The 58,726-nt window shown below is 34.5% G+C and overlaps 5 protein-coding genes across 10 annotated transcripts; 3 read left to right on the plus strand and 2 right to left on the minus strand.

The window, feature by feature from the left end:
• Nucleotides 1-11,899: 11,899 nt before the first annotated feature.
• Nucleotides 11,900-15,168, minus strand: LOC145042471 (protein KINESIN LIGHT CHAIN-RELATED 3-like). Of its 2 annotated transcripts, none has more exons than XM_078990903.1 (3): nucleotides 14,882-15,168; nucleotides 12,492-14,299; nucleotides 11,900-12,407 (listed from the first exon to the last, which is right to left on the minus strand). In XM_078990903.1, exons 2-3 carry the CDS (start codon nucleotides 14,291-14,293, stop codon nucleotides 12,179-12,181), a joined length of 2,031 nt encoding a protein of 676 aa, XP_078847029.1. In that variant the 5' UTR covers nucleotides 14,294-14,299; nucleotides 14,882-15,168; the 3' UTR covers nucleotides 11,900-12,178. The 2 variants fall into 2 exon arrangements, with proteins under 2 accessions (XP_078847029.1, XP_078847028.1); XM_078990902.1 differs by having other exon boundaries at nucleotides 12,492-14,336.
• A 17,031-nt stretch (nucleotides 15,169-32,199) lies between these two features.
• Nucleotides 32,200-34,456, plus strand: LOC145042473 (uncharacterized). Of its 3 annotated transcripts, none has more exons than XM_078990907.1 (10): nucleotides 32,200-32,355; nucleotides 32,584-32,716; nucleotides 32,812-32,886; nucleotides 33,065-33,151; nucleotides 33,308-33,364; nucleotides 33,570-33,662; nucleotides 33,745-33,817; nucleotides 33,899-33,974; nucleotides 34,068-34,158; nucleotides 34,246-34,456. In XM_078990907.1, the coding sequence occupies exons 2-10, from the start codon at nucleotides 32,663-32,665 to the stop codon at nucleotides 34,363-34,365; spliced, it is 726 nt and encodes a 241-aa protein (XP_078847033.1). In that variant the 5' UTR covers nucleotides 32,200-32,355; nucleotides 32,584-32,662; the 3' UTR covers nucleotides 34,366-34,456. The 3 variants fall into 3 exon arrangements, with proteins under 3 accessions (XP_078847033.1, XP_078847032.1, XP_078847034.1); XM_078990906.1 differs by having other exon boundaries at nucleotides 32,202-32,355; nucleotides 32,512-32,716; XM_078990908.1 differs by having other exon boundaries at nucleotides 32,202-32,355; nucleotides 32,601-32,716.
• A 36-nt stretch (nucleotides 34,457-34,492) lies between these two features.
• LOC145042472 (carbonic anhydrase 2-like) lies at nucleotides 34,493-37,543 on the minus strand. 2 transcript variants are annotated; one of them, XM_078990905.1, is made up of 9 exons: nucleotides 37,304-37,543; nucleotides 36,936-37,006; nucleotides 36,664-36,819; nucleotides 36,242-36,290; nucleotides 35,993-36,109; nucleotides 35,373-35,426; nucleotides 35,178-35,263; nucleotides 34,944-35,049; nucleotides 34,493-34,843 (listed from the first exon to the last, which is right to left on the minus strand). In XM_078990905.1, the coding sequence occupies exons 2-9, from the start codon at nucleotides 36,983-36,985 to the stop codon at nucleotides 34,703-34,705; spliced, it is 759 nt and encodes a 252-aa protein (XP_078847031.1). In that variant the 5' UTR covers nucleotides 36,986-37,006; nucleotides 37,304-37,543; the 3' UTR covers nucleotides 34,493-34,702. The 2 variants fall into 2 exon arrangements, with proteins under 2 accessions (XP_078847031.1, XP_078847030.1); XM_078990904.1 differs by having other exon boundaries at nucleotides 36,936-37,015.
• Nucleotides 37,544-39,174: 1,631 nt separating this feature from the next.
• Nucleotides 39,175-42,395, plus strand: PEX14 (peroxin 14). Of its 2 annotated transcripts, none has more exons than XM_078990910.1 (11): nucleotides 39,175-39,272; nucleotides 39,379-39,448; nucleotides 39,711-39,946; nucleotides 40,035-40,253; nucleotides 40,334-40,529; nucleotides 40,837-40,926; nucleotides 41,061-41,110; nucleotides 41,272-41,394; nucleotides 41,474-41,518; nucleotides 41,604-41,672; nucleotides 41,781-42,395. In XM_078990910.1, the coding sequence occupies exons 2-11, from the start codon at nucleotides 39,403-39,405 to the stop codon at nucleotides 42,276-42,278; spliced, it is 1,572 nt and encodes a 523-aa protein (XP_078847036.1). In that variant the 5' UTR covers nucleotides 39,175-39,272; nucleotides 39,379-39,402; the 3' UTR covers nucleotides 42,279-42,395. The 2 variants fall into 2 exon arrangements, with proteins under 2 accessions (XP_078847036.1, XP_078847037.1); XM_078990911.1 differs by having other exon boundaries at nucleotides 39,394-39,448.
• Nucleotides 42,396-51,272: 8,877 nt separating this feature from the next.
• LOC145042475 (1-deoxy-D-xylulose 5-phosphate reductoisomerase, chloroplastic-like) lies at nucleotides 51,273-54,826 on the plus strand. Its single transcript, XM_078990912.1, has 12 exons — nucleotides 51,273-51,632; nucleotides 51,804-51,982; nucleotides 52,071-52,157; nucleotides 52,226-52,351; nucleotides 52,443-52,505; nucleotides 52,612-52,761; nucleotides 52,857-52,924; nucleotides 53,019-53,130; nucleotides 53,210-53,314; nucleotides 53,989-54,110; nucleotides 54,276-54,422; nucleotides 54,511-54,826. The coding sequence occupies exons 1-12, from the start codon at nucleotides 51,542-51,544 to the stop codon at nucleotides 54,680-54,682; spliced, it is 1,422 nt and encodes a 473-aa protein (XP_078847038.1). The 5' UTR covers nucleotides 51,273-51,541; the 3' UTR covers nucleotides 54,683-54,826.
• Nucleotides 54,827-58,726: the final 3,900 nt, after the last annotated feature.

Consider the following 58,726-nt stretch of genomic DNA (forward strand, 5'->3'; position numbering starts at 1 on the left):
TTAATAAATATGATTTCTCCTTTAATATATTATTCGTTTAATATATTAATAAACCATAACAACCTCTTTCTCCATTATTCATCCAGTTAAGTTGCTTCGGTGAAGGCAGCCCAAAAGGATCATGCTAAAACCGAGTCAAATACATACCAAATATAGTTATGGGCTTAGACACCTAATCCAACACGAACATCTACGAGGATGCATCCTAACTCACTAAAAAGTTCCTAGAGTGTTAGGATTTTGCCCCTTTTCCAAAACCAACCTGCCATGCCACTCACTAGCCTTAGTAGCCATTGGCCTTTTCATCAATAGGGCATAGACATTGTTGGTTTATTTCCTATTGCCCTAGGCAGAGCTAAGTTCCTTTCGGTTGCTATTGATTACTTCCCCAATTGGATTGAATCCGAGCCCCTAACTATCGTTACAGGGAGACAACTGATAAAATTCATGTGGAAAAGCATCCTCACAATATTTGGTACTCCAAGGGTCCTTATCAATGATATTTCACTCAATTAGAAGGAAGCCCCTTCAAAGAGTGGTGTGAAGAAAAACAGATCCATCGTTAGTTTACCTTAGTAGCACACCCCCAGGCCAACGACCAGACCAAGATATTGAACAAGATCATTGTTAATGGACTTAAAAAGCATCTAATGAGGTATAATGGGCCTGGGTAGAAGAATTGCCCATGGTGCTGAAACATCCCAAATACAAGCCAAAAAAAAATTGCTTAAAAAATCATTTGACGAATATAATCTCATCATCATAAAATAAAATCATCAAACATATATCTCGAATCTCATAAAATCTGTCAACAAATAATTGTGTCATAAAATATCAGAGTAAGCTCCCAGGCTAATCAACTGTGGTGTGTCCCATGCCATCAGCTCGAGCCCTTCTCTTTGCTAGCTGAAGTACCTGAAACCAAAACTGAAACTGTAAGCACGAAGCTTAATGAGCCCCCATAAACTACCATATACCATACAAATCACATATAACAACTACTGGGCCCCGCCCACTGCATCGGGTCCCGCCCGGCATCGGATCGAATTCCAGAATAACTTGGTCCCCACCCGCTGCATCGGGCCCCGCCTGACATTGGACTTAGTTCGAAATAACTTGGGCCCCACCCAGTGCATCGGGCCCCGGCCGACATCGTACCGAAGTCCGGAATACACTAAATCATAACATCAACTCAAGCATATAACATAACTCACATAAACCGTATCTGGCTTGCCTGGCATTGGACCAGAGTCAGGAACACATAATACATAACATACACATGTATGAATTAAAAATACACCGAGCATACTAAACAACATCCCCGGACCACCCCAGAATCGGACCGAAATCTGGAATAAACTAAACACATAAACTGCACATATAACTTGCATCGGACTATCCCCAGCATACTGTAACTAGATAAACGGGTTGGCCTTGGTGCTTTAGACCCGTTCCTACTGAAGGGAAACCCACCTTGTATGTCTGACCGCTGAAACTCTGGGTGAGAAATCTTTTCCTGCTGCCCTGGTGACTCTCCGGCTATAACTTCCATAAAGTCACTTAGTCAAAAACTGACAACTAACCTTAGGGTAAAATGACCATTTTACCCCTGGCTAAAGTCAACATCCTGGTCAAAGTCAACTTCCAGTTGACTTGACTCGTCGAGTTGGCCCGCCAACTCGCCGAGTCCCTAATCTTTCACCTGTCCCCAACCCAACTCTACTCGTCGAGTCTAGCAAGAACTCAACGAGCTCTCCTTCAATCATATTATCGAGACAATCTTCAACTGACTCGCTGAGTTCCTCCTTGAACTCATCTAGTTCATCTTCATCATATGAGCGTGTCTATTCTGTGACTCGCCGAGTTGTATGAACAACTCGTCGAGTCCATCTTCATGGGTTGGGAGATTGTCTTGGACTCGCCGAGTGCGTTCATACACTCGCCAAGTCCCATGCTTTCCAGGTCCAAAACTATGCCTATTTTGTTGAGTCCTTATTCTGGACTCATGTAAATCCCTTCTAAACTAAACTGGATTCCTTCGAATCATAAAAGGTTGTGAAACCAAACCCTCGGCTCACCGAGTCCCAAGAACGACTCACTGAGCCGACTAATGTCCATGTCCAAAACTCGATTTCTGTTGTGCAAAACTCATCCAAGAGGTAGATCTGGGATCCTACAGTTGATATAACACGTAAATTCATGAACTTTACGTGTATGCATGGGACATTTGTGTTCAAAGGGCCAAAAATGGGGTTTATTACATGCATGGGGTTCTCATGGCCATAAAGATGGCACATTTATGCCATGAGAACCCTTCAAGGTTCCAGATTTGAAGGTGTATCAACTTGTGAGGTCCAAGTCCCATGAGTCAAGCTTCTTGGCCGAAAACTCCATAAAATAACCATAAGGACATCTAAAAAACCACAAGTCAAGTGTGAAGCTTTATTACCAGAAAGTGAAGAGAATATGATGTTGTTCCTGGATCTGCAACCTTCTCTTGAAGCCTTCCTTCTTCCTCTTTTTCACACATGCTCTAAATTACACAAGATTACTCAAAATAGCACTAAATAGCTCAAAGATGCTCACAACTGCTTAGGGTTTCGAGGACGGGGATTGGGGATGATGGAGACTGGGGTTGAAGCCTCATAAGTTGTTTAAATAGGGTGCAAACCCTCCAATTTAGGGTTTCACTCAGATAGCTCCTACTCGCCGAGTCGCCCTTCCGACTTGTCAAGTAGGTCACTTAATTCCGCGACCCGGAGTCAATCCTACTCTACGAGTTGATCCCCCAACTCGCCGAGTCCAAGAATAAAATATGAAGTTTGACTTAAATTTAAATGCATACTTGAGACCGGGTGATACAGGTGCTCTAGTCGTATCGTACGACCCGGAGATCCAGCACTTGGGAAACACCATTCATCTTGACGTATGGCACAGAAGTAGTTCTTCCACTTGAGATCTTGTTAGGATCGTTGCACCTAACGGATTGCTCAGCGAAAAATGTGGAGCCTCTCAGCTCCACCAAGTAGCCTACAAAAGCACTGACCAAAAACTACTACAACAGACGAGTGCGATTGAAGAAATTCAAGGTAGGCGAATGGGTGTTGAGAAAGACTGATTCCACCCATGCACACCCCCAATGAAAACTAAGTATAACCTGGGAAGGCCCATACAAGATCTTAGAAACACATCAAAATGGAGCATAATTTCTAGAAGCACAAGATGGGAGGCCCATTCCACGAACCTGGAATGCACAAAGTTTATGCCACTTTTACTCCTAGAACAAGGAGAAAAGGCAGAAAAAGGAACACCGAGGGAAAGGGCAATACAATCTAACTCCAAGAAGATAATCACACCCCTCCAAGTAGCTCTAGTTTCTAGGCCCACTTTCGTGCCAATATTTAGTCAATATTATTCTCATTTGACAAAGTTGATATCTCAAAAGTATTATCAATAGAATGAAGAAAATTGACTATTTCAAAAAAAACAATTCATATGTTTATTAATATCCAATCATTGTACCACTTAATTAAGTGGTTGTACCTGTTTACCAAGTGACAACAAGGACTAATCATCCACGTCACTTGAGCGAAATTGATGTGAGAATGTAACCATATGCTTTAAAGGATCATAATATTTCCCAAAACATGACAATCTAATTCAAAGGATTTTTACCCTTTCCTATGACATGAGCAAAGGCTTTAAAGGCTCATAACCTTTTCCTTAATACAAAATTACTTAAGTCCTAAATGTCTCGAGATGACGATCTCGGCTCAACTTAGACGACCAAGGCCATTGTGAAAACCTCTTAGGCCAAAGACTTAGAAAAAAAGTCTCGAAAAAGTAATCGCAACCCTAATCAGAACCGAATATCTTAATAAAAATGGATTAGCCAACGTTCACGATAAAAGGCTAGCCAAATTTTTGACCCAAAAATATAGGTTTATGACTCTAAAGAGGGACGAGGCCTGAGCTTACTAAAGCGAGCTCCAGGTTAAAGCCAAAACACTACGACTAATAACAAATAACCCCCATCAACCAAAAGAGAGCATATTTTGGGTCCCAAATACTTTCAAACAGATGGAAAATACACTCAATAAATTACTAAGGCAAACACTCATCTTTTTTGGTACAAACACAAAAGAACTAAAAAGCATAACCACCCCAAAGGCCAACACTAACCTTTGGGAAGAATCCAAACCCATGATAGCCAACAAAAACCACCTGGGATGACAAGTAAAGAAACCTCAAACAAAAAGCAACTATAACATAAGAACCACACAACGAGAAAAGAGTTTATTGTTCGCTGGACATCCCTAGGACTTTGACAACGGCTACGCAGGGAAAAAACCAACCAAATGTTGTTCAAACTTGTTTATCAAAACATTAAATAGAAGAGAAAGGATCACTTACCAAGAGGATTGGTGGAAGGCACGCCTTTCGAGAAGCTACCTTTAGATTGGTTATCTTCAGCATCAAAATTGTTGCATAATTGGTGGAGGCCTTCCATATCGAGCTCACCAAGTTGAAGGTAGGAGGCAAAGTCTGTTTCCATGAAGGCTTTCAAAGAAGCATGCATCACCTAGGTTTTTTCAACAATAGATCTTGGCTCTCTGGGCATAAACTTCCCAGTGGAAACTTGCTCCTGAATGACTTGTGAGCTACCCTCCACACCGGTGGCCATGTGCACCGCCTTCATCCGCCTCACCACCCAACGAGAAATCAGTGTTTTCCACTAATTGGTCCACTACATAGATGACACTATTCTTAAGAAGCCATGCCACATCCTACTTTAAAACTTTCCTATTCGACTCTTCCACATCTAATTGCTCGCCCTACAACTTTTCCCCCTCTCTAATTCCTCTTTCTCTGGCTCCAAGCCATCCATCTGTTGTGAAAGGCGCTCCACATCTACATCGAATGCCACCACATGCTCGTCAATAGATGCTTTCTCCCCGGCCAAAAAGTCGTAGCCCTCCTCAATTTTCTGCGTCTTGGCCTCAAGGCCTACCAATCTCTCCTTCATTTTTGCATGTTCAGCCTTGGCGGTATCAAGCTCCTCCAAATGAGAGCTAACATGGCGTATGCTCCCAACGGCAGCCACCAAGTAAAGGGCAACCTGGGCCGCCCCATATTGTAGATTGTTGGCCATATGAGAGTTGGAAAAGAGCTCCAAAGCTTCAATGGTGGCCAGAGGGAACGCATGACGGCTCTACTCGTATGCAACCAAATGTTTCATGAGTAAAGACTCACGGGTGAGAGTCCACTCCGGGAGAAAGATGTTGGGAAGCACTAAAGCTGAAAGGGAGGAGCATGTAACATCATTGTCCTTCGTCAAAGATAGGAGCGGTTTGGAAGCCAACCTCCAGCTTCCTCACGAACTCGCCATCGCCAAGGTCTCTACCGTCCTTTGGTTCTTCTTTGGGTTCAAAAGGTGGTTTTGTTGCTTCAATTTCCATCCCGTCCAACAAGTTCGAAGCGTCCTCATCGGGGATAGTAATTAAAATGCCGGTCTCCCCCAACAGGAAGTCAACATTCCGTGTCTTGAGAAGATGCTTGCTAATGGTGCGGGTACCAACATCTTTGGTACATGGGGAGTCCACCCAAGTTATCTGTCGCTTGGTCATTGCCCGAACGCCACCAACTGTCGCCTCTTTCACTAACTCACCTCTAGAATCCTAAGGCGTAGGGTCATCACAAGAAATACACTCAATAACTGCATCCACCAAAGGTGGATCAACCTAAGGAACATACCCTTCATTCCTGACAGTAAGGGGTGCGCCAAGCGCCTGGTACCTCATGGTACTGAAGATCGCCCTTATATTTGCCCCGCAGAACCGCTTCAAAGGGCAAGATCCTCTCATGACCTGCAAAAACAAGTAATATACGAAATAAGTAGATCAATTCCCCCATATATATATATATATATATATGTATATATATATATATGTGTGTGTGTGTGTGTGTTTGTGTGTGTGTATACATATCTTTTCGCGCGTTGGGGGGTATGGGGGGAGGGGAGAAGAGCACTTAACGTCTTTCTCCACGAAGTACTGATGCATCATCCCCCGATCCCTACAGGTGGAACTCGTCCCTACAACGGATAGGATATGATCCTCCTAGTCTTCCCTGGTGAAGCAGATCCCCATCAACACCTTCACCACAGTTAGGATGGCACTCCATAGCTGAGGCAATCGGTCAGAAAACACAACCACCCAAGGATATCCATAACCAACCAGGTTGTTGTTCACCCAAAGACATTTATCTTGCCATTTCTTTTTGGGCACTTTCTAGTAACAATGAACATGTGGACACCACGCCTCTAAGAGATGGTATGAACACCAGATTGGGTGGAAGAGTTAAAGTAGGCTTTGAAAGCCAAGAACTGAGGCACCACTCCAAGGGCTCAATAGTCCAGTTAAAAGCCCACAATCTTATTGACGGTGTTGGGAGTCGATGTTGCACGGAGAAATCGTATTTATGCATGAGCTCGTCAAAAAAATATGTCGTGGGCTGTAACGCCCATATATTCGGGCTAGTCAATTTAGAGATAATAAGCGTCAAAAATGGCTTTTTGATATAAGATTATTTAGGATAAATAATCTTAACCAAAGTTGTAGTATATGTCACAAGGATTCCGTACATATAAAGAACGTTGAAATCCTACTTATAACGAAGAAGTTCTGACCCATCGAAGTTTTGCGATTAAACGGGCATGACTCTACGTAATGTAAAAAGTGAGTTTTTGATAAATTACTTTTTAGCCTTACTAATTTAAACGAAATTCATAGTATTCATTAAACCAAGATCGTGCATATATTGAACGTCCAAATCTGACTTCACAAGAGGAAGTTATGATTTTTCGAAATTTCAGTGTAGCAGTATAACGCTCAGAAATCTAATTTTAGATCCATCAATTTTAGCCAAAGCGATATAAATGAGAATTGAAGATCTCATTAATAGGAGTTCAAAGATAAAAGACATTTGAAAACGGAGTCCGTACGTAGAAGTTATGAATTTTACACGGCCGTTAATAGTGTAATCTTCTCATACTAATAAGTTTAAAATCAGTCGAGAATTAGCCAATGGGGTCAAAAGGAAAGTATTAGATCTTGTCAATACCTATGTGTGGATATAAAGAACGTAAAAAACGAAGCTTGTATGTGAAAGTTATGAATTTTTTAAAATTGCTTGTTTTACATTCGTCTTGTGCCACGTGTCAGCACCAGGCGAAGCCGTGGTGCCTACGCAAGCTCACGACGTGAGGAGCCGAATTTCACTCATTTCTTCACACCTTTCAACTCCATTCTCTCCCAAACCCCCCAAGGTCCTAAGACATTTTCCTTAGCACTTCCTAGGTGTTAGTAGCAAAGCTCTGGAGCATCAGAAAGCCCCGAGAAGAAGAGCTTTCGGCTTAGAAGTTCTGTCCACATAGAGTCCGGTTTCTCACTAAAACACTTGTAGGTTAAGTTATGCTTACCATACTTTAAGTATAACTTATGTTTAAGTTCATTATTGTTATTATGAACCAATAAACAAGATTTATCAGTGATTCCAAGTCGTTACATAGATTGATCTACTTATAGGGATGATGTCTAGGCTAGATTTAGTGAGCTGTTTAAAGTGGGATTTCCAAATAGTATATTTTGTATACTAAACGGACCCTACCTCTGATATGATCCTACCTAGTTGTTCCTTACTTGATAGATCTTGAAGTAGACTTTAAATTAAGGATGAATCTAGACTAATAATTAGTCGCAATAAATATCAGAGTAAGACTTAGTGATAATGATACTAGATTACGTCGAAGGCAAAGATAGTTGCTAGGAGTGAAGTGTTATCCGAGTTTCAAGTCATCACTTTAAAAAGTGAGTGCAAAGTCTCCTTCATGAATAAGATTTTAATACAAGTATTAATTAAAATACTAAATATATGTTTATATGTGAGATATTTGATATTGCCTAAAATACGTGTTAAGAGAATATCTTATAATATATGATGATTTAGGACTTACAGAATAAACCTAAATTAATTAAGATGGATATTGAGTAGTATCTCCTTATGAGTATGGGTGAGATATCCACAGAGGGTAGAACTTTAAAATTTGTCATTCATCTAAGAGCATGGATTATACATAGTCATTCGTCCTTTGTCCGAGAGTATGGAGAGAGCATAGTCATTTTTCATTAATCTGAGAGCATGGATTAGACATAGTCATTCGCCCCTAGTCTGAGAGTATGGAGTGGGAATAATCATTTGTCATTGATCCGAGAGCATAGATTAGACATAATCGTTCATACCTGGTCTGGGAGTATGGATTAGGTAAAGACGTTTATTTTAGATTCGAGAGTATGGATCGTGTCATTGTGAGGATTGACGGGGTGGGGTAAATTGCTTATATGAGGTGAAATTGTATCTTGTGAGTTCTAATATATATATATATATATATTGTGGGATTGAAATCCCTATGTGCTCACCAGGTTTTCCAACCTATCCCACTCAGTTTATTATATCATAGGTAGTGATATTAAAGATACATTTTTCCGAGAGATTGAATGAGTATTAGGCCACTAGTTTAATTATTGTAAGGCTTGTAATATTTCATTATGCTTACGTTTCTGTATTGGCGATGACATCCTAATGTTTGACTATAAATAAAATACATTTCTTCGGAAATGTTATGATAATATCATTATCATGTTTTCTGGGAACAAATTCTGCAATATAATTCTTCAAAAAGGATACTCTGATTTTTAAATAAGCATAAACAAATCGGTCTTTTCTGGCCGTGAAATTGGGGATGTCACATGGGCAGCCTCAGACATGCCTCAAAGATTGGAATGGGGACTTCGACCTTACTTTTCGGTGGACAAGAGTTGACCCCCCCCCCCCCCCCTTTCCTAGGATATTGCACTCCATGTTTAGGTGAGAAGCCGAATCGGGCTTTCAAGGCCTCAAACTCGCTTGGAGTCGACTTGATCCAGTTAGTTGTGTCGCCGTTGTTCTCTAAGAGCAAGAGCAGAAAGGAAGAAAGGGTAAATGAACAAAAAAAGCAGTTGAGGAGTGGGAAGTGTAAAGAGTAAAACCGTCCCTGATAAGGGAAGTTTTAAATGCAAAGAGGGAGAACCAAATAGTTACCATGATGAAACCGTGTGTGCAAACGGCTCCATCACATCAGCGGATGGCATGGCCATCTTTGCAGAACATGTGTCTTGATCTAAGCTAGAACAACTCAGGTACGCCAAGCCAACGCTGACGTCTATGGGCCTGGGGGACTTGTTAACGTATCCTACTAGTAATACGTTAAAGATAACATAACTACTATCTTTAGGATGACCTAGCTAATAGTCTCAAATCTGTCCTAGCGCAAGACCCGGGCCCTCGCCCTCGTGCTAGGACCCTCATACTTGGTGTTATCGCGTCCATGTCCAATTCCTGACAACAATCTCCAGTTTATAATGAGATAAGACACAGCTTGTCGTTTCCCAGAGCGACAAGTGCAATGCCCAGGGTGTTGTCCTCTATTTATTCTGCACCAATAGCAGACGACCACTAGTAGTGCACGATCCACCAATAGGGCTCTTCCTCGTCCTGTCGGCCAAGACATGACAAAGGACACCATTGGGATCATGTGCAAGGAACCACATGTATAAAAGGATCCATCTTCTTTAGAAGAAGGGATCGTTTTCTCTCCATCCTAAAACCCTAATCACATTATTCTCAAACATAAACTTATTATACCGTCAGAGCTTCGTCCCGGGGCCACCTCCCAGACGTCGACTGACGCGATCTCTTCAATACTGTGATTACAGGACTCAACTCAACTGGAACCATCAAGTGACGATGTCAAGTCCAAAGCACATATCACAACAGTCACTATTGTGTGGCTCGAGTGTATGCCATATTTTATGTATTTACATAATATTCCGACATGTTTTTTTTTTCAATGTTGTATTTGTTCTTTAAAGGAAGCACCACATTTCTTGCATCATGTTTTTCTCATGCCACTTGAATATGAACTGAAAATTCACTAGTCATAATAACCAAATTTTCCAGGTTTCATTTCAAGGAAACGCCTTCAAAATGATATTGGTTATCGTCTTCTCGATGTCGTGGATGCTCCCCTAACAAAAGATTGTTGCAACACACAAAATTTGGATATCATTTTTTTTTAAATATATAAAAAAAAAGGTGTTGAATGCTCGACAACATGAATTATGAAATATTACAAAGAATATCTGACAATTAGAGACGAAAAATGGATGTATCATAAGATTTGAGAATTAAATTAAGCTATATAAAATTTCAAGATTTAGAAATAGTGATTTTGTGATATTAGAAAGCGTTTTGAATGGTTTGACAAAATCAACATGTATATATACCAAGTTTTGGAGGGCAAAAATATCATTTTAGGCACAAAAAATGGTCATAGGACGTGTTCGACAACATTAACTAGTAGCGTGTAGCATGTAGTAGGTATCGAGTAGCGGGTAACAGGTAGCAGATAGTGTTTTGTTAAACGCTACGACCGTGTTTGGAACGGAGAGCTTCTAGCTTTTAGCTTTAAAGAAAACGCTCCAGTTTAAACAAAAAGTTTCGTTTGGCAGTATGAGTGTTTCGTTTTTAGTTTAAACAAAATGTTCCAAATCTGAAAGCTATTTCATGTATCATTTAACAAAACGCTACTAAGCTTTTGAAATCGGTTTTCTGAATCGCCCTTGAAATTATATTTATATATTTATTTTTTTAAACAATTGTCTTTGTTTGTAATTTTATATATTTGAAAAGCTTGTAGCTATTTTTGCCAAACATTCATATAACAAATAAAACTATAGCTTTCAACTATCAGCTACCCGCTACCCGCTATCTGTTACTTTTGTCAAACACACCCCACGTGGGATGACTTTTAGATTTAGATCATTTTGATTAAACTAAATGCTAAAAGACTATAGTACCAAACAAGATTTTTTTGTCTAAAACGAAGCATTTTATCAAACACTATAAGTTAATCTACAAGCTCCGTATCAAACACGTCCTATACACCCATTATTTAAAGAATTATTATATTAAAGAAGAACCCAAAAAAATCAAGTTTCTGATGACTACTTTAGAAACAATTTTTTGTCCGATTTTTCAAACCAATTTCCAAGAATCAGTCATAATCCGATTTCAACATCTGTATTCCAATCGGCAAGTGTCCAGTTGGATTGTGTCAAACCCAACCGGTTTTACAAAACATTTCATAAGAACGAAACTGATTCGGTTCTGGATCCAAAATGAAAAACCAGTTTTTTGCCTACCTCCATCTCAATATATGATTTTACATTAGACAATGATACCCTGAATCATCATCATCATCCAACTGTCTATGTGACATTCAACAGGACCCATTAATCCATTATCGTATATTCATTTATTTTCCAGTACAACAAACTAAGAAGACCCACACAAAATGGGCCAAAAATACCTACAAGGACATCTACAATAACTTGTTTGTGACATCAGAAAGAAATGCACACACATGATACACGGACAACTAGCATCAGCCTGTACCTTCCCACTCCCACCACCCATATTCAATGATTGTCAAATAACATAGCCCACCGCTAATAACAAATCTTTCTATATATATATATATATATAAAAGACCCCCTCTCTTTTGCACAAAAAAACAATCTCAACAAGAATCAATAATAACAACAATAATAATAAGGAAACAAGTCCAAGATTCCGCTGAAAATGAGAAAAAAATCAAAACCTTAAAAGATATCATGAACGAAAATTGTAATAATTTTTAAAGACGTACATCCTAATAAGATAATCCATCCCAACAAAGGGTCCCAACAGACAGACGTGATTGAGTTAATAAGGAACAGATTCTCAGAAAAACATCTCATGATTGTACAAGATGTACAAGACATCAACACCTTCTTTAAACGTGTAATAATGAATGTACAAAACGAATTCAAACCCACTAGCCAAAACTCACATAAAATAAATTAAAAGTACAACACCAATTTCATGAACCCAATAATGCAACCAAAAAAAATAACTATTTTCAAACCTTTCTCAATCTTTTTTTTTTCTCTTCGCTTTTTTTCAAATATATATATAATTATGTGTTTATAAACGTGTATAATACAATCTTGAAGGTGTTCCAATCTTGATCACCCATACCTTAACTCGTACCAGCAACAACAGTATCAGTACCAGTATCAGTACCAACAACACCAGAGGAATCAAGAAGGTGTTCCAACGATCTGGTTTTTTTAGTTCGAACCTTGCCCGCCTCTTTTAGCAATTCGGCCAGCCTCCTCTTCTCATCATCAACATCCGGATGAGCAGTCCCAAGCTTTTCCTCTCTCATAACAACGATCCTTTCCAAGATCGCAATTGCATCATCCAATCTAATAATTCAAGAACACATCAAAAAATCAAAAAGGGTTTTTTTTTCTAAAACAATTTCCATGCTTTTAAATCTTATCATATACCTTCCAACCGCATCATAAGTTCCAGCAAGATTGCTATAAACCGCAAGAGTATCAGGGTGATAAGATCCACACTCATGTTCCAATACATTTCTTGCTTCTTCAAAAAGATCCAAAGCTTCATTTATAGCATAAAGTTGGACACAAGTGAGCCCCATTTGGTTAAGTGCAATACCAAAAAAAGCCGATTTTTTCTCCCCACTAACACGCAGCTTTGAAATCGCGTGTTCAAAAGACGTATAAGACTCATCATATTTCCCCAACACATAATACATCACCCCCATTTGTGCTTCGATCCCTGCAACCGTGTTTTGCTGACCTGGCACACCGTTGTATATCTTCAAAGCTTTTTGTAACAGTTTAAGCGCGTGATCGATCTCATTCATGGATTCATATATGGCAGAAACATCGGTAAATCCACACGCGATTTCCTCTTGCGGGATTCCCGGGATCGGTTTTTCGTATATCGAAAGCGCGTTTTCACAATACGATTTTGATTCTTTTAATTTCCCGGTTTTGTTATATAAATCAGCTAAACGAACATAAACGGAAGCAACACTCGGATGATTCTCCCCTTTTGATGATTTTAAAGCTGTGAGTGCTTTCTGATACGCGTGAATTGCTTCATCGAATCTTGATAGAGATAAATACGCGTCTCCTATGCTTATATCAATAGAAGAAACTTCATTTTCATGGCCATTTGCCACCATTGCCATGCTGGCTAAAACAAGATGCTCAAGGGCACCTTCATGGTCTCCTTTTGTTTCCATTATAAGTCCCATGAGCTTTCGATCAGCTGCTTCTTCTAAAGATGCAGGCAAACCGTTATTTTTGTGGATTTCAAGGGCCATTTGACATAGCTTTTCAGCTTCATCGAGTTGTAAAGCTTGAACATGAGCTTCAGCAAGATACCTGAAAGTTTCACCGACCCGTGGGTCGGTTTCACCTAAAGTGGATTTTTGGACTTCAAGACCCGATTTGTAACAGTGTAATGAGTTTTCGAGTTGACCTAACATTGCATATGTGTCGCCTAATTGCATGTATCCTGCGAATTTAGCAAGTGCGTGATCTTGACCTAATTCGATTGCTGGAATGTTGATGGAGTTGTTGAGGATGGGAATGGCGTCGTTGTATTGGGATAAGTTACAGTAAATGGCGGCTGTGACATGCAAACACATAACAACGTCTAAACTGGGTTTACCGTTTGAAGATTTTTCAAATGATTTTGCTGCTCGAAGAGATAAATCGAGTGCTTTACGAGGGTTTTCACCCGAAGACATTAAATCGCGAGCTTGTTTAAGCATATATGGACCAAGATCTGAGTTTTTATCAGTAACGACTGATTTTTTAGGGTTTTTATCGGTTTGTTTCTCGAATAGAGGTTTCTTTTGATGGGATTTGGTCTTGGAACTTGTTCCGGAATTAGCTTCCGACTCCATTTGTGATTTCGAGCTTTCTTCCTTCTGTTGTTCTACATTGGAAATCTCTTCATCTTGTTCGATGATTTCCACTTCTTTCCTCTCGCCTCCAACTAAGTGTCTTAACTCTGAATCGATTCTGGATTCTTCACCATCTGATCCGTAGCTGAGACGCGATAGTGAATGATCAGAACTCTGCATCTCACATACATTATCGTAAAGCTGTTCGATAGAAGGCTCAACCACTTCAGTCGCACTATTCCCAGTTCCCACATCAGGAGACTTGCTTAAATCCAAATTATCCTTCGTTTTCGACAAACTCCCATCGTCAGGCATTTCGTCGATCACCTTATCTTCATGAATTTCATCCAAAACTAACCCAGGCATCTTTCACTATGCCACCACAATCAGTGCTGATTCAAATTAAATCCTAATAGTAAAAGATAAAAGTAAACATCCACAGTTGTTTTGGACAAAGATTTGACAATCAAATACTAAAAAGTAATTGGCCCTTTGACTAATCATGAACGGTGGAAAAAGATGCAATTAACCCGAAAGGGGAATAAACTTAAAACGAACAGTAAAATGATAAATTTTGATTCCCCAAAAGTTGTGGATAACAGATCACAAAGAGAAGCACCCAATGTTTTTAAAATCGAAGTACGCATAAAAACTTCTAAAGGGGAAACAATAGACCGAGTAAAGTTTAATCTTTACAAAAGTAAATTACAGCTCATTGAAAAGAAAAGAAGCTTCAAGTTCATATTTAGACACACTGTTATATAGGATATAACCACATAATACAGATCTTATGGAATAATATACACTAAAACCAATCAAGAAACGAAAAAACCCAGATGAAACAAAGTCAAATATCTCATTTAGATTGCAACTTTATACACAGTTGACCTGTTTTAACCAATTATATGCAAGAAAAATCATCTACAAACGTTCAAATTGGGGAAAAGATCATACCTTAGCGAGAAGCCATAAACAAACTTTGTAGAAATTTAAGCTTTTGGGTTCAGATATAGATATGTTGTATATCTGATATATACAGATTGAGTTGATGGGACAACGGAGAAGAAGATAGAGGGGACAGAGTGGGGATTATGAGCCAGGGGTCAAGGACAAAATGGGAATGTTAAAATTTTCTTATCGGGGTGAAGAAAAATCGACGAATTCTTGAGGTTATTCTTCAAATCCAGAAGGCTTTCTGGCACCTGCAGAGTTGTTCTCTGGTTGTTTGTTTGTTTGCACTTGCTAGTTGCTAGATATAGACGCACGCGACAAGGAAAATTACGGATTTGCCCCTGTGGTAGTGGACTCATGTTGTTTCGTGGTTGGGTAAAATGTTAAAAAAAAATTAGACACCGAGTCACATTCATTTGTAAGATTACTTTGGAATGGTGCAAGCACTTGGTGGATATGCTTCTCCAAAACCAGAAATGGAATCCTAAGCAATCTATGAAATTAAAAAAATTTAAACAGGTAAATACCATTTGATCATTTTAATTTTTGTGTTATAAATCATAACTTCAAAATTAATGAGTAAACGTTTATTATAATCAAATTATAAAATAAGAAACTAGTTACTAGCTATCGTTTTTATTAATTGTTAAAAACTTATAATACTTTTGTTATGAAAATTTATCAAAAAAAAAATTGTTTATACGTTTATATATATATATATATATATATATATATATATATATATATATATATATATATATATATATATATATAACAATTTTATTTTGATAAATTTTCATAACAAAAGTATTATAAGTTTTTAGCAATTAATAAAAACGATAGCTAGTAACTGGTTTCTTATTTGATAATTTAATTATAATAACTGTTTACTCATTAATTTTGAAGTTATGATTTATAACACAAAAATTAAAATGATCAAATGGTATTTACCTATTTAAACTTTTTTAAATTCATAGATTGCTTAGGATTCCATTTCTGTTTTGGAGAAATATATATATATATATATATATATATATATATATATATATATATATATATATATATATATATATATATATATATATATATATATATATATATATATAGTGTTGTCAACTATTTGAGATTTTGTGGTCAAAATTTCAGCCATCAAATAGAAAAGATACACCTTTAAAATAACATTTTCATAACATTGAATCTTTTTTTTTATCGCTGATTTGGTTCATTAAATCATATTCTCTGACCAACACGAACCGTTCCGACCACTACCGACCACCTCTTATCGCCACCATCCACCTCCAGCATCCGTCTTCTATTATCTGGCAAAGAACAATTAAGTTATGTTTTTTCGATGATTGATTTGTTCATGTTGGTATAAACTGAAAGTTGCACCAAATAGTGATGAAATCTCAACTAATTCTCATATCGACCCCAATGAAGTTTTCGAAGGGTCTTGAACATTGCATACGTGATATCTAGCAAGCACATGAGCAATAAATAGAACAAATGATGGTTGTTTCTTTATTTTGACTCAACATATTATGAGTAAGTGTGTATGTAAAACTTCATTGTGACCAATTTAGGTTCTCTAACAACAGTTTTTGTTTCTCGAGGTTAAATTTCTACATGTATACACATCTGGTTTTGTTGGCCAGAGGAGATAACTGGAAAATTGATGGTGACAAAAAAAAAAATGACTAAATATATATAAAAATAATTTAATGTTAAATCGAATACAAAACGGTGACTTTCATGGTGCTTTTTAAACAACAAATGCATGGCTAATGGTGTTATTTAAACAGATAAGTTGTCTAGACCTGCAACAAACTGGTAAAATGATATTTTGTTTAACAACATAAGTTTGTGGTAATTATATAAGAAATAACTATATATATACAAAAATAGTAACTTATTATAATAAAACGTTATTTTCCATATATATATATATATATATATATATATATATATATATATATATATATATGATGAAAAAATTGCTCTAAAAGTTGAGAAAAAATTGGTTTCGTGGTAATTATATAAGAAATAACTATATATATACAAAAATAGTAACTTATTATAAATCGTTATTTTCCATATATATATATATATATATATATATATATATATATATATATATATATATATATATATATATATATATATATATATATATAAACTAAAAATATAGAAATTCACAACTTTTTATCCTTCATTCGTTGATATCAATTTTGATAAAAAAAAAATAAATAAATATGTTCAGGTTCACATTATGAATTTGTTTAAATTCATATTGTGAATCTGTGCAGATTCACCTTGTGAATTTTGTGCTGTGAAATTTATGCTGATTCACATTATGAATCTATGCGGATTGACATTGTAAATTTGTGCAGATTCGTACAATGAATTTGTAACATCCCAAAAATACAAGCCAAAAATTTTATTTTTAAATACGTCATTATAAAACTAACAGTATAATAAAACATTCGTAATATCATGTCATGTCAAAACCAAAGTAGAAATAATCAAACGTGTTATCATAAAATAATATCAGAGTGTAATCCCAAAGATCTCATGTGCGGAAAACCATAGTGTGATGCGCTGCAATTGAGCCGGCTCCTTTCCTTTGAAAACGAAGTACCTGAAACCAAAACTCAAAACCCTAAGCACAAAGCTTAGTGAGTTCCCCCATCATACCATATACCATACAATCATATCACATACATAGTGCCAGGCATTTCTGGGGTGCCCGAACTTACCCGGTACGGCCATTCTGGGGTGTCGGCCTACCCATGCGGTCATTCTGGGGTGTCGTCCTTCCCGTGTCAAGCTATTCTGGGGCGCTGACCTACCCATGTCGAGCCATTCTGGGGTGCTGACTACCCTTTGGTCCTAACAACCGAACCTCGGGGACTATTTCACCCCCTACTACTACTATCACATATAACATAACATAAACATATTATCAGACATATTTGGGGTGCCTGAGCTACCCTTCGGTCCTAACAACCGAACTCGGGGACTGGTCCCCTCCTACTACCTCTATCGCATATAGCATAACAAGCCAGCATGCAAACATATCATCACATATTGTCAAATGTACCTGGGGTGTCTGACTACCCTTCGGTCCTAACAACTGAACTCTACTACTATCACATACAACATATCATGCTAGCATATAACATATCAGGTAGCAACAAACCTAGATGATATCACAAAGACAATCATCTATCATACGTCTCCTACTGGTGGGCCGGCATTGTGGCCTTAGACCCACCGCTACTGGAAGGTAACTCACCTCACACTGCTGAAGTCCCGTAGACACAATCCCACACTGTTGAAGTCCCGCAGACTCAACCCCAGCTGCTGGATGACAGATTTTCGATCTGTTAATATCAAAACATCACCCAATTAATAATTGGGTCCCACTACATAACCATAAACACTTACTTTGGATAATTACATTACCCCAAGCTTAGCTTATTCAAGCGCAAGGCCCAATCCGTAGGCCCAAAATCAACTAGGAATCAAAGCCCAACACATGGCCCAATTTTCCAAATTGGGCCTAGGCCTATACATGGTCTCATTCTAAGGCCCAACATCATATACTCATTAAGGCCCAAACTAAGGCCCATCTATGGCCCAATTTTCTAGATTGGGCCCAAGCCCCTTACATGGGCCTTACCCTAGGCCCATTAAATTACTCTAGACCATTTGCTTGATCTTGGATAGTCCATTTAATAACCCTTATCATCAAGGCCTAATAGAAAGGCCTAACAATAAACCCAAGTGAAATTAGGGTTTCACATAAAATGATGATTAGGGTTAAGTTTCATACTTAACCCATTAAGGACTTAATCCATTAAGTCCATTATCACTTAGATTAATCTTTGCCAACGCTTATTATTTAATATCTCAAGTTATTAAATAATTCTTGTGTGTGACCTGAATAATTCTTAAAGTTAGGGTTTTAATGGCATTAGGGTTTTCCAATCCAAATATTAGCCCATTTATCAATTTGTTGGCCTTTTATGTCAATTAGGGCTTTATCGGGCCTATCAAGCCCACTAAAATATTATTAAGCCCATTAGGGTTTTATTGGGTCCATTAGAGTCCCTTAAGCTTCGTTAGGCCCAATAGGGTTTCAAGGCCCATTAGGGTTTTAGTCCCTTGTCCAATCATCCAAACGAGTCCAAACACCATCAAAGCACACCGCCACTCGACACAGCGGCCGGTGGCGGCAGCCACCACCCTAAGGTGGTGGTTTTCAAGTTATTTTATTATTACAAGCTATAACATACAATTTACAATGTTGAAGCTCAAAATAATACCTACACTAAACAAAATAAACACACACAACCACCTTATGGTGGCCTGTGGTGGCAGAAGGTGGCAGCCACCATGGCTGGCGGCCATGGTGGGCATTCTTTTCCATTCCCGGCCAAGATAAACCTCACACAACACACGCACGCCCGGGAGCACACCAACATTGGGAATACAACCACCTACACGAGCTCTAAATGCAAAAAGAACCCAACCACCCTCTTGGTTGCGATGGCGACACGAGGAGGCGGCAGAAACGGACGACGTAGCGGTGTTAATAACGACAGCCACCATGGCTAGCCAACATGGTGGTTCTTCTCAGTTGCCGACCAACAACCTAGCACGCAGCAAATCTGTAGACGGTCTCCCGCCAGGTGGCGCATGACGAGCGACATCAGCAACAACCTTGGCCATTCATGGTGTCACCGGCAACAGGGTTGTGGTGGTCGACTCCAGCTTCATTAACGACTACGCAAGCATCAGCGACTACAGCAGCGGCTCGACAGCGTAGCGGCGACTGGGTGACTTCCACCTTCGATGGCGGCAGAAGAAGGAGAATAGGAGAATGGAGGACGTCCGACAGCAAGGCCACGATGGCTTCTTCGATGGAGAGGCAGCAGGCGGCACCATTCGATACTCCATCTGATCGTCGGCGGCGACTAAGGAGCATCGGAAGGAGGTGGTGCCGGAGATGGGAGATATAAGGGTGAGGGGAGGTGACGGCTGTAATATGATTTAGGGTTAGGGTTAAATCCATGGGTGACGGGTTTATATACCCGATCCCCCAAACTTGTGTCCATAATGGTAATTTCAGCCCCTCAACCTCATTTCCTTTTAAATTAAATTCAACCAATTACTACGGAGTCCCTGACTTTATAAATAATTATAAAATGAGTCCCAAACTCACGCTCTTAACCCCCGACTTCTAAAAATGTGACAACTAACTCCTCAAACCCAACACTCTGCGTATATAATTATTTATTTCAGGCTACTATTCGATCATTAATTTATTTATTTAACTAATAAATAAACGAGGTTTTACAGAATTTATATAAAATTAATGATTTATAGTGTAGATTAACAATGTGAATCTGAACATATAAAAAAGTATATAAATATATCAAATTTGATTTCAATGGAAAGAAGATAAAAAGTTATGAATTTCTATATTTTTAGAAATTTTGTTCGATGCATACTAAGATCTAAAATTTAAAAAACTAATGGTTCCTTGATTATATCGTTTAAAATGGTTTATTGTTGAATTTTTGCCTCTCTCTCTCTCTCTCTCTCTCTCTCTATATATATATATATATATATATATATATATATATATATATATAGAGAGAGAGAGAGAGAGAGAGAGACATGCATAACACAATGACGATAAATAACTTATTCGATAAACAGTTTTCTTACAGAAAAATGAATATTAGATTTTATTATTATTTATTATGTAATAAAAAAATTTATCATTTTTAAATAAAATATTATATTTAGAACTTATATTTATATGACATGTTTATATATTTTATGTAAATTAATTGTTGTTGGTGTCTAATTTAAGAAATAAATGTAAATTAATTTATATAGATTAATTTAATATTTTAAAATTGTCATTTGCTCCAATTAAATTTTGTAATAAGCTTCATTAATTCAAATCTTTAAATTTTTTACAAGTATTAATAATTTACTTATCCATAATTGATTTGTACAAAAAAAACTTTGTATCTTATACCTCTTAAAATTCAAGACACCATTAATATGTTTTATTATATAATATAAGATATTAGACAAATTACGTAATTGGTCATTGTAGTTTACCAAAACGGACGCATTCAGGACAATTATTAAACCATCTACCAGTTTGGTCTTTATGGTTTGTTTTTCTTGTTTGTCTTGTCTTTTTGCTATGAGAAATACTTTTCACCCTTTTATTTTTTTTATATTTTTCTTTTATATATTTTCTTTAAATAATAATTATAATCCTAACCCAAATTTTAACTAACACTAATTTTACAAGACATTAAACCACCCACTAAACACTTCATCCAGTTTAATTATCCTACCCTAAAACATCTCCCACCCTTCATTGAAGTTGCCAACCATTTCCAACCTCAACCGTCATTGCAACCTCCTCAACCTTCGTCTTCTTCAACACCCGCAACAAAAACACAAACTTTTTTCAATATTTTTTTAGCTTTACAATACATAATACTCTCTAAACCCTCTTGAATCTGAAAACGTCAAACAAAATTGTATTCTGAAATCCCTGATCTCCATCATGACCGATTCATAAGCTCACAGGCGGATCCACATTAGATCCCGGGGTATCCCGGGATGCCCCTCAAAAAAAATTTAGTGGTATAAATTTTTCCGAAAAATTTCGTTTATTTTGCGTTCCTTAAAATAAATGTGTTTTGCAAAAAACTAACAAAAGCTCTAGTTGGTTTAGTTCGTTATGATGACATGGAGTTTTTCTAGAGGTTGGAAGTTCAAATCTTGGGCTTGAGATGTGTTATTTTTTTTGTTTATCAGTTTCTATCATATCTCCCTTCAACTTTATTCTTTATTCTTATTTCTTGTAATTCTAAAATTGTCCCATATCGGCCATAAAATGAAACATAGTCCCTATACATCTGTTATATAAGCAACACAAACTTCTCAATTCTCAATAAGTTAAACCTTTGAATGAGTTTGGGTTTAAACCCGAAACCGAGTTTGGAAAACTGAAAAACCAAGAAACCGAACCCATTGGTTCGGGATACCCCTTTATGTTGACCCTACTGCATAAGCTAATAATGAATCTCATACCTTTACGCAACTAAAAAACATACACTTTTCAGATTTTTTTTTTTCGTTAAATAGTGTTCCCTTGGTGTAGCTAGAGATTGCACAGGGTATACCAACCAGAGGGGGAAAGATGGATACTTTGGTCACTCATAGGTTTTAAAGGTGTAAGGAATTTGGCCTCTATAAATGCATGAAGTTATACATATATGGTCATGTGCAAAATCGATAAGCAAATCAGATCAGATCTTCATCATTACCGTAGACCCCAAAACCTAAATTCACGAAAGATAGTTAAAGCCTTAAAAAGCTAAAGCATTAATTTTTGGCATCGTCTTCTTTAACCTCATGCATATTCATTCCTTAAATTCTTTATTTGTCGAATCCAATGTCTAATTAAATACAATATTTCTTATGAAATTATAAAATTAAATACAATATTTCTTATGGAGTTATACAATCTAATCTGGAAAATTTAAAAGAACACGGAAAATATTAAATTTGGTTAGATTGTTCGATTGATGTGAAATTTCAATATGAATTATTCCAAATTATTGATATGTACATGAAGAAGTGATTTGTTGGAACGATCTATAAGAATTTAGAAAACAAGAAAAAGACTTGAGGAATTTCCATGTGCGAGAGAAAGAGAGAGTTTTCTTTATATATATATATATATATATATATATATATATATATATATATATATATATATATATATATATATATATATATATATATATATATATATATATATATATATATATATATATATATATATATATATATATATATATATATGGTTAGGTTCATGTGAGAAGCCATAATTTTGTGACACCGTGAGATGTATTTTTTTATTTTTTTTTACTTTTTTTTTAGTTAATTCAAGTTCCGAAAATATTATTTAAAAAAAAAACTTTTGGATTTTTCCATTTATTTTGCATTTTAAAATTATTTTTTAGAATATATACAGTGTAATATTCTATTAGAATATTTCACGTATTTAAAAAAAAAACAGGATTTTTTTAGTTAATTCAAGTTCCGAAAATAATATTTAAAAAAAGAATTTTTAGATTTTTCCATTTATTTTGCATTTTAAAATTATTTTTTAGAATATGTACAGTGTAATATTCTATTAGAATATTTCACGTATTTAAAAAAAAAAAACGAGATTTTTTTTTATTATTTTATTATTTTTTATTTTAGTTAATTCAAATTCCGAAATTAATATTTTAAAAAAGAATTTTTGGATTTTTCCATTTATTTTGCATTTTAAAATTATTTTTAGATTTGGTCTCACGGTCTCACAAAATTAGTATGGTCTCAAATGAACTTGAATATATATATATATATATATATATATATATATATATATATATATATATATATATATATATATATAGGTTTAGGTTATATGGAAAATAAGAAAGCGTAAAAAAAAACACTAAAAATCATAAAAATGCATAAAAAAATACGTAGACATCACAAAAAAAATTTTGATTTTATATTATGAATTTTCGCTGGAATTTGTTTTTAAAAAAAAGTGATTTTTTCAACGATTTTTTGGTATATAAATTTAAAAAAAAAAATTGTGATGTCTAAGTATATTTTTTTATGTAATTTTAGGATTTTTTTTGTTTTTCATATTATATATATATATATATATATATATATATATATATATATATATATATATATATATATATATATATATATATATATATATATATTGAATCAAATAAAATTAAATCCTATACAAGAAAAATAGAAAATGAAATAAAAATGGTAAAAATATATTCTTTATGGCCAAAGATATGTACAAGAAAAACAAATCACTAAGACCATACAAGTAAACATTTCAATTATTGTTCCGGGGTAAGTGATTCGTACACAATATTTTTTGCTATGCACAACAATTTATGTATTATAAAGTTGTAAAATACAATATTTTAAAAGCATAAATTGTTGTGTACGAAAAAAAAAATATTTTATACGAATCAATTCCCATGTACAATCGTGAAATATTGTATTTAATTTTGTGATATGTTACCTTTATCCGACGAAAACCGTAACATTTGAGGGAATTGTAGCTTTTATGAATAACGGTAACATTTAATAAAGTGAAGATTTTTATTACTTCAGCTTCTAAAAATCTTGCCACCCTGGAAGCAGCCCAAGTACCACTTAAATAAGTGTTTGATTGAAGGCGGCACTTATTGGCACGTAATCTACTTAAATTAATTGCGTATCCACCATATTTAAAGTATTTTTAAATAGGGTAAGTTATTTAAATGGTACACGGTTTAGAGTAATTTTTGTGTTCGTTCTTCAACAATTTTTTTGAATTTGGACCGTACTTACATTATATTTTTGTTGTACGTTTGGTCTCAATCCGTTCTTAAAAGTCTAATTTACACCCATCCACTTATTTTTTAATTAGATTTTTATTTATTTAAATAATAAAATAAATTAAAATGTGACTCATCCCTACCCAACCCTCCTCCCCTCCTTATGTCCACTCATCGGATACCACTTATGGCCACCTTCGATCACTACATCAAAAAACTATTTTTGGCCACCATCGCCACTAACCTCCGGTCACTACCACTGCTGTAAATAAGAACCCTATAAACAAAACAAAAATCATACATCCAAACTAGATGCATAACATAGATCCGATAAACAAAAAGAACTGAATGGTCCAAAAAAAAACCAAATAACAATTTATTATTTATTTATTTATAATATGTTTATAATTATTTATTAATTTTACATTTTATTTTTTCAAATAAGCTTAAAAAGTTTCTCCTAATAAAAAACATTAATATGAAATTTCTCTCAAAAGTTTTTTTTATCTATTAAATATTAAATAATAATATATATTATTAGTAAATGTTTATAAATTTTAAATCGCATGTAAATAATTTGTTTTTTTACTTCTTCTATAAAAATTGGATTATATTATAATTATACGTCGTTTAAAAAATGTTATGGTTTTCGAAAATCGAATAAAGAAAACCGATCCAACCAAATTGTAATTTGATGGGATCATATCGGATTTGATTATAGTTTGTACTATTCGGATCCATGGTTTTAAAAACTGAAATCAATTTAGATTTACTTAATTGGATTGGATCAAACAGATCCATCCAAACTAACAGATCTAGCCTCCGCCTAAACACATAAAGTAATACTCTCATAAATATAACTCTCATAACTAGACTCAACCCTCTCTAGGCACCCTCAGAAGGGTAAAATACAATTTTACCCCTCCTTTGGCTCAAAGGCCCTCATTGTTGACCAAACCCTAAAAGTCAACCAAAGTCAACGGTTAAACTTTGACCCGACTCGTCGATTGCACTTGGGCAACTCGGCGAGTCCACATGTGTCCACTAACTCTTTAGTCCCGTTTAACGCATCGAGTCCCTCCCTTTACTCGACGAGTCCCCAGGTATGAATCGCGGGGCCACCCCGACTCACCTCGCTGAGTCTCAAGAACAACTCGACGAGTACATGCCATGCACAAACTCCATTAACCTCCTGAGGTCAGATCTGTTCCTCTAATCCATAGATCTGGCCTTCCCAAGCATAATAATCACGTAAAGTCCAGATCTTGACACTCATATATCATCTAGATGGTCTCATTTGGTGATTTAGCCCAAAAAATGACATTCTAAGCTCATAACTCCCAAGATAACTCATAAAGCTCCAAGGGTTAAGGTCTCTGGACCTCTTTGAGTCCAGATCCAAGGCATAAACTCGAGAAGGGACCAATTGCTCCACATAACCATCCTCAAAAAAGGTTAGAAAACCCTAACTCTAAGGATCAATACCAACACTGAAGAAGGTCTAAATAAATACCTCAAGTTGAAGTCTCTAGACTCTGAAACCACTAGAATCACACCTCCTTCAGTCTCCTCTTGCTCTTGATCACCTTCTTCTTGCTAAACCAAAGATAGAAATATCAAATATAGCTTATCCATCCTCCCAAACGATTTAGCTAACTTAGGGTTCTCTCAAGGGACTGGTAGCCACAATGGGGGACTATGAGTGCCCTTAAATAGGCTCCAACCCCGGGGGATTAGGGTTTCATTAAACAGTGTGGACTCGTCAAGTCCAGTCGCGAACCCGGATGATAATCCGCGACCCTACTCGGCGAGTCTAAGCATCAACTCACCGAGTTCCTTCACAAATTCCAAAAATAAAATATTAGAATAATATACCTGGGAATCCAGATGTTACACACTATGTAACTTAGGAAGTGAATGAACATTCAACTTTTTTAAGACTTTGACACCCAACTCTCCCGGCTTGTTAATATGTGACTTCATCTCCAAGATTTGAGCACACATAGACCTTTCTTGCCATTAGGGCTTGAGTGACCTTGAACTTTTTGGGTTAGGGAGAATAATTGGAGGAGGTGGAGGAAGTGAAGTTCCAAGAGATTTGGGAAGATCATAGATATATGAACCATACATCTTTTGGGAGATATTCAAGACAATTGATTTAAAGTCCTTAATATAACACCCAATATGAAATCTTAAGGCTACGACACAACACAATATTTTATAACTTGAAAGAGGGATGCTGTAATCCACGCTATAGAATATTTGAAGGTAGGTGAATGACGATTCACGAATTTACACCAAGATAAATGAAATGTATTATTAGGTTTTAATTGGTTTTAAAACTCTTAGATTCTTTTGAGATTCATTGAACTTTTCAATGACATGTTTCAATATCGAGTGTGCCCTGCAGGTTTTTTGTGACTGGGATGCTGTAACGCCTGTGTTTCTGGGCTTGCCATTTTTAGCAATATAATAGTCTAGGTTAACCTTTGTAACCCGTTTTGAAATAATAGAAGCGTAATATTTGAGTATTATGTGTTTTGTGCTTAATTGCTTAATTATGTGGTTTGATTAATTAAGAATAAAAATAAGCGTCAAAATTTAAGTGTAAAATAAACTTGATATCTTTAGATAATGTTCTAGTAGTTGAAACAAGGTTTCCAAAGATATAAAGAATGCCGAAATCCGAGTTATAACGAAGAAGTTATGACCTGTCGAAGTTTCGCGACAGAACCGGCAACGCTGAATGACGTAAAAAGTGAAATTTACGTTAGAGCGATATTTAGCCTTAGTGATCCTAAACGAGAATCGAAGATCTCGTTGTTAGTATCAAAGCGATAAAAAAGTTAGGCGAGAACGGACGTCAAACGAAAAAATTATGAATTTATAACGAAATTTTCTATCTCGGCCTATTAAAAATAAATAATAAAAATAAAGTCAAAATTAGCCGACGGAGTCTAAACGAAAGTTGTAGAGCCTAGTCTCACCTTCGCGTGGATATAAAGAACGTCTAAAACGGAGTTCGTATGAAGAAAATATGAATTTTCGAAGTTTATTAAATAATTAATAATTAAATTTAATTATTAATTCCGGTATTATCCGATGACGAGTCACCGGATTCATCCGGAGTACACCCCGCGTACAGCGAAGAGTGTCGACACTTCGGATGACGCATGTAGTGACGACTTCGGACGCCAGTACGCCCCGCGTAAATGAGGCTCCCAGCCTCCTATAAATAGGATGCGAGGGGTTCGGGCATTGTTGCTCATTTCTCCTCCATTTCGTGCCGAAGCTCTGCGTTTTTACCCCCGAAGCCCCGGTATCATTCCCGAGTCCCGAAGCAAGTCTCGAGATCCCGAAGATACCGAGAAGTGTGGTTTCCGAGCTGAAGTTCTGCCCGCGAGAAGTTCGATTTTTGTAGAGATCTTCCAGATCTGCTGATGATTACTACTTCTGCAAGCCGTAGCGCTGTCCGATCATCTTCTGATCAAGTGAGTGTGTAGTTACTTTCTTCTAACGCATAATTATGAAGTATTTTATACGAAATACGTGTTATGTGTATAGTTTTGTTGTTATGTACGTGAATGTATATTCACTATCTTCAATCTCATAGATCTGATTTGTTTTCTATGAAATACGTGTTATGTGGGTATGCCTCATCTGTTATGTGAAATATGTATTGGATGAAAATGCAATACAAGTTTTAAACTATGTATAAAAATATATATTTTTATCTACCAATATGTTGGGTAGAACATGGGTAGATAGTTGGTGTGTAATAAACAGATGAGAGGCCTCGATGTTGTTGTTGTTGACCTAGTTATTCAGGGGAGTATGGATAACGACCACAGACTCCTTCTAGACAGTCTCGTGGAACGCTAGCAGGTTCATAACCTGTAGGTGTTGTGAACGATGTGTTCACCGGTGTACTCTATCCCCCTCATGGTTGCCTTTAGGATATCTATTGTTGAGGAAACCCCTTAGCAGTAATGTCCGCCCCGATGAAAATCCTAGATTAGGTCCCTTGAGATAGATGCTGTTTTAGAGACGTAAAGTGAGGATAACGGGAATGGGTAATCGGGATAGTGATTGGTTGGTGAAATTAAATATAATTTATTTATTATGGGTTGAAAACCTTATATGCTCACCAGGCTCCCAAGCCTGACCTACTCAATTTTATTTGTATTACAGGAAGTCGCGCAAGGGCGTAAAATGGATGAATCATCGAGTTGTTTTGTTTAAAAGTCTGTATATGTATATATTTGTTGAATGACTTGTAATGTTATCGTTTATGCTTTATGGTCTGTATCGGAACATGACACCCCGAGTTTTAATTATATAATGAAAATGCATCTCTTGATGAAATGTTTTGATAAATATTATTTTTATCATGTTTTGTTTTGGGAACAAATTCCGCAACACTTTTAAATCAAAAGGATTTACTCTGAAATTATTTTAAAAAACATAAATGAAATCCGTCTTTTCTAGCCGAGATTTTGGGGATGTCACAGATGCCGAGGATCACAAAACAAGGTGTGAAGTAACCATGCAAATTACTTGGTACCCTTAAGTGTTTACCCCTCAATCGACGTGCCGGTTAACCACACACGCTCCACCAATACTATGATAAACATTAAGTTACCCTTTTCCTACCTTGTTAAATATGAGTTAGTGTGCCGGTTAACCATACACACTCCACCAACGGACTTAAACAAAGTGCAAAGTGTAATTTCATGTATTAACACCTTATTCAAATTTTCCTAAAGTAACTGAGATTGAGAATTATAAAAAGCATTTAGTTATTTTATATCTATCATTAATACTTTTAATGGAGGGAGAATTATAGTCCTTGTCCTACCCGTTCGGCTAACGATCCTCCATCAGTCAAGGAAGCGGTGGGTGAGAGTAGACACCCATTAAACTGCCATTTTATAGGTAGTAACTTTATACCCCCCTTATAGACCGACTTCGTGAATGAGGCATACTAATGGTAAGACGACTTGCTCTTATACATATATATATAAATATTATTAACTTATAATATTATAAAGTGTAAGGGTTGAATTTTAACTTTTAAAATTCTAAGGGCTTAACTTGGAATTAAAGTATTCATAGGAAAACTTTACGAATTCCAAAACTTGAGGGCAAGTTTTGAAACTATTCAAAACTTTTCATTTCATAACTTATGAGTTTAATGGTTCATTAAAATGAAGACTTTTCATTTTTATGTAACGTTTTGTTCTTTAATAACACTTTTAAAGAAGTGACTCTTAAACATCCATAACTTGAGGATAAGTTAGGAAGTCATAATACTATTTAATGAAAAGACCCTTCATTTTTTATGTAACGACACTTTTATGAGTTTTAAGATTCATAAATGTGACCTTTTATGTATCTCTAGAGCAATTTACAAAAACACATTTTATGAACTACCTCTAGATTAATTAGGATTGAAAACAACTAAAACACAGTTTTTTTTCCATTAATCAAACTAACTCATAAATCAAGGAAACATAAAACTTTTGGTAATTCATAACTTATGGAGTTAAATGCTTGTTTTATGATGAAACTTTTCATGTTCCATAACTTAAGAATAAGTTATGAAATTCTTTAAAACATTAACACCAAATTTTGTAACTCCATAAAAAACTTTGAATCAATTTTTTTTAAAAACCTTTTCATATCCATAACTTATGGAGGTTTAAAAAAAACACTCTTTAGATGAAACTTTTAAAACTAATAAAATAATCATATCATTTTATCTTTTACTAAATTTGACATAATTCAACACATATAGCAAATGATTCAAATTTTATAAATAATTAGCTTTTCACAAAAAACAAGTAATTATCTTAAAATTTGACAAACGTCATGTTTTTTTTTCAACTTTGAAAATAAAACATTTGCATCAATATAACAGAAAACAACCCATGGCTCTGATGCCACTGTTGAGTTTTGAGTATCTAACACTCCTAAGTGTACATACAACCCTAAATACCTTGGATCTATGTTTTCTATATTATACATGCAAATATGAATATTCTAAGGTATTATCCTAACTAGCATATCAAAACCAATGATTCATATGAGTATAACATGTTAGAATACATACCTCTTTGATGTAGCTTGACTCCATGATGCTCGAGAGCCTAGCACCCCAAGTGTGACACCTCAAATGGTTCACACAACACCAAATGCACATAGAATGACTTGAGAGAAATGGAACCCTTCATAAAATCAGCTAGCCCTTCCTATCAAACATAGTGGCCGATTTTTCCCAATAATATGATCTTTATATAGTGTCATAATTAGGGTAAACCCTAATTGTCATGGCTTCCCATTTCCTTGGATCCATGGGTTCAAATACACCATGAAGCATCCATGGAGCATCCTATGAGTTTTAGCCCAACTTGATAATCCATGGAGTCTTAGCCTACTATAAAGGTATGGATGATTTACACAATTAACCCATATATTTAATTAGTCTTCTTTTGATCACTTAACTAATTCTAGATTAATTTTTGATCAATACTAATTAATTAATCTTATTAATATATTAGAACTTATAATATATTAATAAACCTTAAGTGTTATTTCTCTCATTTTAGTCTATCAAAATGCATGATGCCATGCAACCCAAATGGACCATGTCGAGTCGGGTCAAGTATATACCAAATATAGTTATGGACTTAGACACTAATCCAACAAAACTTATCTGAGTTCGGATTCTTTATGTGAGACAGAGTCAGTAGATTGTTTTGAGGAATCAATTTAATCTCTGAATGTACTGAATGCTTTTAAGGTATTTGGAATTCTCAACCATAAACTTACACTAAAAACAAGTGTTCCGGTCATGTTGCTTCGTAATATTGACCAAATCAAATGTTTGTGCAATGGTACTAGGTTATAAGTAGTTACGGTTGGAAAACATGTCATTGAGGCACAAATTATAGTTGGTAGCTTCTTCAATGAAACTACTTATATACCTCACATTAAGCTAACTCTCTTTGATAAAAGAACCCCCTTTCATTTTCAGCAGAGGCAGTTCCCAATAGCTGTTTGTTTTGCTATGACCATTAATAAGAGTCAAGGACAATCATTATCCACTGTTGGATTGTATTTGCGTAGACCCGTCTTCACTCATGGTCTGCTATGTGTAGCTGTATCTTGCGTGAAAAGTAAAAAGATGCTTGAAGATACTCATATATGATAATGAAGACCGTTCAACTAATAAAACAAGATATGTTGTTTACAAATAGGTCATTTAACAATTTTAGATAATCTTATATTTCGTTTTATTTTTTTAGACATTATAATAACTAATAACACAAATTCTCTTCATGCTACATTATTTTATTTTTTTATGCGTTCCCCCCGCGTTTAACGCGGGTCATAATCTAGTTATATAATCATACTAATGCTTAACCCAAAAATACGGGCGTTACAGGATGGACCTGATGCCAGGCGGCGCCTGATGACAGGTGGGGCCCATTATGTGTTTACTAAGTTTTGTGATTACGATTTTTATGGTTACGCTTTTAGGTACTTCTGATTGAAATGGAAGGGTTCGGTGTGATCGCAACACATTCACTTATATTTCCGCATTATAATGATTATGAGATTGTATTTTAATAACTATTTTTTTTATAAAGTACTTTTGAATATTAAGAAAAAGAGACATGTTAACTTAAAGATAATTAATGTTTTGCTTGAATTAAAAATAAAATTTTTACCTTTAAAATTTCTAAAAAGACATTTTAAAACCTAAAAATACAAGTTTTAAAATGCAACAAATAGTCCAAATAGCCAATTTGAACGATACACTAAAAAAGTTTGTTGGATAGCAGCCTTTAATTAACCTAATAAAAGGTTTTCGTTCATATGCTTCACCAGTAAAGAAAAACCCATTCTCTCTCGTCGCCTCCTCAGGCGATTCCCGATTCCTCGCCGCCAACTTCCATCGTCGGATACCGTCGCACCCAACAGAACCGGCCACCGTCGCACACCACATATTCGATTCAGGTGCGATTTTCTTCCTCTTTTCCCGCTTTCGTTCAACTGCATTTTGCCTGCTCTCGAGAAATCATGTGTTTGTTGCAATCGAAATATATATGTGATGTGTGCAAATTTTAGATGTTTGTGTTCAACTGCATTTATTCTCTCGTCCCCTGATTTCAGTTCAAATCGAAATCATATGTTTGTTGCCTGCTGTCACTGCAATCATATGTTTGACACCGCTATAATCTATAGAAATCTCGCCGACGCAGGGAAGCCACTATCCAACACTTGTGTTTTTTCGACATCAACTGCGGCTCTGCGAGTCTGAACAATGGAAGCGAAGCCCTCTTCTACTTCTCCCTCAACATTTATCGATCAGTTAGTCGTAAGCAAACCACTCCTGCTTCTCTTCGTCTTCTCTGTCTTACTTCTCGTTCTTTCTTGAGTGTTTACCATTATTCGTTTGTTCACGCGACTTAGGTTCCAGGAGATGTGATACTGGACCTCTCAAGCATGGCCAATCAAACTATCAAACTCGGAGGTGGCCTTCGTCAGGTTCTTTTTTCAATTTAGGGTTTATTGTATTTCCTACAACTTAACTTTTTAATTTCACCTCCATTTCGAAAATGAGCTATACTTTGATATTCCAGGTGAAACCTACCTAGTATCTTCTGAACGCAAATTAAATAAGTATTTGAAGGATTGTTTACTTATTTACATTCCGAATTGTTAGGATGGTGATTCCATTTCTGTAATGAAGGCTGGGACGCTGAGATTCACGAAGCCAAACAAATATTGGGTGGAGAGCTCCCATAAGAGGGTAAGCTTGTTGTTTTATGTTTCACTTTTCTTCATCAAATTTACAGAATCTAAATTACTATATCCTTCTTTATCTTTGAAGATGCCTTATGTCTCTTGGTTTTCAATTTTCTGGAATTGTATGTTGATCTTTGCATTCTTTACTGATATTTTGTAGTATGTACCTAGTGCTGGGGATAATGTTCTTGGAGTTGTGGTGGATACTAAACCAGAAGTAAGTTGTACTGAAGTTTTAATTTACAACAATACCTAGGGGCTGTTCTTATTTTAATTTTTTTATTTATTTCTGTTCCACTCTATGGATGTGATCAAGTATCTGAATTTCCTTAAGTCAAAAAGAAAAACAGCCCCTTAGACTTCTTTTTTTGTTCTTCATTCCAACATTTTATTTATTTTTATTTTTCATGTGTTTGTTTCAGAATTTCCTTGTGGATATTAAAGGACCTGCATTGGCATTTCTACCTGTTCTTGCATTTGAAGGAGGAACTAGAAGGAACATACCCAAATTTGAGGTATAATATTCCTTTTTTCTTTTTCTAATTCCATGGACTAAATATTTATATAAAGCTAAAAATTTTACAATCGTTATTGTAGGTGGGCACTTTATTGTATGTTCGTGTGGTCAATGCGAATACAGGCATGAATCCTGAGTTGTCATGCATGGATGGTGAGTCATATCTTTTTTTTTTTTTTTAAAACCACAAAATTATTTAAAAAAAAATTACAATGTATTTCATGTGAATTGCAGCTAATGGAAAAGCAGCAGAGTATGGTGTACTAAAAGAGGGGTATATGTTTGAATCATCCACAGGCCTCTCAAGAACGTGAGACATTGTTATTGCTTCTTGAATAATTTTGAGTAAATTACATTTTTGGTCCTCGAGAATAGCTGGTTTTTACAATTTTGGTCTCTGTAGGCTGCTGAGTTCTCCACCTTATCCAGTTCTTGAAGCTCTTGGGAAGAAGCTCTCATTTGAGATAGCTGTTGGCATAAATGGCCGTTTCTGGGTATGTAGAATTCTTTACAGATTTTCCTTTTTTTTTTTTTTTTTTTTTTGTAAGATATTTTGAATTTGGTGAAATTGGTATACACAGGTGAATGCGTCACAATCATCTACAGTAATTCTGGTTGGAAATGCAATACTAAAATCAGAATCTCTCAGCTTGGTGCAACAGAAGATTTATTTAGAAAAATTGCTCAAGAACATTCAGTGATTTTTAGTAAAAGCTGAAACTATTTTCTCCTGTTGTCAACAATTAATTAACATGAAGATCGAATGCAGTTATATATATGTTCTTTTCCTTAGCCCCATGTATTTTTAATCAACACAAATCAATATAAGAAAGTAAGAAACCATGATATATAATTGGGAAGAAAAAAAAAGGACTTTATGCCAACAAGTTTGCCACCACATAAAATATTAAAAAAAAAAGGATAAATATATCGGATGATATTTGCCACCACATAAAATATTAAAAAAAAAAAGGATAAATATATCGGATGATATTAATATGACTCCATTAAACTTGGTTCGACTTATATGTTGATTGATTAAGATCGAGTCCCAAGGATGTCAAAATGTCCACGAACAAAGTCATAATGTCCACCAATTAGTTTGATTTTTTTACTGGCTACTCCAGATTTAACCTGAGGGTAGGTTAGTAAATTCGCCAATGAATTCATCACCGACTCCTGCATACATGTACAACAACAATAGAAATCACATTTGTATAAAAGTCAACATGTGTTTTTACTTTTTAGTTAAAGATTATGGTAATTTTTATTTATTTACCTTCTCAACAAGTGTTCGAAGTTCAAGACCAGATGCTTTTGGATTCTTTCCAACCACCTTTGCCTTAGCAGGCTTACCAATGCTAACCCAATCATCTACCGAGTCACTTCATCACAAATGAAATAAATTAAGCTTTCCTAATTAATTAATTATGTTTTGTTAAAATAAACAAAACAATTTTTTATTTCGAATATAAAGCATAATTATGTAATAATAGAATAAAAACGAACTTACGGTGATGAAGTTTTTCCATCAGGAAGACATACGAGTCTCTCAATTCCACCACATCGACAGTGGCCAAAGACTAAAATGGCCTCAACCTTAAAAAAGCGATTTTCCTTAATTAACCATTTCACATTGATCCAAATTTTATATATACAAATACTTATAAATAATTGTGTAGAAATATAAATAAATTGCCAAAGCAACCTTGCAAACTAAGATTGCATATTTAATAACAGCACCAACTTCGCAGTACCTTTGCTGTAAAACAAAAACAAACATAACTATCACTAATAATCATAAAATTACAATTTCTTAAATTAATACTTTTTTGCATCTAAAGTATCTATAATGCTATGATACAATGAATAATATAATATAATGCGCACATAATAAACTTTGGACTTCAACTTCCGTTATAAAAATGATATAGAAGAGTTTTTTTTTTGAAGATGATTAATTTTCAATATCCCATTGAGTTCAAAAACGTATATGTACATCTTTTACAAACTAGTTGAAAAAACTAACTTCTAAGTTATAAACTATTTATTGGTCTCATGAAACATTAAATTGTAATAAACTCAAAAAATAAATTAGCTTATACGTATCAAACACAATCTAAGGAACGGACCAACTAACTATGTACAATTCAATCAAACACCATATTGATTGATTCAGATGTGTTATTTAGTCCACAACATAATAATCAATTTTTTCAAAGACAAATCTAAAAAAATAATATAAATCTAGAAAATAAATGGAAATATCAAATATATAGTTGAACTTTTGAAGAAAGATTGTGAAATTGAAGGGACTAATTTTGTCACCTGATTAAATGCAGGGACCATGTTGGCAATATTACGGGTTATGAAAGCTTCCCCGGGTCGCAGGTTCAGGATAGTTATTGGGCAAACTCGGGAGTCCGAACAAGCAAATATTAGAAACTGTGCCAATTTTATAATTATTTAAAAATTTAAATTTAGAGTAATATACAGAAATCCTTGTATGAAATATTAATTATTATAAAATATAGTTTTCTAAAGATCAACAATTTTGATAATTAATGGTCATATTACCTTGGGTTCCGCTTTGTCGGCCAATTTACGATAGGCAGGCATATTTTTGCTGTAAATTTGTACATATAAGTTATTATACAAATTAAATTTTATGAATCTAGTAGTATAACTTTTTTTAATATAAATTATAAAGCCATTACAAAAAAATAAAAATAAAAAAATCTAACAGACTTTTTGATATTCTTCTTATTGGGTCTAACTTGTTTAGATTCAGAAAGTTTGATACGACAAGTAGTTGTGTTTGAATCTTACTCGATAACGTATAGATGCGATTAGATCTGATTGAATCGACAACTATCAAACAACTTCAAAATTATAAAAAGTCCAATGTTAACCAACATTGGATTCAATGAAATTAAATAGAATGTTACTTACCATAATTGACTTTTATATCATTAGTAAATGAGGCTCGAGTAGCTTACTTGAACTCATTGAGCTTGAAGTATGCAAACCCATCGTTGATTCTTTTTATGGGGTCAAATGGTGGTGATGGTGGTGTTGGTCCAGTTATTACTTGCATATTCTCCAGATTAATTTGATTTGTGTTATCTTTTGATTCTACTTCCTTTCCATTTTTACTAATCAAACAATTAAAAATAAAAATAATTAATGTAAAATAAATCATAGTGATCAATGATTTGATGTGTAGTAATCGATCCATTTTTTGAAATAAATAAATTAATATATCACTTACCTTGGTATTTCTGTTGGTACATTTGCTTTTATATTTGAGTATTCTGACATATCGGACTGTCCTTAAAGTTTCTGCAGCAACTTTTGTATACGATTTCAAATAAATTGAATTAATTAATTAGAATAACGACACATATTAATATCATAGTATTTCAACATTTTGTTTATTCACATGTCACATGTTCTATTATAATATTTTTACAATGTTTCATATAGGAAAAAGCGTGTATGAAAAATATATGCTTAAAAAGTAAGATTTATTAACTTTTCCTTTTCAAAACTTATATTGTATTTAAAAGATACTCGAAAAAGCACACTGAATTAAACCGAGTTACAAAAACAGCTAGAGGGTTGCAAAAACAAACTTACCCAACTGAAATTTGCTAAATAGAATAGCGCCAATTTTTAATCCCTAAAAAAAGCTTTTAGATGTCATGTATGTGTTTTGGCATCGATCTGGATGTCCTTTGAAGAGTCATTTCGTTCTTTTGCCTTCTAAAGTCTTCGTTGGTATGATAGAACCTATAAGCCTAACTTTCTTTTTGTGTGACTAGTTAGTTGAAGAAGATGTACTAGCTTTATTGATAAATATAAAATGTCATGCGTTATGCACCGATATAGAATATAAACTAAATAAACATTACATATTTATACGTCTTAACAAATGCAATATATATATATATATATATATATATATATATATATATATATATATATATATATATATATATATATATATATATATGGGAAAAGTGAATATACCTTTAAGGGTATATAAGCTTACGCACCCAAACACACCATAATATGTCGTTTTGTTTGATATATTCATTATAATGTTCTTAAACTTCAACTCTTACCTTGATTTAATTTCAAAATTTTCGATATTTTACTATTATCTTTCTCTTACATCACATGTTTTTGCCGAGCACCTACTAGGCTATATATATTGTAGTTGAAAATGAAATCCATGTAAGAGGAAGATAAATGTGTAATTTATAAAAATCATGGAAATAATTAAGTTAGAAGTTAAATTATAAGAACATTGGACAATTAGAATGTATTATATGATACAAAACGACATAATATAGTGAGTTTGGGTACGTAAGCTTATATACCCTTAAGGGTATATTCACTTTTCCCCATATATATATATATATATATATATATATATATATATATATATATATATATATATATATATATATATATATATATATATATATATATATATATATATCAAACTATCATATAAGGGTATTTCATTATGGTCTTTAGTAGAATACATACATAAGGGATTCCTTTAATTGATCATGAATCCATTATTGGAGGCAAGATCAAAAGAAAACTCAAAATTCGAAGAGAACCCAAAAAAACTCTTTATTTTGCTCTCATTTTAGAAGATCATTGTGAAGATACAAAACACTATGAATCAATTAATCAAAATAACCAGTAATTTGATATTTAAATTGATCAAAAATTTGATTTTCAAGAACACATATGTTATATTTGAACTTTGAATATGGAGAATGTGCATACGAAGGGCTGATCACATATTTATCTTTTAATATTTTTTCTTCATTATTACACTATATATGTGACACGTAACATTCATTCGATTATAAAAGAAAATTATGTAAAGGTTGGGTTCTTATTTGCCACTTGCGTATTAAAAACAAGGGATAATGACTTAAAAGGGTAATATAGTTTTTGATTTGTACACATTTAGTCATTGAGTTTTTTTTCGTCCACATTTACCCCTTCAACTTGTTAAACTGTATACATTTAGTCCTTATGACCGGCTACTCCAGGTTAGCCGGTAAAAATGACTTAATAGGGTAATATATTTATCATTTTGTACACATTTAGTCCTTAATATTTTTATACACATTTAATCATTAATATTTTTCTATTGCAAAATAAGTCATTTTTGTTTTTTTATTCATCCAGTACTTATGAATGATTTGTTTAGGTTTTTCTCACGACTTCTTATGTGGGATAGCCATATGGTGGTGAGATAGTTTTAGGTGGTCCTGCTATATGTTATAGGACAAGATACCTGGTGCGGGCCGACTATAAGTTGTAGGCACGAAGACTCGAGAAGAACGGTTGGATTAAGGCGTCATACCAACAAACTTGAACATTGTACCCCTACCTGAATAAAACTGGAGGACTAAATCTGCAAAGCAGTGAAAACTTGAAGGACCATATAATCAAACATGACATGACCCTGGTGGCAATTACTTGGGAGTGTACTGGGCTTGGTAGAAATTATGAATGTTTGGCGTCGGGATGAGCAAACCATCCTCTCCCTGATCCTTTCGCTGACATCAGTACCTCGGTAAGCTTTCACCCCTCTGATTCATTTATTCTAACCTTTTCGGCCATTAAAGTTGCAGTGACTGAAGCTTTTTGTGTATCGGCTTATTATTTTTCATTTGTTCAAGTTTCTAATTGTGCAGAGTGTGAAGATGGCAACTCCTCCAAACCCTACTGACGGGAACCCCCAAAATCCAGGTCTATTTCTCTACGTACAAGTCTATAGTATATATTTTATGTATATCCGAGTTTAATTTTATCGATATTCAAGCTTAATTATGTTGATATACTTGAAGGGAACTTTAATCATAGTGTTTTGGGTTTGATTAGTAGAAATCGATTCAAGTATGGAGTTGATTTGATTATCAACTTTAAATTTGATGTTAAATACCAAGTTTCCGATTGGTTTCAAGTGAATTGACTTGACTTCCCCCTTGCACACTTGACTCAATGACCACAGTTCCGGAAGCTGTAAAGCCAGTGACCAATGATCAACAAGATGCCGACAGAGGAGCTACCAAGGAACCATCAATATTCGTCAACACAGAACCGATACGAGAAGAACAAGTGCAGAATGCTGTAAAGTTCCTTTCACACCCAAAGGTTAAAGGATCTCCTGTTATGTATAGAAGATCTTTTCTTGAGAGGAAAGGCCTTACAAAGGAGGAGATAGATGAATCATTTCGTCGTGTCCCTGTAAGAAAATTTGATCTACTTTTCTTTGATCATTCTTTTTCTTTTCCATTTCCTTTCATTCCTTACATTGTAAAACTGTAAATGGCAGGATGAATCCCCTGGTGTTTCAACTACTCAACCAGCTGTTGTTAATCAAGGTGTCCCTTCACAGCCTACCTCTAGTATTCAACCACAAGCTCCAACTCAATCTCTGCAACTGCAACCTGTAACTGCTCCCAGTTTGAGGAGTAGGTTTCATTGGTCACATGCTTTGCTTGCTGTTGGAGTTCTTGCTATATCAGGAGCTGGAACTGCTGTAGTTTTTAAGGTAAAAACAAACAGCAGACAATTTCTAACAGCTGACATGTGTTTTTGTTATGCTATTAGTTGACACGTATTTGGTGTTAGAATGCTGTTGTTCCTAGATTGAAATCTTGGATTCGTAAAGTTGTACATGAAGAAGATGAAAAAGAGGACCTTGACAATGAAACAAACAGAAAGCCGACATTAGCTGAAGAAGCAGCAGCTGCTGCAAAAGCTGCAGCTGCAGCAGCATCTGACGTGGCACGTGCTAGCCAGGAGATGTTGGCCTCAAAAACTGAAGGTAACCTCCATTTCTTTAACTTAGTTTTCTTCATTTTGACTTTAATGTTTCTTTTAGGGTAGTTAATTACCTTCTTTGACCAATATATGCAACATACTTTATCTTTTACCCTCATTAGCAACCGACTTGCATCTTTCTACCAATATACACCACTTGTAACCAAAAACCTTTACAAAGCTGACATGGCATTGGTTTCTGCCATGTCATCTGCCACATGTACAAACACACAAACATGGAATTTTTCCCCTTTTCATAAACATTGTGCTGTTTGTATAATTGTATCTGATATAATCTTTGCTGTTTACAGAGAAGAAATACTTTGGGGAACTTTTGAGTCTTTTGGATGTGCAAGTCCAGGAAATGAAGTCAATGAGCAACTCAATAAAGAAGTTAGAAGGTAACCCATAAATTGTTTTTTTTGACAAATATATTAAAAGTTTTCCATTTCCTAACAACTTATGAAACCTACATATCATACTATATATATATATATATATATATATATCTTAGTTGCAACTTTCTACTTTTCAGGACAAAATAACAACATCCAAGGGCGAGAGGTTCAAGTCACAAGCACAAGGGTGAGTTAGATATAAGACATATTTGGACTATGCCTCTATTCCTTGTATATTTATAAACACTATTTGAAGTTATATATATATATATATATATATATATATATATATATATATATATATATATATATCATTTGTTTAATTTATATTTTTTTGGAATATTGCAGCCACCTTACACAAATGGCAGGACAGATTACGACTCCCGGTCAGTTAGATCCTTGTCACCACCACCTGCATCTGTAGTAGAGCCCCCCTCTGCTACACCCTCCCACCCTAAATCTTATATGGAGGTGACTTTTTTTTGTCTGCTTTCTACATAAATGAATGCTCAACCATTACTAAAATTAATTTTTTTTCTTTGATTTGCAGATAATGTCTATGATTCAAAGAGGCGAAAGGCCTCCCAACATCCGAGTAAGTAGAATCTTTTTTTTTTTTTTTTTAATTTTTTTTTTCCGGGTGTGTATTGAAGTGTTTACTTTATTTTTATTTCTCTCAGGAAATCAATGATCAACCACCAAACCCTGATCAACCTGTATCAAATCCTCGCTTGACACCAAAACCTAAGGTTTTCATTAATGATATATAAATATGATACATAGTTTACTATTTTTTATATATAAAAAAATTAACATATTTTACCACTAACACTACTTTTCATGTTTTTACTGACTAGCCTTGGGAGTCACAGGCACAGGGTGGCGGCTCAATCTATGAAAATAACAATGGACTTAACGAGTACGGAGCGGGCCCCACATCTGTCTATCAGGCTAACGGGGAAGGTGGTGGGGCGCCATGGTGGCAACAAAAGAATGTGAAGATTTCTGAAGTGGAAGGTGAAGAGAATAAGGTGACTACTGGGTACAGTGAGCGACCTGTTCAGCGGTCTGCGTGGGTCCCACCTCAGGCGCCACCTGTAGCCATGGCTGAGGCGGCAGCCGCCATCAGACAACCGAAGAAATCACCGTTTGAAAAGGAACAAGGACAGCAGTTGACGGATGAACGGTTTCTGGCTAGGTCAACTGAGGTGACAGATGAGTTGCAGAGGATCACGAAAATATCTGAATCGGGTGGTGTGGTGGTGGAAGATGGTGGTGCAGGGGGGAGCAGCTCGGTGGTGATGAATACAAGTGAGATACAGAGAGAGGAAGAAGGGTTGTATTATGAGGCTTGAACATGTTTGATTTGAAGGTATTTGGTTTGATACTTAGTGATATACTAAAGATAATTACATTACATATTTTGATATGATATTATTGATGAAAAAAATAATGTGCTCTTGGATACCAAATATGCCTCATGATTCGAATTATTCCGATTTGAATTAACTGTCACAACTTACCCTTGGATTCAACTAGTGACATTGAAAGTTGATATTCAATTTGATTACTTTTCCCATTGACTATATATTAAGTGACATTGAAAAATATGTCGGAAAGTACAAGCTATTGATACGAAAGTAGATGAACAATAAATGATTTAACATGAAATGGAGATACTATATATATGCCATAAGTGTAACATATATGAACTCTATATATGAAATTACTATAAATTTATATAAATATTTATGAGTTAGATATGCATATTACTTTTTTTTTTTTAATCAGTGTCGATTTCGTCAATAAACTAGCATGGATGATTAGTATGAAATACATACGATTGCAATAACATTTTTACAAAAGAATATTTATATTTTAATCCTTGTTAAGTAGTGAATGTATAACATTAACATAGTAACAGTATGATCATATAATTGATAAAAATAAATTATGTAACCATATTTTAACAATAGCAATCTGATCTAAAAAAAAACATTTTACCATTTTTACAACGATGGATTCAACAAAGCAATATATTAAAACGAAACAAAAACTAACAAGTAGCTAGCAAGACAAATGTTACGTGCTTTAAAGGGTGAAATGTCCATACAATCCAACCTAGAGTAAGTAAGTTACCTCGATATTTCATCTAAAAACTAAAATCATAAAACGATAATTAAAATTTGAGACAATAATAAAAATGCTAGAACGATAGTTAAAATCTTAAACTAAAATGTTACATCTCTAAAGCTCTGCAATTTGTCATTTAACCATTTTGTCGTGCTGATTAAGAAAGAAGCGTTAACCATTTGTCATGAAACTTTAAACTATCATAAGGTGTCTCGTGTGGAAAATCTATCATTTTATAGAATTAGCGATAGTCACTTTGTGTAGACCTAAAAATATTGATATCGATTTTTCACTCATAAGCGTATTCATCTTTTGGTTTTTGAGTTAATTTGATGCGTTACGATTCGAACCTACAATTAGTTTACAGTGTTTCAGAACTTGCTCCCAAAAAGCATCCACCCTTATTGATTTTCACCATCTTTATTTGATGCATAAGTTAGTTATGTACTAGTTTAAAAACCAACTAATCTAGACTAGCAAATATGCGATAGACAGTGTACCTAATCGATTAATAGGACAGTTCAAGTAAGTCGGGTATCGAACACAGGAACGAAAATAACAAATAAAACAACAACTAAAACATCTACTATTATCTAAGTAAATTAAGCAAATAAAAAGGAAAAAAAAAGGGGGGGGGGGGGGGGGGGGAGGGTTTAGTTTTGCAAGTCAAGAAACTTTAAAGCAATTAACAAAGAAATAATTTAAACTAAAGCAGAAACAACCATAACAATAAATTTCAACTATGCTCCAAAAACCCACAGTCTAAACCAGCGAAATAAAGTCCATCAAATCAACATCCATACTAAAACAACAAGTTGCGCCCATGTGTACAATCACGACTTGCCTTTCCCTTTTACAGTACTGAAAAAGTTGTTTATAGGAAAAAAGGTAAGCACGAAACGTAGTGAATTCCAACACAACACCATACATCAGTAATATGTACCATACACCTGTAATCTAAGCGTACAAGTTAGATAAACAAAGAGTACAAAGCACTTGCTAGCTAAAGTCTAGCATAAAAGGCACATCACAACTCAGGTCATATATTGATCGATACTTACCAGCTCACCTTAGCACATTCAGACTAAGCACTCACCAACACATATACAATCCACACAAAACATGTTCATGAGTGCTCCTGAAATAAGATTTGAGTACACATATACAATCCACAGTCAATCATACATTGGAGGTAAGTATGAATCATCTCTAAGCGTTTAGACATATCAAAAGCATGCTGCAACGTTCATGAGTGCTCCTGAAATAAGATTTGAGTATTGGATTAAACCCACGCTCACATGAATCACTTCATGGAATTAATCACGAGTGATTGTGAGACGATAATATCGTATAATCTTTAAGCCAAGATATATGAGTTGTTTTTTACAAGTTGGTTGTGCATTGATAATGCGTAAACGCATCAGTAACGTGATGTTATAAAACGTATTGTTGTGTACGATTTAATGAGTAAATAATACAAGCATATAAGTCAAAGTTTATCTGTTCCTTTTATCCTAGGAGGTTAAAAGCGATATCTTGGGCACCTCGATGATTTTTTTGACTTATGTGTCGTGCCCGATCAAGACTAAGTTGATGTGTTTAATTAAGTTCTATGTCAGACAAATTAGAAATTGGGAAACAAACTGTTGGACAATTGACTATGTTCCTTGTAATTGCCCACATGATATCATGAGAACAAGGACTACATGATCCCTTATCTATAAGATGTGTCAGAGTTCGATAGTAGCTTTTGAGAGCTACGATTGCTAATCGGATTTTGAAGTCGTACTTGCATTTACAGTTATTAGACTTATCCAAGTGGGAGACTGTTGGATTAAGTGTATATGCCCATAACTATATTTGGTATGTACTTGACCCAATAGTAGGATGGTCCTTTTGGGTTGCCTTCACCATAACAACTTGATTGGATGAATTATGGAGAAAGAGGTTGATTATGATTTATTAATATATTATGCGAATAATATATTAAAAGAGAAATCATATTATTTAATTAATATTGGTCTAGAATTAATTTAGTGATCAAAAGAGATTAACTAAATTAAGGGGACTGCTGTTGTAATTATTAAATAATTGAAAAATGGGTTGAGGATCCCTAAGTTAAGGGATGGACGAAATCTTGTGGAAGCACATAAGGATTTCGTCCAAGGCTAGTGTTTTGGAAGGATCCTATGGGCTGCTTAGGGCTTAAGCAATCAAATTAGGTATTTAACTGAAACCCTAATTCCTCAGCTATATAAGAAACCCCTTTGACATCATATTTTCGGCTACCTGAAACCCTAGAAAGATCTTAGAGCCGATTTTGAGCCTCTCCCCCCCTCTCTCTCACACTCATATTCTCCAAGTTGCTTTTGGTGTTTGTGATCGATTAGATGTATTACACTTGTGATACTAAAGCTCTCAAAGGGTGAAGATCTTCAAGCTACAAAGAAAGGTATCATTCTAACTTATTTATTATGTTAATTTCGAAATAAGCATGCTAGATTAGGGTTTATAAGCTTTGGATGATTATTGCATCTACAATTAGAAAACTTGATCCAAAGCTTTAGGGTTTGCATGTGCACCATTGGATTGTTGTTATGCTAAAAAGACAACACAAATATATCACACGATCTCATGCAAAGACATACATATCAAATGAATGTAATGTAGTAAAATACACACCTCGAACCGAATGTAGATCACAACAGGCAAACACAAAAGCTCTAATGAGATTAAGGAACTTGCTTTCCCCTATAGAAGTGTTATAGATCATTAATAAGCAAATAAGCAACCCTTAGCCATTAATTCAACTGGTTAGTAATTAGGTTCATTTTTAGCTTTTAACACCAAAACTACAGACTGTTCAAGATGTGTTTTCCCTTAAACACATTAAGTCCAAATTATTATCTCATATTCATAAAATTCAGCTCAATACTTTCCAAGGATATATTACACCAATTCTAATTGTTTTTCTATGGTTTATGGTGATTTATTTAAAATTACGTATCAAAGCTGTCAATTCTGGACTAGCCTACAAAGATGGCCAATTCCACCATACCTAGGAATGGAATCAGATTATGAAAATTGGTGGAAAGCAACTAGACTACATTTGTGAGCTTTGGGTACTCGTTTTAGGTTTAAATGATTCTCCTAGAATAATATATGATTTTTACACAAAAGGAGAAGATTGGTAAGTTTTTGCATAGATTTACAACTTGGGGTTTTTCCTTCTCTTAACCAATTAACTACTTAACCAAATGAGACAAGGCCATCTCTCCCGTCAATTTCACATAAAACGTGGACACATGCACATCTTTTCCTTATTTGGAAAAAATAACCCTTATTCCACTAATCTTCACAAAAAAAGTTCCAGTGTGACCAAACAACCCCTACACGCCATAAAATAAACAAATCAAGTTTCCTTAAATAAATTCCATGAATTTATTAATTAGTTACATCTAGGGTAGGGCTATAAACGAACTGAACGTTCGGCGAACCGTTCGTGAACTGTTCGGCGGGAAGTTCGTTTATGTTCGTTTATTTAATAAATGAACGAACATGAACAAAAATTATCGTTCGTTTAGTTAAATGAACGAACATGAACAATGGTCTCGTTCGTTCATTTATGGTCGTGAACGTTCGTTTATGATGTTCATTTACGTTCGTTTATGTTCGTTCGTTTAAGTTTATTTATATTCATCTATATTCAATTATTTTTTATTATATTGCTATAATATATGTTCATTTATGTTCATATATGTTCAATTGTGTTTTATTATCTTTGTTCGTTTATGTTTGTTCGTTTATGTTCATTTAGCATGTTCACGAACATAAATGAACAAACATGAACAAAGTAATTTGTTAAACGAACGAACATGAACAAGAAAATCTTGTTCGTTTATACGTTCGTGTTCGTTTGTTGTTCGGCTAACTTAAACGAACGAATACGAACAAGACCTTGTTCGTGTTCGTTTGGTTCGTTTACAGCCCTAATCTAGGGTATTTTTAAGTAGTTAAATAAAAACATATAAAAAATTCGGAACGTTACACTACGACCCTGTAAGGGAGGGAAGGGGTGTAACCCCTTTGCACACACACTATATTATCGAACCATATCAAACTCGTTTTATACATGTGATTACTCCGTGTTACATGGTTTATCGATGAACACTAGTTCGATTTTATTAACAATTAAGAAAATTATTATATTAAAATAACAGGATAGAAACTAAACCATCAAAAGCTATATAATGTTGAAGTGGTTGGTTGGTGATGCACCCATTAAAAAACAGGTAGCTAACGTTTTTTTTTTTTTTTTTTTTTTTTTTTTTTTTTTTTTTCAAAATTTGTTGGAAGATATGCTTTTTATATTCCCCTAAACCTTAGTTATATTTGATTCTCATAAAATATTTTAAAATTTTCCACTCGAAGCCCTTTCCAAATTAAGATGATAAATTAATTTGTTAATTGACGGAAAAATCGTAAGTTGGTCTCAAAGCGTTGGAAATAGATGCTTAATTATTTCATAGATATAATAAGAAAGATGATAAATGTGGTTAGTGGGTTGTAGGATTCCCACTTTGAGAGTCCAGATTAATTTTCCTTTCTAACTTTTATTTCTAGTTTTATACAAGGTCCATAAATGTCTTTCTATTCTTAACAGAGGTATCTATTTTTATCTATTTCTAATCTTATTTTTCGAGATTGGATATATATATATATATATATATATATATATATATATATATATATATATATATATATATATATATATATATATATATATATATATATATATATATATATATATATATATATATATATATATATATGAAAGGTGAATATACCATTAGGTACCCAGTTTTGTTTGATATATTCATTATAATATTCTTAAACTTCAACCCTTAACTTGATTTGTTTTCAAGATTTTCGAAATTTCACTATTATCTTTTCTTTTACATCACATCTTTTTCCCGAACACCTACTAGACTATATATATATTATAGTTGAAAATGACAATTATGTAAGAGGAAGATATATATGTAATTTATAAAAAATCATTTAAGTAAATTAAGTTAAATTTTAAAATTTAAGAACATTGGGACAATTAGAATGTATTATATGATACCAAACAACATATTATAGTGAATCAAAATATTTTTAAATCATAACAAGTTAATGATCATAACCATATTGGACCATAATATTTTTGAATCATAAATGTTTTGATTATAAATGTTTTGAATCATCTTTATTTGGATCATTTTATGTTCATTATTTTTTTTTAAAATTTTTTATCTTTTAAATTCAAGTTTGGTATCTAAAACACCTTATTTAAAAAAAAAAACCTTTTTACAAAGTCATTAGAATAGTAGGTTTGTATTCCTTAATTTTTTATAATTTTTGGAAAAAAGAATTTCTAGGTTTTTTTTTATAAATAATAATAATAATAATAATAATATATTTTTTTAAATTTTCATGATTATGCTCATATTATAGAAAACTAAATTTTAAGAACTTTGAGTTTTCATATCTTAAGATTTTGGTCCCAAACGAACGCATACCATTTTAAAAATGTTAATACAACCTGGGGTTACAAACTTCATATCAAAACAAACCCTAAAGCAAAAGACAGATACAAAAACTAAGTCTATTAGTAAGTAGATCATATACCAAGATTCAATGAGTCTAAGTGCAAAAGACTATCATTCTAGTCATTTACCAAAAGATCCTTTTCTAAGGACCATAAATTTCTATGCCTTTATACATGAACCGTGAATACATTGGATTTAAAATATAGTATGTGAGAGCATAGAGACAATAATATTTCATGAGCTATATGGATTATAGATACGATAAATATCTTTTTTTTTTTTTTTAATAAAACCATTTATTTTAAACAAACTTAATGCAACATGCACTATATGCAATGTAAGATAACATGCCAATGCAAAATGTATTGATTCTTCCCGTTCTTGGTCTCATACGATTGTTTAATTCATTGTTGAAGCTTACAAATGTATTAATCTTCCTCTAATGGTGTAATTCATTGAAAATATTGAAAACAGTGAAAAACTGAATTTTAATGAAGATTAAGGTGTTGTTTGTTTTTTTGAAGTGAAAATGCTTGAAGTCTGCGGACTATCTTTGCAACCCTATGTAGCAGAAGAGGGGGACCAAACGGCTGCAACATGTAATAAAAAATCTGTTTATTTTTTAACATCTGTAGACTGTTGCAATAAATTAAAGTAATGCGTAAAGATGTTTGAAACAGAGGGTCAAATGTTGCGCCATGCAACACACATGCAACAGTTTTTAAGTCAGAAGTCTTCTGAAAAACAAACAGTTGCGAATTGCCAAGTGCTGTGTGGCGCATCAATAAGTGGTTAGAAGTGTTTTTTTATAAAAAACAAACAACACCTAAGAGTGATTGAATTTGTTTGATTATTAAGATGGTATTAGATTTTTTTTAACACTTCATACTGACCCTAAAAAATATAAATATATTTCTAAAAAATATAAAAATATGTATTTATGCTTCTAAAAAATTTATTTATACTTTTGAAAACGTAAATTATGTCTTTATATGAGTCTCTATTAAAATATAAAATGTAGAAATACATATTTATACTTCTACATACGTAAAAAATATGTATTTATACATCTAAAAACACATTTATACTTCTAAAAATATAATTATTCTTCTAAAAACATAAAAAATACATACTTATGCTTCTAAAAAATGTATTTATACTTCTGAAAACCTAAAATTACGTATCTTAATTTTAAAAAAAGTAAAAATATATATATTTATGCTTTTAAGCCGTATATCTATACTTCTAAAAACCTAAATACTTTTAAAAAACACGTTAATATTTCTAGATGTATTCATACTTCTAAAAATATATATTTATGCATATAATATGGAAAAAATAGTTAAGGTAAAGACTAAAGAAGTAAAAAAATTGTAAAGGTAAGTGTTTCTTTGAGAAATATATTTGATAATAATGTGAAAACCTGTTATATAACATGTAAAACCTACAAAAGTAGAATAGACTTACAAAGTTTCGGTTTTAACATAATAAAAAATGAAATTAAGATAAAACCATTTTTTCTTTCAAAAATCTTAAAGATTTTTATGTCGATATTCCTAAAAATTTAATTATGTATCTAAAGTTGTAATACAAAAAACTTGAAGGAAACGACGACTTATTGAGTTAATTGAAAAGTGAAAACAAACAAAACCAAAACTGCAGATCACGAGCAATACTCATTTCTTGATCGTGTTCTTCGGTAACTTTGCCATTTCCACCCCTAAACATATGTATATAATCCAGTTACCCCTTACTATTTTAAAACTTACACTAGCTGTAGAACCTTTTCACAACTTTTAGTTTCTTTCCTAATTATTTTACACTGACATCTTATTTCTGCTTACTGCATCGACTATCATGTTCAACATTGTTTTGCTTCTTGTCCACCATAACATCTTCACTTGTTCCCATCTTCCTCACACGTGCCTTCTTTATCGGGTATCATTATGGTATGTACAACATAGTTGGCATAACATAATGATGTTATCTTCTAGATTTCCCCTATATTTTTCAATGGGATCCTCTTATTGCACAAAACTTATATTGCCCTCCAAATCATCTCTTATAGAATATTGACATAAGCTTTATACACGTCCATGAATGTCATATGAATATCATATGAAGATCCCAAGTCCCTACTTCCTTTCCTATACTTCCATATAAATGAGGATGTCGACTCCCCTAACTGTCGACCTTTCATGCATGAAGCCAAATAGGTTTATTATGTTGGTTTCGTGTCGCAACTTGGTCTCGATCATTCTCTCTTATAGTTTCATGGTATGACTAAAAAACTTAATATCTTGGGAATTGCCATTTTGACATCTCATGTAATCTTATAATTTAGAAACACATTACACGAGCAATTAAGTGTGTGAAACCTACAAACTCAAGTACTTTGACAACATGACCAAACATGATCATTACTCAACATTTTGTATTCTCATTTGGCCGACTTGGTTTTCTTAACGTATTCAAAACTGTCGTATTCATTATAGCAATCGAGAAGATAACCTATGCACATTTATTTTGAAAGTGACATGGAGGCATTGCAACTAAAAGCCAACCTCAAGGGGTAACAAGTGTAATATTTTCTATTTATAGTATATTCAACAGTCGGTCAGTCACCACCATTCGCCCACTTCCCTTTTTCTTTGAATTTCTTGAAACTCAACGCCCTTGTCGCCAACAGTTAGTGCATACTGGTCTCTTTCTCCAGACCTCCTTACTCTTAATTAAATCTCACATGGTTTTCCGCCAAAAAGCAAAATAAACAAATCCCACTTGATTGTTCAGTCTTTTCGTCTTCCTCATTCTATTCTGACCATTTTCTGGGAATCAAGATTTTCTTCAAGTTTTTAATCGACTGAAATTTGTGAAAAGTTCAAAGAAAAATGTCTTTGAACATTCTATCTCCAACAGAAGCCAGGGTCATCTCTTTCTTGGACACTTCCAAATCCAACACCCACCTTCTCAAGCTTCAAGGTGTTGTTTTACTTACCTAAAATCAAATTTTAGCAAAATTTCTGTATTGGTTTAACTAAGAATACAAAAAAAGTTAATCTTTGATATCTGCAATGTGGATTATGAATTTATGATTTCAGTGGTTATTTTCTATGGGCATTGATTAATTTGTGTCCTTTGGTGTTTTGGTAGGTGGGTTCTCTTTTAAGAGGAAAGATAGTAAGGTAACATGTGGAAAGGGGATCCAATGCGCGGCGGCGCCACCTCCTTCGGCATGGCCGGGAACGGCTGCTGTTCAGCCGGGGACTAAGAATTGGAATGGCCCTAAACCTATTTCAATCATTGGATCCACTGGTTCCATTGGGACCCAGGTGAATTTTGAATTCTTTCGTTTCACTTAATGATTTGCGTATAGTATCTCTTCGATTCGTTTGATTATTTTTAGTTCTTGATGAACAGACACTAGACATTGTCGCCGAACACCCAGATAAATTCAAAGTTGTAGCACTTGCTGCTGGCTCAAATGTCACACTTCTTGCAGATCAGGTAACGAAATCGAATATTAACTTGGTGTTCGAAAGGTTTCTCTTTTGACATTCTACACCTTTTCGCAGATCAAAGCTTTCAAACCACAGTTAGTTTCTATGAAGAACGAGTCGTTGGTTAGTGAACTCAAAGAAGCTTTGGCCGGAGCCGATTACATGCCTGAAATTATTCCCGGCGACGAAGGTGTTATTGAGGTCAGTGTCCATTTTCCTCCATCGTTTCAAGCTTCCGCTACTTAAAAATCCGTCAGATTACTCACCGGAAACTTCTTCGACCCCAATTCAGGTTGCCCGTCACCCAGATTGTGTTACCGTAGTCACCGGAATAATGGGTTGTGCTGGTTTAAAGGTTCATCTTCATATCCTCTCGTTAATGGGATCATCTTTTAGGGTCATATCACATATTTTAAACATTCATCGAGACGTTTTCATAATTTTGTGTTCTCGTTTCTTAGCCGACAGTTGCTGCTATTGAAGCAGGGAAAAACATCGCATTAGCAAATAAAGAAACCTTAATCGCCGGAGGTCCCTTTGTTCTTCCTCTTGCACATAAGCATAACGTCAAGATTCTTCCTGCAGATTCAGAACATTCTGCTATATTTCAGGTACAAAACCCGTTTAAATCATAGAGTATACAAGTTATACATTTATAAACCATTCTTTTTCTTAACATGAAGGATCTAAATGTGATGTTTTTCAGTGTATACAAGGCTTCCCTGAAGGCGCTCTACGGCGTATAATCTTAACTGCATCTGGAGGTGCTTTCAGGTATAGTAAAAGCTTAAAACTTACCTCTAAAGTCGATGGCAAAATTTGGTTTAATCATCATCGAATTATTGTTTTAATCATGGTTTTTGTTTAGGGACTGGCCTGTTGAAAAACTAAAAGAGGTTAAAGTTGCAGATGCGTTAAAGCATCCAAACTGGAGCATGGGGAAAAAGATCACAGTCGACTCTGCCACACTCTTCAACAAAGTAAATCTTGATTTCTACTATTTATTGTTAATTGAAATTGCTAATCGAAAGTCAAAATTAATTCCATTTATTTTGACAGGGTCTTGAAGTTATTGAAGCTCATTATCTTTACGGATGTGATTATGACGACATTGACATCGTTATTCACCCTCAATCTATCATCCATTCCATGGTCGAGACACAGGTAAAGTAATCACTCAAATAACCAAATGGTCTCCAAGCAAACTTGGTTCTGACTCAGTCAAGGGTTCTGCAACTGCTGGCCCACATTGTGGGAGTTTTAATTTAGAGTAAATTACACGAATGGTCCCTATGGTTTGGGGTAATTTACATATTTGGTCCCTAACTTATTTTTTTAACTCGGAAGGTCCCTACTGTTTGTTATTGCTACGCATTTGGTCCCTATTGTTTGTTTTTGTTACGCGTTTGGTCCCTACCTTACGTAAAAAGACAATTATTTAAATAGAAAAAAAATGATAGAGTAGGTAAGGTAAGGAGAGAAGATGAGATTGAGGGTGTGTTTATTTAAATAAATTAAAAAATCAAGGGAAAAATAGATTTTTTATGTAAGACAGGGACCAAGCGTGTAACAAAAACAAACAGTAGGGACCTTCCGAGTTAGAAAAATAAGTTAGGGACCAAACACGCAAGTTACCCTAAACCATAGGGATCATTCTTGTAATTTACCCTTTAATTTAAATGTGGGTTGGGCTTGATTTACATCTCACATGATGCTCTGCTGACAGTGTGGGTCAGTTCAGGGGTTGCTGGAAGAATAATCTATTTTGTAGAAAACAAAACAACTTAATGAAAACTTATACTTACGGTTTACAATTTTTTCGGATTATGATTTTTTAGGATTCGTCCGTCTTGGCACAATTAGGGTGGCCCGACATGCGGTTGCCGATCCTATATACATTGTCATGGCCCGATAGAATACACTGCTCTGAGATTACATGGCCCCGCCTCGATCTCTGCAAGTACGTAATTTGGTCTAAATCACGTATATATTGGTTTTATATTTTATGTTTGTGTCCCACATCAACTAGACAGTGATACAGTGTCAGATCTTTTAAATCTGTATCTGTATATGTCGGTGTTGGTTTAGAAAATCAAGAACTCCACATATATGACATTCTATATAGGTTGGGATCGTTGACATTCAAAGCTCCAGACAATGTGAAATACCCGTCGATGGATTTGGCTTATGCCGCCGGGCGAGCTGGTGGTACGATGACAGGAGTTCTTAGTGCCGCCAACGAGAAAGCGGTTGAAATGTTCATTGATGAAAAGTAAGTGGTTTGTTTGTGTTTGTTGATTGGATTAAGAATTAATTAATATTGTGGTTGGTAATTAATGTGATGGTTTGGTGTTTTTCAGGATTAGCTACTTGGATATATTCAAGGTGGTGGAGTTGACTTGTGAGAAGCATCAATCGGAGTTGGTGACAGCGCCTTCACTTGAGGAAATCATACATTACGATTTGTGGGCTCGAGAGTATGCGGCGAATGTCAAGGCTTCTTCCTCGGGTTTAACTCCAGCTCTCGTATGAAACAAGATCTTTGGATGCAAGAGGATGACGATGAATATGGTGTTAGAATGTTCATTCAAACCAGGAATAAATGTTGTTTGTCATGTAATGGAAAAATATTTGGAATCAAATTTTTATTAAAAAAAGTTATTTATTTATTATAAATTTTCATCATAGTATTTAATACTTTATCGATAGTTGTTCAAGTCATGATAAAATTTTGATAACAAAAACAGGAAAAAAACTTTTTAGGATATCAATACTAAGCTATAGGGGATGCATTTGGCTTTGAGTAGCATATATGTGGAAATAGTTAAAGGTGCGTTTGGTCATGTTTGTTTTCCATAATTTTTTCTTTACAAATTGAAAGGTTTGAAAGCAGCTTAGTATTTTTTTTTTCTTACACATGGATCATTTCTATAATCATACTATTACATAAGGAAAATTTTATAATTTTACTACTGCACATGGACAATATACATAATTCTGCAAATGAATAAAACAATGGCCATTTATGTAATTCTTGCATTAGAGAATTGTAGTTTGAAGAACAATACACGATATTTGCTAAACATTATCTAGGTAATATGTATTATATTGTATTATTTAAATAATATAAAAATAAAACTGATATAAAATACATCAAACATGTTTTTAAATTTTCTATAATGAAAAATGAAAACTCAATACGTTAACCATATAAAATGAAAACTCCACTCCTTTTTCAATATTTTTCTACAAAAACTAAAAATAATTTCCACAACCAAATGCACCATAACCCCTAAAAATAATTTCCACAATCAAATGCACCATAACCCCTAAGGTTCTAGTTTTAATTAGCCAAAGACTAGGGGGTTTGATTCAAATTTATATTGGTCTCCAGAGCTAATCACATTGTGAGTCGTATACATAGTGAAAATTTTATGATTAGATGATGTTAGCCTCATAGTTTTCCAAAACAACATTTTGGCAGAAATAATACAAAATCGGTATTTTTTTTTTTTTTTTGGATAATGAGGGTTTCATATAACGCCTTTTATTAAAATAACAAAGTGATTACAAAAAAAGAGAGAACCCCAAAAGTTCAACCTACACCTATATATGTCAAATATTTGCAATTTTACAGTTGTCCACCCAATCCACATCTGAATCCAACTCCAACATTTGGAATGAAACCAAAAATAGCAAATTTTGTATTCCTTCTTTCTTTATGAATGCAAATTAATCACACAATAGACATAATGATACATGAGCTTCACAATAATGAAATCTCTGTCCACTAGATCAAACTTTCGGCTCACCCACTTTCCAAATAAATTCCCAGCATAAACAATTTAGCTTTTAAGTCCAATAGACAATAGTATATTAGTATCTTCCATTTTCCAAACCATCATCTCTTCTTTCGGACAATCTATTCGTTCAATTTCTTTTGCACTTAGATCCACATTCACCCCTTCAAAATTTATTTATTTATTTATTATTATTTTTTGCATAAATCATCTGCCCAACAGCCCCATAAACACATCTGCCCTCCAATTTATTTCGAATCAACTTATACTTGAGGATATAATCAACATTCTAATGATACCTTCTACTCTCATTTTCAGCCCATCAACATGATTATTTAAGTCACCTTACTTCTCCTTTGATCTCATAGCCTAGAACAGGCCCATGATTACACCCCAGTTATCTCTAAGCCCATCCCATTTATTAACCTTCTAATTTAGCTCATTAGCATGAAGAATCAGCCAACCAACAACCCAATCATATTGGTCCAAACAAAGAGTTAGTTCCCACTTTCCATTTAAACCTCAATCCATGACTTCTTTTCTATAGCCGACATGCAACTTTATTATATCTTTTATCTTCTCGGCGGAATAGTCAACACTAGGGATGTGCATTTGGACCGAGTACTTGAACCAAAAACGAAACCCGGATTTGACCGACGTGAATTAGGACCGAATAAGTTATTTGAGTTGGTTATCGGGTATCTATTTTAACCCAATTCAGTTAACAGGTTATTCGGTTTGAGTTACCCGAATGAAGGTTTAATCGGACCAAAAGAACCGACCCGAAAATTGAATAGTCACTTGATCGATCCCTCTTGGCTCTTGTGTATTGCGTATTGTCGTATCCGTTGATCGAAGTTTCAAAAAAAAAAAAAAAACTACTGAACTCGTCACCCTATCAATGTTATATATATATATATATATATATATATATATATATATATATATATATATATATATATATATATATATATATATATATATATATATACTTGAACTAGATATAAAATTTCTTTATTTGGGTTATTCGAGTAATTTCGGTTCAAAAACATAGTGTACATGTTATTTCGACCTTTTCAGATTAATAACCGAACTGGAACTCATATTACCTGAACCGAACCGTATTAGTATAATCGGTCCAGGTTTCGGTTCCAACTTTACATCCAAATCGGGTTTTGATTACTAAAAAAAATTTGGTTCTTTTTACAAACTTGAGGTCCATAAATCCGCGAGTCTAGAAATTCATTTCGGACAATTGAACCTTCTCGAACTATTTCTTTTTAAGAACCAAAAATATTTGTGCAAAACTAACAGATGCTAAGAAGAACAAAAGGCCTTGTACACGCAATGGATCTTGAAGTACTATTTCTGCATCTCCCTGACCAAATCCGCCCACATTAGGATTACTTGTCAACGGCTACTCAAATTTGATAGATTCGCCTTCTGAAACACGAAGTTCTGACCCCGGAGGGATAATATCAACCATTTGACGTCCATCCGATGCATCCGCTATGGTTATTTTGTATCCCCCCTCCCCCCACTAGCCCCACTACCACTAAATTTATAATTAGAATATTGAAAGCTTCTTATTATTTATTAGATATATGATTTGCTTTTCATTATGCACATAAGGGAGTAGCCGTATGAGATGAAAATCTCACGTACGGTTCTGTATCAGTAACAGATAACATACAAAATCTTGGAATATTCTTATCGGGCACTAGAACGAAACCCATTCTTACCACCCCCCCTGTGAATCCGTAAATCTGAGGAGCATGCCGGGTTATTTGTGTTACACCTGTGAATCCGTAAATCTGAGGAGCATGCTGGGGCCTAAAGATGGAGTTCTAGGAAAAACTCTGTGCCACAACGTAGAGCAAGGATGCCCACAATATGGGATTAAATAAAGGGATTGTGTATTTTATTGGACCGCCACAACGTAGCCAAGGGTTGCCACAACGTGGCAGTTGTTCTAGCCCAAACCCATTATTCTTTTAGGGTTTGCTTCATATTTAAACCCCCCTAAGCTATTTCTAGGGTTCATCACCAGCCCCCAACACCCTTATACCTCAGAGAAACCATAACCCTCATTCCCTTGGTGATTTGTGGCCTATCAGAGCATTTGATAACTTGGAGAATAAGTGAAGGAAAAGAAGGTGCTCTATTATTGGATCTTGCAAGGAATCAACACCATCAACATCTCACATTGCTTTTGGACCTTGGTAAGTGTCAAATGCTCAAACTTTATGGATTGGAGTAGTTAGATCTAATATATTGTTCCATGTCCTTCATGTTTAAGCAAGTTTGAAAGACATAAGTAGCCACGACGTGGCGATTGACAATTTCCCATCTGTTATATTGTTCCAACACCCACGACGTGGCCATAAGTCGCTACGACGTGACGATTGAGATTTCCCGTCTGATCGATTATGTGAGGGCCACAATGTGGCCATGAGTGGACACGATGTGGCAGTTGACTAAATTTAACGTTAACCGTTGAATTTGACCGTTAACTTTTGGCATGGATTGACTTTTGGTCAAATTTTTGTTTTTAAAAGGTAGACTTAGGGTTTGCCTTGCTTGGATTGTTAGGAGGTATTTATCACCCATATTTTGTGTCACACCCCCGAACTAGACGGCGGAAACGTCCGAGGTCTCGCGTGACTTCAATTCTCCACCGCAGCAATTCATCAAGGCGGTGGAAATTTCGTGACATTCTCCACCGCAGCAACAGCGATGTCAAGGAAACAAAGGAAACGCCAGTTCTCCTCTTCAA

The sequence above is a fragment of the Lactuca saligna genome, chromosome 4 (assembly GCF_052625555.1).
Source record: "Lactuca saligna cultivar CGN05327 chromosome 4, ASM5262555v1, whole genome shotgun sequence".
Lineage (NCBI taxonomy): Eukaryota > Viridiplantae > Streptophyta > Magnoliopsida > Asterales > Asteraceae > Lactuca > Lactuca saligna.

Bases quoted from the DNA above. Each gene is read 5' to 3' on its own strand.
- LOC145042472 (XM_078990905.1), bottom strand. From the start codon at position 36,985: ATGTCAGAATACTCAAATATAAAAGCAAATGTACCAACAGAAATACCA. The intron at 36,291-36,663 runs GTAAGCTACTCG...ACAAATTTACAG, and splicing joins TTCAAGCTCAATGAGTTCAA to CAAAAATATGCCTGCCTATC. The intron at 34,844-34,943 runs GTAAATAAATAA...ACATGTATGCAG, and splicing joins TTCGAACACTTGTTGAGAAG to GAGTCGGTGATGAATTCATT.
- LOC145042475 (XM_078990912.1), top strand. From the start codon at position 51,542: ATGTCTTTGAACATTCTATCTCCAACAGAAGCCAGGGTCATCTCTTTC. The intron at 52,158-52,225 runs GTAACGAAATCG...ACCTTTTCGCAG, and splicing joins TCACACTTCTTGCAGATCAG to ATCAAAGCTTTCAAACCACA. The intron at 53,315-53,988 runs GTAAAGTAATCA...ATGATTTTTTAG, and splicing joins ATTCCATGGTCGAGACACAG to GATTCGTCCGTCTTGGCACA.
- LOC145042473 (XM_078990907.1), top strand. From the start codon at position 32,663: ATGGAAGCGAAGCCCTCTTCTACTTCTCCCTCAACATTTATCGATCAG. The intron at 32,717-32,811 runs GTAAGCAAACCA...CACGCGACTTAG, and splicing joins CATTTATCGATCAGTTAGTC to GTTCCAGGAGATGTGATACT. The intron at 33,365-33,569 runs GTAAGTTGTACT...TGTTTGTTTCAG, and splicing joins TGGTGGATACTAAACCAGAA to AATTTCCTTGTGGATATTAA.
- LOC145042471 (XM_078990903.1), bottom strand. From the start codon at position 14,293: ATGCCTGGGTTAGTTTTGGATGAAATTCATGAAGATAAGGTGATCGAC. The intron at 12,408-12,491 runs GTATATGATAAG...TTGAATTATTAG, and splicing joins ACTTATGATGCGGTTGGAAG to ATTGGATGATGCAATTGCGA.
- PEX14 (XM_078990910.1), top strand. From the start codon at position 39,403: ATGGCAACTCCTCCAAACCCTACTGACGGGAACCCCCAAAATCCAG. The intron at 40,927-41,060 runs GTAACCCATAAA...TCTACTTTTCAG, and splicing joins CTCAATAAAGAAGTTAGAAG to GACAAAATAACAACATCCAA. The intron at 41,111-41,271 runs GTGAGTTAGATA...GGAATATTGCAG, and splicing joins TTCAAGTCACAAGCACAAGG to CCACCTTACACAAATGGCAG.